Here is a 72,089-nt window from a genome sequence, read left to right as displayed (position 1 = left end):
TGAGATGAGTGTCTTTAGCCTTCTTCAGTCACTGCAAAACCAAACAACATTGGCACAGTAATTGCCTTCTCATATACAATTAAAAATCATATGCAGTTGTAGTCAGACAAATTGATTAATATCAGAATTTTAAACCATTTGTCAACAATAGACATTAAATTGTAAGATAATCAAACACATAAACAGTTGTAAAGGTAAAAAACTAAACAAGTTCAGGGTCGCTATTTTAACGGTCGAAGGCACTAAAGATCGACTATTAATACCATGGGAAAGCTTCTCAATTTTCTCTGGTCAATTAAGTTGTTTAATCGCGAGAGCCAAGTATTTCATGTCCGAGGGCTAACTAGAGGCTATACCTAGAAGACCTTGTAGTTAAGCTACGATAAAAGGAATTGCTCATGAAATCATTGCCTGACTTATTTCCTTTTCTTTGACCCCCCAAAGTCTTTTCACAGTGATTCCATTTTGATGTGTGTGCTTATTTTGTATGCCTTGGGTTTTTTGCTTTTCAAGGAAAAGTGCCCACACTGGGAACCTCTAGGGCTCTAGTACCATAGGCGATACATGTGAGTGGAGTACCAAATCAAGCTGAGATTTCTCTTCCAGCTTAAGATTTTACATTGTGGCACTTTGATTTTTTGTTTGTTCGTTTTCAGCATTTTAATTTTGTAACTTTGGGGGGTCATATAACATTGTTACCCTCCCCAGGCTCATCACACTAGTAAACTCCCTTTATAATACTTAAGCTAAAGGTCAAGAGGGACTAAGCCCACTAGAAAGCCCTAGTACATTGCATACAATGCTGCCTAAATTGGATTAAGAACCTAAGTAAACATTGATTATTAGGAAGGCATTCCTCATGGTATTAAGAGAAGATCTCTAACGCCTAGCTTGGTCAAACTAGCTTAGTCGGACTGCTTGGTTTTTAAACCTAGATAAGTGATTATGACAAAAAATTACATTGAATTTAATGTTTGGTACTAAGCAAATGCGCTGAATATTATGCTACCAATTACAATTAAAGCAGACAAACATGGATGCAAAAAAGATAAGGGGCAATTCTAATTCGACACAGATTCACATATCCCTTGATCACAGTCAAATGCCTTATCACATGGCATAGGATTACAAAGATTTGAGAATGAAACATGTTGGGAAAAACGTAATGATTTCATTTGGCATTGGTTCACCAAACTATTCCTTCAAATGCTTGTCCAAGATTGTGCTTCTTGCAGGCTTTGTATCTCTAGGTAGTACATCCGATCTTCGCTTTGCCAGTATGCACCCTTTGGATCACTTTGTCCTTGCCAAGAGTCATCATCTTGAAACCGCTTCAAAAATACACCATCTAATGTCCATGCTTTTTGTTTGCATGTTGATGTAATTTTCCTTCTTGATGTCAACTACAGTGTGCTTGAAATACCAATTTAGATTTTGGTTTTCCCAACAAATGAGATAAGAGACTGCAGCAAGGTTGATGATGCTTGCTTGCACCATGTCTTCCAAATTCTTTTCCTTCATGAAAATCTGCAGGTACAAATTTGGGCTTCTTCTCTTCAGATTAGGCTAAGTGATGCAGAGAAAACTATGGCGGACGAGATCAGAGATAGCGCTACATGAAGGGAAATTAGAGTATAGAAATTGAATCAAGATCAAAAATCAGAAATTGTGATCAGAAATCAGAAACTAGGATTTTGCAAGAGAGAATTAAGGAAACGTTGCTTACAAATAGTGAAGATGACTACTGCAAAGTACAGGCGTAGGAAGAATCAAATGATGCAGGTGCAACTGGTTCAGAAAGATCCCATTGATTCAGCAAGATCCCACCAAAGAATGGACAAGAAACACATGTTTGTGTTGATAATCGTGCTTGATTTGAAGAGTGAACGAGAGAAAGATCCCATGAAGGTCCAAATCTTAACAACAACAACAACACATTCCTGTACACACAAGGAAACACAAAGAATACCTCTAGGAGGCACATCAGTGGGAAGAAAGAACTTTGCTAATCACTAAACTCTAAAACAGAAACACTCCTATTGTACTAATCCTACCTACCTTCCATCACTCGAGTGATGAGAATCAAAGGTGTTTGATGACATAGGTTTCTATTTTTGTTTTTTGTGAGTATAAGGCTTTATATATATATTCCCTAAGATCGGAAAGCTCAAGGGTCAGGGAAACAAGGGTAAGAGGGAAATAAATCAATAGGCTGACGTGGATGAAGACTCCCCCCTTCCTTGGGTAGATCATACTTTAAAAGGATGTCATCACCTTTTGAAACCAATTGTTCCAAGTTGTTATGGGTGAAGGCTTTAACCAATAGTTTTCGACCCCCCTATGCGTTTCATCTAGTTGCAAGGGTGGTAAGGTACTCTCCCATGATTTTATTTGCAACGTTGTTGTAGGTGGTGAACTTACAACGGGAGGTGCAAACTCTTTCTTGTTTGTATGGATATGTACAATGGTGGGTGGAGGTTGTGTCAAAGCTTCTATTTCTGTATAGAAACTACATGAAGAGCAAGAAGCTTCATTTGACTTTCATGTTCCTGAGCTAGGTGGAACAAATCATTCTTTCTTCGGTACCCAAACTAGCTCTGGAGTGGGTGTGTAGCATTTTGTGATTTTTTCCTTTCCGCGATCTTCAATTTGTTTTGTAGCTACAAGATTGGGCACACATGGATCAGGTGACAGGTAAGAACACAGATTTGATCATATCCTTGATAGTAGCCTTGGGCTTCCAATACTCATTTAGGTATCCACCGTTACAATCCTTACATCTCTTGGAGCGAGTGGGACGTTTCTTACAAGGCTTCTGTTTTTAGCACTAACTATGGTCTTTAAAGAAGCTTTAGGGACCCACTTGTATGCTTTCTTTGTTATATGAGGATGAGTCTTGACAAAAGCTATATGCATTGCTTCTAGCATATTTAAGGGTACGAGTGGTGGCATTTCATCCCCATCAGGTGTTACCTAGGTCATCTCCCTGTTTCCCCAAGTGTCTATGGTTGCTGCTAGGTGGACCCAATCCACATTGTCCGACTCAGTCATCCGAGGTAGTACATCCATATATGGAGAATCTTCCCCAACATCAGTGTCCGCATTACACGTGTAACAATACTGCAATGGGGCCGAGTGAACTGTGGTGTCAGATCTATGATCAATTATGAACCTGTTTCCTAAAGGATGTGCTCGACCAGTTACAAGATCCACTCAAATGAAAGAATCTTAAAACTGCAAGTAGACATGGTTTTTAGACCAGTCACGCACCATTTTTGCTTCCCTCATGAAAGGACGTCCTAAGATCATCTCAGATGCCATAGTCTGCTTGGAGAAATCCATAACAATGAAGGTAACTCTTATTTTATGTCCAAAGACCTTGATCTTGAGATCTTGGCCTCTTGCAACAAGAGCAGCTACTTGATAGACATGTTTGACTTGTCCCCAATAGTCTTCCATGTAGTATTGTGAACTTTCTTCAAGCGCATCCATCCCATAGGCAATATTAGGGTCTATATCCTCCTCACAGCCTTCCAAACAAGCAATAGATGACTCACAACCCAGTTGATTCACAGAAGTGGATTCTTGGATGTGGTGGTTGCGGTCCTAGCACTGGAGGTGGTAAGGGTGTTGTTTGAACAACATTTTGGGCCCTAGGGACCATGTGTTGTGATGTTTGTTCAAGAGGTGGGGCCGGCATCAATGCAGGCACTCGAGGTGTATCTGTCCATGCTACGGTTGGTCTATTGGCAATCACGTGCTTAAATACTATGCAATCCTTAGCTTGATGACCATACCTCCCACAGGCATTGCAGTTCCCATTGAATTTTACTCTAAAAGTAGGGCATTCACTCGTACTACGCAGCCCATACCATATTGATCACCATTGTTGCTCCCTTCTTGGATACATATGATTATTTTGCAGAGCATGATTGTCTCTAAGACTCTCTTGAATGGCCTTGGTGAGATCTGCTAAAGTCATCTCAGATATGTTTGGCACCTTAGCAATAGGCTTTAGGGTCATTGGTTGATGCCCCGATGCTTGTGAGCTAGTGGATTTAGGCTCAACAGACACTCTTTCTCCTTGAATCATTAAATTATCCTCCAATTGGATCGCATTGGTGGTGACTGCTTCCCAAGTGGTGATACCTCTAATGACTAGGCCATTGTAGATATCCTCATGTCGTAATCCCCTAATGAATCTATCAAGCAATTGATTATTATTGAAGCACTCATTTGGATTACAACAAGAATTCAAATGCTTCAAGCGACTAATAAAGTCTCTCACCGACTCTCCTTCCTCTTGTTGGGATTTCTGGAGCTGAGAGGCTACACCCCAAAGCACTCCCTCTTGTATGTATTCTTTTAAGAACAGTCTCCTAAGAGTAGGGTAAGTGGTTTTTCCTTCCACCCTTAGGGTTCTATACCAATCCCCAGCCTTCCCACTTAAGGTTAGTCTTAAAGCATTACTCTTATGCAAATCATTGTGTTCTCCTAGAGAATTGCATATTTGTTCAAACAGTTCGATAAGCTTTCTCACATCCCCGTCTCCACTAAATTTTTGTGTGAGCTTGTCTATTTGTACTGCCTTACTTCTAGGTTCTCTATAAGGTGTGTTACGCGTATTCTCAGCAATAGATCGATCGATAGCTTGAGAAAATGTTGCCAAGTCACCTAAGTGAGCAGGAACCGTGGGTGGAGGTGCTCCAGAGACTATATGTGGAGTAGGTATTGGCATTGGTCTTGGTGTATAGAAATCCCTTGGGTTCCATGTTTGGTACGGTGTTGCGCCATGTGGCAGCCCAAAGTTCATATGTGTGGACCTAGGAATAGCAGACGTCGGATGTGACATACTAATGCGAGCCGGTATAGTCCCATGGAAATAAGAGCTTGGGTGTTGTGGTTGTGGAGCATAGGTTGTTGAAACCATGGGAGGGGTAGGAACTACATGAGTACAAGGACCCATGGGTGTATACAATTGGTACACACTTGTAGGTACTGTTGCAGGCATTGAGCTACCATGTAGCGATGCTTTACTAACAAATGAGGTCCATGGCGTGTTTCTTGGCATGCCCATCATTGGGGTAGGCATGGTAGCCGTGGAATCATCAAGGGAAAGATGAGCTAGACTTGGAAAAGTAAAGCTATCACTGATGGGCTCACATTGCACTGAGACCCCTGGTGAAACAACATATGGGGGATCCATTGGACTTACCGAGGGAGTCTCCATTTGCGATAAGGTTGGTTGTTTAGCCTTCCCTGTATCCAAGAATCTCATAGACCCGTTGAAGGCATGTGGATCCCCTTGTTCTGTCTCTCTAGCTCAATAACCCTATGGATGACCTCACAAACTCTTTGTTGTTGATCCTCCACACTAGTAGCACCTGTTGTGGATTGTAGGACATCTAACCAACCCACGTGATAGGTGTGACCTGTGTATAGGTCGGTTAGAGTTTCCGTTTGTAGTTCGTACTCCCAGTTCTCATGTAAGAATGCTCCATCTAGGATTGAGGTGCTTTGAACTGGATGCAATGTGGCTCTCTATGGGTTGACCCTTAGTGGTTGCTAATTTAGGAGCAATTATATGGATATAGGAGCTTTTGCTTTTAACTCTCTTTGTTGCTCTGCTTTGCGTAAGCTCTCAATTTCCTTTTCCCTAGCCGCAATGATATATCGCTCAACCTCTTGTACTTCGGCAAGGCTTCTACCATCAGGTAATATGACCTCGGAGGGGAATAGCTCTGAAGAGTCAGGGGGTGCAGTGAATGGAGTATTCACGTGCACATTCTCTAAGGGCATAGGGTCTATCTTAGTCATAAATGAAGAATTTACTTCCCCACACCCCTCATTTACATCATTAACTCCATGTTCGGAGCGAGTGGCTCTACTAAAGGTTTCTTTCAAGAGGCTAAGCACGCTCGGCCCAGACTGGACCCATGTCATGCATGTCTTGGCTTGAGCTATCAAATTTAGGCATTGGGGAACCCTCCATGATGTTGTAGTCAGAGGAAGAATCACTGAATGCTATATGTGGGTCCTGAGTGGTACTACCTTGGGTTCCCTCCGAGGACCCAAAACCTAAAGTAGGTGGGTATTGAGAACTCGCGTAATTCAAAATGCTTCCTAGTTGCTCGGCCTGTAGCACACAACCAGAGCGCAGATACATGTACCTTTGGCACCCTACAAGTGTCAGTGAATAACCTCAAATGTTAACCGCTTACTTTTTTAGACGTTCGTTTTCACTCGTTTTTTGATGTTTTTTAATGGTTTTTAATGATCAATTTTGGGATTAGAGTGTGTGATAGCTCAAAATGAGCATATCGCTCAGGGGGTTGTGGTGTGCTTTACAGCACATCATTCGGTTACCTGAAGCTTCGTTGGCTCTCAAAAAGGTCGATTTTAACCTACACATAAGACTAAAACACGTAAATGCAAAGGGGGACTGAGGCCTGAGCCTGAGCGTGAGCTTGGGCTTGGGTCTGGGGGATATTCCCGATCCCGGTCCTACCTTTAAAGTTTTTATTTAAAATTTTTATTTTTTTTTTGCGATAAGGTCGTTGCGGCCACGCTGTGCGCGCGAGCACACACGCACTTAACCTACCTACTTACAACTAATACAACTATTGTTATACACTAACACACTACTACAATAGCTCATTAGCTAACAAATCTACTTATTGTACTTTGCACAGAACTAACATTATGGATCTACTACCTTAGTTCTAACACCTTATCTCAGAGAAAACACCTTATGAACAGAAACAACACAGTACCTTTCAATACCTTATTAACAAAACAATACACAGCCGCAAAACAAACTCCTTCTCAACACACACACACCTTCCTTCTCTACATTTCTTATATTTCAAAATGCACCACAACGTAGCATAGAGTGCTATTCCCCGGGGGATTCACTATTAGTAATGGGGGGATGTCACCTGCGTGCATCAAAATTAGAGAAACCCCCCTATGTACGATGTCTTACTTGCTAACCTATCCCCCTCATACGGATTTCATACGGAATGTAATGACCCACTATTTTATGTATACTAGTAACATAACAATTTTAGAAGCACATGCTTTTGCAAAAAATACATATTGAACTGCAAATGAACAAAAGTGTACATTGTAGTATGTTTTCATTTGCAATAGATGTTAAAAGAACAGACCATGAAAAGAAACAAATATAATGAAAACTAAATTAAAATAAACCAATCGTTTCAATGTAATTTGTCAAAAAACAAATAGCGTTTGCCTTGTAAACTGATTCAAATCTCAATTTCAAAACATATGATACTACCCATGTACTTAGTAGGCTTCCCACATGGGATTTAAGTAACACATATAAAATGGATTGTTTGCTAAATAACAAATAATGCATACTCTTAAACTGATTCAAATCTCAATTTCAAAACATATGATACTACCCACGTACTTAGTAGGCTTCCCACATGGGATTTAAGTAACACATATAAAATGGATTGTTTGCTAAATAACAAATAATGCATACTCTTAAAAAACTATGAAAAACTTCACTCATCAAATCAAAACACATTACAAAACAACCGATTGAAAGATTAATCTTTTTGAACAAAAACAATTATATGTGATATGAATGCACGTCTATGCTTAAGCAAATGCAACTTTTAAAAAAGCACCATCTGTTTTTAATTTTGAGTTTGTACATAAAATATAAATCTTAAAAATTTCACCAGAGTCTCCTTTGTACGGAGACCTCTTTCTCAAAAAAAATCAGTATACCCTTTTCTTGGGCTCCCACATGGGATCTTCATCACATAATTTCTTTTTCCAAAAAAACTGTCCACCTCATCTTGGGCTCCCACGTGGGATTTAAGGATTATCTTACACATTAAAATCAAACACATTTTCAATAGAGTCAAAGTAATCTAACTTCAAAGTTGTTATATGACCTGCATATCATAGTACATAGGAATCTCCAATCACATAGTCTAATCACACGATTACCAAAAGGCCATGTCCACATCGATACGCGATCATGTACAAAACAAACACAAAATGAAAACATAAAAGTAGCCTACCAAATCAACTTAAGAACCCTCAAGACCAAAGTACATTCCAAGTGCTAGTATGTCATGCTTCTCATACTACACAATCAACAAAATGGCATGTCCATGTCATATGGCTGCCGTGTACATAAAATACATAAATCAAAACATCAAAATGAAATGTTTGAAGAGAATTTCCTAAACCAAATGTGCACCCCTTAATCAACATTTCACTAGTCCACATGCCATGTTGGACAAACATCTTTCATACGGCACATCGTCTTTTTATGCAAATACTCCTATCTAAGTATTGAGCACAAATCTAAGTCAATATTTCAAAGTGTAGTCATCCCTCATCTTTGCCACTTGCATCCAGCATAAGTATCAACCTGTAAGATTCAAAATAGTTACACTTAAAATTAGCAAATAAACATAGCTCTTTATTGTACAAACCAATCCTATGAACTTTTCTCTTGCACGTGCTTGAACCTAATTTACAAATGAAGTCAATTTACCTTTCACATAATCATTGAAGACCTTGTAGTCCTTAGCATCAAGCTGGTATTTCTTAGTCTCCAAATCATACTTCAAATTTGCAAGTGAAATTATAGACTCCAAGGATACACATTGATTGTCCACAAGATCGTATGTATAGCTCCTTGCACCCTTAGCTTTTTGATACCATGCAAGATGTATCTCTACATTTGCAGGTCGATCAAGAAGATCAAAAGGACCCCTAGTCTCTTTCATAGTTGCTCCCGCTCCCACTTTTCTTCTCAAGATGTATCTCTACATTTGAAGGTCAATCAAGAAGATCAAAAGGACCCCTGGTCTCTTTCATAGCTGCTCCCGCTCCCACTTTTCTTCTCATACACACAACTCTTCCAAGATACCATGTACCTTTATCTGCACCTTCGCTAGTGCTACAGATCTTTCCTTTCCTCTTGCACCTTATGTCATCTTTGGAAGACAAACCCTCAAATAAAACAGCACAATCTGGCCTACTACAAGAGAAGTTCATGTTTGAAACCTAATCTTTTTATCCATTGAAGAATAAATCCCACTATTCACCCTTGTTAGTCTGTCCTTAGACAGAGTTGGATTTCCATTTAGCTGACTCACAAGACTACTCTTACATATTTTCTTGCCATCTATCTCTACAAAGAACAGAACTGGCCATGAAGTTTCTCCTCTTCATCAACTATCTCATCAAACACATGGCGTAACTCACATTCTGGGACTATCACGTCATCTTTGGCACATGTTCTCAACTCATTTGCACCTTTGTCTATCTCAAGAGGAAGGTTATCAACAACTCCATAATCCAAAATTTGGTCATCTGCATTGGAAACCATTATATCTTCAAGATCTCTCTCTTGCCATGTGTCATGGCACCAAGAGATATCGTGAATCCCTAGTATTTTGCACACATCCTTCGCTTCACAAAAGCCCTCTCTTAAAGCTCGTACTATGTCTCCATCACAAGATACAGACATGTAGTCACCAAGATTGGCAAATGGAACGCCAGGTACATCATTCATTACAGTCCATATGCTTTCTTGCTTAGAGTGTGCTGCTGGAAAAACAAGCAGGGAGCTTGATTGAATCTCGGTGATCCTGTTTAGCACACCCGCACTGCTTAACAAATCAACTCCATCATAACTCCTCTCATTTTTGCCAACTTTGCTAAAGAAATTTTCACAAGTGCCTGACCCCGTTGTTGCAGACAAAGGAACTTCTAGATGTGTATACTTTTCTCTGAATAGCTTGATTATAAGAATTATAAAGTGGCAAGAGAGCTGAATATCAAGGAATGTTTCTTTGCTAATGAAATTCTCCTTGAGAGTGTATATCGCTTGTTTCATGATCCAAGTGCACCACATCCTAAAGAAACAACGTTAGATATTTCTTGAAAAATGAATAACTATTGTCTTATTTTAATGGCAAACATAAAGAATGACACCTTGTGTTAACACTGAGTACCTGAAAAAGAAGGAAACCTTGCCGGAAGCTTTCACTCTCTCAAATAATGAGAGAGTTGGAGACAAAAAAATATCAATATATGAAGCTACTATTGAAAGGTACATTTATGCTCCAAGTGTTTTTTCTTGTTGAAATTGATTTCCAATGCGCAAATCCTTCAGACGCGCTTGCACCTTATGTCCTGCCAATCTTTGGGTTGATCTCCAGTTTTGCCTATCCTTTCTCTCCACATCACCCTCTTGCAATCCATGCTCATCAACCTTAAAATGTTGATATACAAGAGCAACATGATTCAATGCTGCGATATCCTTGCCAAGGACAAGTCTTCTAGAAGCTTTATCTAAAGGGTTAACCAAATTTTTCCCATTATGAATGGAGTCCGAGTCATGCAATCCCAAGATACTTCGATCATAATCTATGCTCGTTGTTAATGGCCACCCCTTCCAAGGAATAGAGAATCGAATACCCACTTGAGAAGTGTAGTCATCTCTCATGAGTTTCCTTCTTCGAGCATCCCCATCAGAAGCATGACCAATCAAAGGACCTACAATGTTTTTAAGATGATGATTCCAAAGCAATGCTACTGCATCCCATTGCGCTTTGATAAAATTCAAATTAACTCGACCACCAGTTGGACCACCAGGACAAGCTTTGGTAGACAATGAATAAGTGGATTTGCAATAAGAACTCGTGCATAGTGAGCAATAATATTAGTGTGGAACGTCTCAACAATGTTGTTGTACCCGGCTTCACCAGAACCAATGACCACCACAAATCTGGTACACAATTGTGTTCTTGTTTCCTTCCACAAAAGTCGACAAGTTCATCATCCCTTGCATTCCACCAGGTCCTGACCATCCTCTTTATAACAGTCTCATCTGTAGAAATAATAACAGGAACGCTACCCATCGGGATGTTGTTTCTACCCATTTGATGCTTATAAACCTCAGCCACATGTTGAAATATATCCTCCCTGACCGCTGTTTTATAACATATGGACTTCCTTGTTGCCCTCATAGTGGTCGAAATATGAGGTCCCCCAAGGTTCAAAGAGAGAAAGTTGTGCATTCTTGTACCTCCCCACAATTTAACAGCTTCAAAGAGACTCTTTGTTGTGTCAGAGTATCTCTTGCCTCAGGGATCTCTTCCAATGTTTTGCGAGATATCCATGAGAAATCTCTACAATGCTTGCTTTCCCTCAAACACTGACTCTTACACTTAATGCTACAACTTTGGTTTTTGTGAACCACACTTTCTTCCTAAGTCTTCGAACTAGGATACACCTAGATCGTGTTATGCCAAGAATCTCTGAGTTAGTCATGTAATCGAGTCTTCTGCCGAAACCTGTATCTCTAAGCCCTTGACTATGTGTTTCTTGGGATTGGCGATAGACTCTCATCCAAAAATCTCGTTCCTTGGGAATGGAGGCACAGTTTGAACACATTAGCCCATCAAATGGCATTCCTAGTATGCTTACTCTGCTGCAATTTTTGTGACGAAAAGTTCCAGATATGTCAATGACGCATTGATCCTTATATAACGTTGCTATGGTGTTTGGTTCACAAAACCAATTTTCCCCCCCTCTACTATCATCTAAAAATGGTCTTAGGTCAATTGTGAATGATTTTTGCCAAAATCCCCAACTTAGTGTTGAATATATATTTTCTTCTATTTGGAAAAAAAGGAAAACAAAGAACAACAAAAGTCTTTTTTATCAAAAACTGCTCAAAAGTGGTACAAGAAAAAGACAGAGAGGTACTTAGAATGGCATACCTTCACCTTCATTTCTTTTTGGTGCACTCGATGACTTCCCGGAACATACTAGCAAGCACAACACACATTCATCAAGCTTGTCAACAAAAGATCTACGATACTAATAAAAATTTCAATAATGCAATTTACCTGAGATTGGTTTGAAAAATCCAATCAACTCCTTCTGATGGTCATCAAGTACCGGGAACTTACTTGGACGACCAACCTTCTTTGTCCCTTTGTGCGAAATTGGAGCACTAGCTTGAATATGCACCTTTGACTTTGTGTGCTCTATCATGCATTCTTTGATAGACCCTGTCTTTGGAAATAGGGGGATCCATTTTCCATCAACATTGCACTTTATAAAGACTTTAGAGGTAGACTTATAGTCATCAATTGTCTCAAGCACCAATTCAAATTCTAATTTCCTCTCTTCTGCAAATGCATTGACCTCCTCCATTGCCTCAACCACCTTCTCTTTGTTTCTAGTAATAATCTTATCCTCTAGACTTGCAGTGTGGGAGTCCGACCTTTTTGCTTCATGGAGACCCATGGATCGCATGTGACTTATGGTCTTTAAGTGTGAATTCATAAAATTGTATATGGTATCTGGACCTCCCTGTCCATATGAGATCTCGCATTCTTTGCACTAAATTTGAAACAAATCCCTCCCATCTTTATCCTTTGACATTAGAGTAAACCTATCAGAGTGCCCTTTGAATTGTTAGGAAATAAGACGTAGCTAAATAGATAATTGAGTAGATTACTTAATGGAGAGAGACAGATTTATATACACGAGATTATAGAGTAGAGAGAGAGAGAGAGAGAGTACACACGATATACGTGGTTCACCCAATGTGGGCTACATCCATGGGAAAGCAGCCACTCAATGGCTTTAGTACTTCAAAACAAGAAGTAGTTTACAAAGGGATTATACCTTAATGGAGCTTCCGCCTTGCTTCACTCTCACCACCTCACACTCACCTTGTTGCATCAACTTCACACTATGAAATGTGTGTAGAAATGGCCTCCTTTTATAGGCCAAAAGGGCTGCCCTCTCTTATGAGAGACAGCCATGTGTAGCCGCCCTTGTGCGAATAAGTCCAAATCGGACCCTCCAATCCGCCCATGTGTGGCCGCCCTTGAGAAGACCACCGGCCATTGACTTCCGACCACCGGCCATCGGCCATTGACTACCGGCCACCGGCCAACTGACCGGTTGTTTTCCGACCACTTTCCGGCCGTCGTCCGGTCATAATATTCCGGCGAAAAAGAATATTCCGGCGGAAAAAAGTCTCGGGGGCCTCCGTCCCCGAGGCCTTTAAAGTTGCCCCTGATTCTTGTCCCTGAAAATTTTGGTTTCCGGTGAGTGATTTTCCTTCACGCACGATGGCTTCTCCTCATAATGGGGGCCTTACAAATGTGCGCTTTTACCACAGAAAATTACAAGGGTAAATCAGGCTCCATAATTAACAATCTCCCACTTGGAGACTGATCTCCAAACCAAACCTGTGACTGCTTTCCATTCTAGCTTCTTATCCTTGAATGTCGATTGAAGATGAGCAAAAGCTCAACTTCTCCTTGTTGACCACCTTTGTAAACATGTCTGCAGGATTTTCACTTGTATGCACCTTTCCTAGCTTTAGTTGTCCCTCTTCCAAAAGAGTGCGTATGAAGTGATATCTCACCTCAATGTGCTTTGTCCTTGAATGAAAGGCTGAGTTCTTCGCAAGATGGATAGCGCTTTGGCTATCACTGTACAAGACACAATTTTCTTGTTTGAATCCAAGCTCTTCTAAGAATCTGTGAAGCCACAGAATTTCTTTGCTTGCCTCCGTCATTGCTACATACTCTGCTTCCGTGGTAGAAAGTGAAACCACTTTCTGCAGCTTTGAAGCCCAGCTTACTGCTGTGCCTCCAACCGTGAACACATAGCCAGTAGTGCTCCTTCGAGTATCTTTGTCACCTGCCATATCTGCATCAGCATACCCTTCTAGAAAAATATCAGTTCCTCCAAAATACAAAGCATTTTTTGTTGTCCCTTTTAGATACCTAAGTATCCATTTCACAGCTTGCCAATGCTCTTTACCTGGGTTGTCCATGAACCTACTCACAACTCCCATTGCATGTGCAATGTCTGGCCTTGTCCAGACCATAGCATACATTAGAGAACCTACCGCTGCAGCATATGGAACTTTAGACATATAGGCTATCTCCTCTTGTGTCTTTGGACACATATCCTTCGTTAGTTTAAAATGACCAGCCAAAGGTGTAGAAACTGGTTTTGCATTTTGCATTGCAAACCTTTCTAGTACCTTCTTGATGTAATCTTCTTGAGATAGCTTTATTGTCTTCTTCGTCCTGTCCCTTGATATTTTCATACCAAGTATCCTCTTTGCAGCACCTAAATCTTTCATTGAAAAAGATTTGGACAGCTCCTCTTTTAGGTCTTTGATGTCCTGCATGTTAGCACTTGCAATCAACATGTCATCAACATACAACATTAGGATGATGAATTTCCCATCTCCCAAATTCTCCGTGTAGACGCAGTGATCCGAGTTGCATCTTGTGAATCCATGATCCAACATCCATCGATCAAACTTCAAGTACCATTGTCTTGATGCTTGCTTTAAACCATACAAGCTCTTCTTTAATCTGCAAACCATTTTCTCCTTACCGTTTACTTCATACCCCTTTGGTTGAAGCATGTAGATTTCCTCCTCTAAGTCACCGTGAGGGAATGCCGTATTTACATCCATTTGCTCGAGATTTAGATCATGAGCAGCCACAAGGCTTAAGACAAGCCTAATTGAGTTCATTTTTACAATAGGAGAAAATATTTCATTGAAGTCAATACCTTTCTTTTGAGAAAACCCTTTTACCACAAGCCTAGACTTGTACCTTTTCTTCCCACCTTCTTCTTCCTTCAGCTTTTGAGTATAACCCAAAAAAAAGGATTGAAGCATATAAAACTCTTTGAGACTCGAGCATATAAAACACTTTAAGCATATAAAACAAAGGGTTTACAAGCTCCAATAGAGGGCGTTTTCCAAATTTCTACAGAATCTTAGCTAGATTTCAAGCTTGCCTTGAAAAAGAATCGACAAAGATTAGTGTAATTACCGACAAAAGAAGTACATTTTTGATGACCAACCAAAAGAAAGTTACACTTTTGATGGCTAACATCTTGCTACAAGGCCAAAGAGTTTAATTCAATAAAAGACTGGCATCATCTCTACCAATGGCCGCAGACATTTATTCCCATCCAAGTGCATGTGGGTTAAGTCTGCATACAATTCTTCAAATGATTTTCTATTCTTTTCTTGTAGAAGATACCCAGCTTTTACAATCTCTTGAATATGGTATGCTTCACTTGCTGAACAAGATGCTAGCCAATCGGTATTGTATTCCATAGACAACTCTCTACAAAACTTGACCATTTGATCAATAAGCCATGCTAATGCATAGACATCAACCTCTCTGGTATACACATGGTCATTATGTGTGTCCTTCAATAGCTCTAGAGCAATCCAAGGTTTAGGCTTATGGGCTTTGCTTTGACAACAATTGAGTAATTGTCGTCTCTCTGATGCAGGCCTCATTGTTGATCCCCAATCAATGATGCCAACTCGAGGATCTGAATCCCTAGTAAAATCCAGCATAACATTGAAAGGATGCATGTCACAATGAACAATGCCCAATTGATGGGTATAGTCCATTGTGTGTCAAGGCAGCTATGATATTTGGTAGATTTTTCGCAAAGGCCATGACTCGAGTTAATTCTCCTTGATTCAGCTTAGTTACCTTAGCTTTACTTGAACCTATGCCATCTTTCTCTTCCTTCTTCACAATTCGGCTAAAGGTACCTTTCTCAAAAGGTAGACTGTGCATCATTTTCCCAATGCTTCCTCCATTGAAGTAAGGGAAAATGGCTATCAAAGGCTCATTGCATGTATGTGCAATACTATGCACAATTCCCCTGTGTCGAAGATCAAAGCTGACCTCATCCTTGAAAGACTTAAATTTCTATCGAGACATTCCTCGATACTGCTTCGTTGCATACGTATTTTCGCTTGGAAGATACGAAATACCATCAATTCTTACTAGGAAGCATGTACCAAAGGAGCCGACACCCAAGTTTTGTAAGTAGGTGATAGTATCATGTGGTATGACAAGTGTCAAAGTACACTCCGAGTTTCTCGCAAACCTCTGCAGAGAGTTTACAATTGGATGTCCATGGCATTCTATCTCTGACACTGTCTTCTCTTGGGCGTGGTCGACTTGCTCCTTTCGTAGCTTTTTAGATAACATATATTGTGTATCTATATCTTTGGCACTCTTACTCTTCTCTCTTTCTGCACGCCAAGCCAAATCCCAAAGAATTGAGCTTTATCAACTGAACACCTTCGGAAAGGGCTTCATATAAATCATGGGTGCACTTTTCCATGTTACCAATGATACTATAAGCAGACTGGCGAGCTTTGTCTTTGCTTATAACAAAGGTTTCCTTGGAGACCGCACTTAGGATTTCTTTTTCAAGAATTTTGTCTATGAGTGTCTCATTTTGCACAATACTTTGCACCTCTTTCTCTGGTAATTCACTAATCACCTTGCAGAGAGTTGACCTTAGAAACTGAAGAAATGCCTTCTTCTTACCCTCTGCCATAATGACTATAATGATATCCTATTTTAAAAAAAGAAGCATTCAAGTCAACCTACATATATATATATATATATTTTTTATCATATTTCAAACTATTTCATCAAGGCTCCTGCATTATCCAAATGTGAAACATTGATATACCATATTCACTTTGAAAGCTAAAAGAACTGAAGGTAAAAATCAATAGCTCAAGATGGCACACCCGGTCAAGCCATATGACCATGTGAAAAATTGAGACTATATTTGCAACTTATACAAAATGAAGACATTGTGTATGTGTGACACATAGACCCAAGGTATGCTAGACGTGTCTTGGCAAGAAACTATAGCTCAAGATAACACACCCAATCAAAACATATGACCATGTGGAAAATTGAGACTATAGAATTTGTAACTACATGTAAAAGGAAACTAATGATCTTAAAATCTTTAACGCTTTTTATAGTAAAAACAGGCACAACTACACATTTGGTAAGAATGGATAGCTCAATAGACCCGGTCAAGCCATACGGATAGCTAGAAGAACTGAAGGTAAAAATCGATAGCTCAAGATGGCACACCCGGTCAAGCCATATGATCATGTGACAAATTGAGACTATATTTGTAACTATATACAAAATGAAGACATTGTGTATCTGTGACACATAGACCCAAGGTATGCTAGACGTGTCTTGGCAAGAAACTATAGCTCAAGATAACACACCCGGTCAAGCCATATGACCATGTGGGAAATTGAGACTATAGAATTTGTAACTACATGTAAAAAGAAACTAATGATCTTAAAATATTTAACGCCTTTTATAGTAAAAACATGCACAAATACACATTTGGTAAGAATGGATAGCTCAAGAGACCCGATCAAGCCATATGGATAGCTAAAAGAACTGAAGGTAAAAATCAAGCTCAAGATGGCACACCCGGTCAATCCATATGACCATGTGACAAATTGAGACTATATTTGTAACTATATACAAAATGAAGACATTGTGTATGTGTGACACGTAGACCCAAGGTATGCTAAACGTGTCTTGGCAAGAAACTATAGCTCAAGACAACACACCCGGTCAAGCCATATGACCATGTGGGAAATTGAGACTATAGAATTTGTAACTACATGTAAAAAGAAACTAACGATCTTAAAATATTTAACGCTTTTTATAGTAAAAATAGACACAACTACACATTTGGTAAGAATGGATAGCTCAATAGACCTGGTCAAGCCATATGCATAGCTAGAAGAACTGAAGGTAAAAATCGATAGCTCAAGATGGCACACCCGCTCAAGCCATATGACCATGTGACAAATTGAGACTGTAACTATATACAAAATAAAGACATTGTGTATCTGTGACACATAGACCCAAGGTATGCTAGACGTGTCTTGGCAAGAAATTATAGCTCAAGATAACACACCCGGTCAAGCTATATGACCATGTGGGAAATTGAGACTATAGAATTTGTAACTACATGTAAAAGAAACTAATGATCTTAAAATCTTTAATGCTTTTTATAGTAAAAACAGGCACAACTACACATTTGGTAAGAATGGATAGCTCAAGAGACCCAGTCAAGACATATGGATAGCTAGAAGAACTGAAGGTAAAAATCGATAGCTCAAGATGGCACACCCGGTCAAGCCATATGACCATGTGACAAATTGAGACTATATTTGTAACTATATACAAAATGAAGACATTGTGTATCTGTGACACATAGACCCAAGGTATGCTAGACGTGTCTTGGCAAGAAACTATAACTCAAGATAACACACCCGGTCAAACCATATGACCATGTGGGAAATTGAGACTATAGAATTTGTAACTACATGTAAAAGAAACTAACGATCTTAAAATCTTTAACGGTGAGTGACAAGCATAATATATTAAAAAAATGCTTAAGAAACGGTTCCACTTGAATGTTAATTGGCGCAGCTCAGCCCTACGTGCATGGCGTCCCTCCTTGCCAATCGTCTGAAGCCTGCGCCTCCTCGTTCCCCACCTCACCTGAGGGTGCCTCGCCTTGCCTCCCTGTTTGTCGCCTGTTGCTTGCGAATGGATCTTTGGCAATTCCCATTAATAACATATTAAACAAGATTGGGTACCCCCTATTGAGAAAAAAAATATAGAACACGTGACTGCTCCTCACCACTCTTCCCAAAATTTTATGTATTGAACCACTTCTGGCCTACAAATCATCTTTATCTGATGCTTGGGGTTGCTGGCAAGACAAAAACACAGGGCCAACCTAAGAGGGCTTGATGCTAAATCTTGCTATCAGGATAACTCACCTGGCACGCAGGAAATAGCTTGCAGTGTTTAGCAAGCAGCAAAAGAAAAGACAAAACTATGTAAGCTTGTAATGGGCAAGGTGTCACAGGCGAGGCTACGTTAGGTAATCAAAGCCGCACACATGAAACCATGAAACCTTAAACATACACAAGACGTGATTGCTCATGCTCACCATGAAGCCACACATGACACCATGAAAACCTCAAACATACAGAGCCCGTGATTGCTCATCCTCACCAATTTCCCTTCTAGCTTTCAATCCGATTTTCCGAGGTCTAGGGCTTCTGGTAGTCAAGAAAAGCAAGGCCAACCTCAGAGGGCTCCCCATCCCCTCCCCATTGCTAAAGTTTGGTAATGCCTAGATTTCAATAATTACTTTCTGGATTTGGTGTATATTGGTGGCTTCGTTATTATATTGCCCCCGAATCTTTCACAGATGCCTTTGAGATCCATTTGATTCTCGTGCAGCAAAAGCTCTTCATAAAGCGAAGATTCAAACCATGGCGGCAAGTTTACAAACTATTCGTCGCTCTAACCACCCCGACCAGAGCTGCTAGGTGTCGAATTATTAAAGCCTTACATATTTTTTTTTTAAATACATGCGCCTTGTCTTACCCTCCACGCCTGAAAACCTTCATGCTCTACCCCGCCTTCGTCTCGCCCTTACCTTGCGCCTCTTGCTTATGCCCCTTGCCCGACACAACACAACCCCTTTACCCTCCTGAGAGTGCTCGCATATTCTTATAGCTTACGTTTTTTATGAAATGTGTACATCCTACTTGCTCGCATCTTATCTTATTCATTCGTTCCAAGATTCCTATGAATTTAAATTTGGACCTCATCCCCACCTACGAAACTAACCCTTCAAAATGAAACCAGGTTTTGAACTCGCACATGCAGCAGTGACCATTTCAATCTCAGCTATTGTAAGCCACAAGTAGAACCAAGCTCGCTTGCTACTGCCTATGTTGTTTGAATTCACGAAATAAGCTTTTTAGCCCCCCCATCCCCGTGCTCGATCTTCTCTCACACGCGAATATTCTATTCTATTACCACCATTTTCAGATTTTACACAAGCTGGTAACCCCTACTACTCATACTACTGAATGACATTAAAAAAATCGTTACTTGAAAAGATTCCCCTCACGCTCCACCTTTCTGAGGGTCCTCCCCTCTACATCCCCCCTACGATCTCCAACACAGAGTCCACATGCCACATGCTGTATTCGCCTACTTTGCAAGCCTTTGGTCCAACACGGAGGCCGCAACCACATGCCAATTTTGTCTCTCTTCTCCACCCTAATGGGTGTTGAGCTTCTTGTTCTCTCTCTCTCTCTCTCTCTCTCTCTCTCTCTCTCTCTCTCTCTCTCTCTCTCCTATCCTCATGTGTGTGCCTCCTGGTACAGCTCTGCAGATATGATGGCAGAGATTGTCTATCACACGCTGCTGATGAAGCTTCCGAGGGTAGGCGGAGAACTCATAGATTTTGGCTAAGGTAACTCATGTGGAGGGGAAGTTGGACACACACACACACACACACATATATATATACATATATATATATATACATATATATATATATACATATATATATATACATATATATATATATACATATATATATATATATATAGAGAGAGAGAGAGAGAGAGAGAGAGAGAGCTTGCAACTCACTCTCTCTCGAGCTTGGCACGCAGGGGGAAGAGGGAGATATGTGGATGCCATAGAAACAAAGGAAAAGAGTCGGCTTCTGGGATGCGATTGTCCAGGCAGATGCGATTGTCCACGCAGAAGCGAGAAGAAGACTGGGAACAACTTTCATTGTCTTGTGAACGTAGCACATACCTACCTTCTCAAAATTCCTTGTCAAACAAAATATGATGGTGGTGCAATATACCTCTTGCATTACCACATCCTCTAAGATGTTTTTTGTGCCTGCCAATTTTTCCATGGCTTGCACTTACGTGACCTCTCTTCTTCTCATTGCTCGCAGGCTAGGCAAGTGAATGCAAGAGAAACGGTCCTCTCTCTCTCTCTCTCTCTCTCTCTCTCTCTCTCTCTCTCTCTCTCTCTCTCTCTCTCTCTCTCTGTGTGTGTGTGTGTGTGTGTGTGTGTGTGTGTGTGTGTGTGTGTGTGTGTGTGTGTGTGTGTGTGATCGAGACTTTGTCATTTCTACATTTCAACTAGCATAATAAATACCAGCTTTAACCTTATCCATACCTCTCTACCTCTCTCTCTCTCTCTCTCTCTCTCTCTCTCTCTCTCTCTCTCAGTGCAACCGTTTTTTGACCTAGTAGACAGCAGTCCACTCTTTTGATCATAACTTCTTCATCCCAACTCCGATTTGGGTGATCTATAGCCTCAATCGAAGAGCACGAAGTCCACTACGCATTGATGTAAAGACAAAAAATTTTAGAGTTATGGAAGGCATTTTTGTAGCAGCATTTCCGAAGTAAACAGGTTCAACAAAATTGATTCTCATCTCCTATTTTACATACAATGTCTTCCGGCACTCGCAAGGGTTCTTCTTCTTCAACAAGGTCCACAACCATTGTGGAAAATGATCCAAAATCTCCTAAGTGTGGAGATAGCAACGCAACCACCCAACCAACGACATCGGAAACCATGATCATGGCGTACTTGGTATCATTGCAAGAGACCGTAAACAAACAAGGCGAAGACTTACAAGCACTTGCAATGGAGAATGGCACACTAAGGGTACTTGTGGTTGAGAATGAGAATCTCAAGAGGACACTTGAGATGCAAACAACACGTTTGATGCAACTTGAAGAGGAAGTCAAGGAATGTAAACGCTCTCTTGTGGACTTGATTGCTTTGAAGGAGCGGATGAGCAAAGTAGAGCATGACCATGTATTGAAAGAGGAAAAATTTGACACTATGAGCCGGGATGTATGCGACATGAAAAATGTATGCACAAACAAGTCTTGGGCTGATGTATGTGGTAGCAATGTGGTTTCTAATTCCTCACTCATGCAAGCTATGGTTCAAACAAAGAATGTTGAGAATGTGGTTGTGGAGGAGTTGAAGGAACGGGAGCGACGTTCCAAGAACATTGTTATTCGTGGAATTCCCGAAGAGAAGTTAGAGACACCTCCTTCTCTTGCCATTGTTATTGAAGATTTCTTCAAAACCCACTTTGGCATGTCCGGAGTTATGGTCTATGGAGCACATAGAGTGGGGAAGCAAGGAGCTCCTCGCTCGGGAGAACGGCCAATTGTATGTACCATGCCTGATGAGACCAATCGAAAGATTATCCTTGATAATAGTTGGATCTATTTGAGGGATACAAAATGTTTTGTATGTGAAGATCGCACTATTAAGCAACAAAATATGCGTCGCAAGGCATATGAGGAAAAGAATAATAAAAACAAGGAGATCTCTCATGAAGAAAATGTGCCCAAGGAGGAGGCAAGTCTCTCAAGCAAATAGGGATGCGTGACCTATGAGACCGAGTTACAATTGAAAATATGCTTTTGGAATTGTAATGGATACCCATGGAATGCGGGGGTTGGCATTGATGAACTAACAAGCAAAGCCGATGTTGTACTTCTTGCTGAAACTTGGGAGCATGATACACAAAGGATTAACGGCTTGGAGGATTACAATGTACATTCATTGATGTGGTCAAAGAATCTCGAGCAACGAAGAGGACAAGGAGGGTTAGCATGTATGGTTAAGAAAGGATTGGAAGATTTTGTATCAATTGTGAAAGATGACAAGTACAAATGTTATGTATGGCTGAAAATTATGACACCAAAAAGAGCACCCATTTTTGTAGCCGGTTGCTACATTCCTCATCATGATTCTCCCTTTTATGCTTGCATGGATAGAGATCAACCATTTTCTGATTTGGAAGAGGACATTGCTTATTTCAAAGGTGAAGGTGATGTTATTGTATTTGGGGATATGAATGCTCGCACAAAAACATTGCAACATGATACTCAACAATTTGATATGCCATACATTTCAAGGGAGTTGGAGGAAGTTCACTTGTATGATCGTACTTCAATGGATGAGAAAGAGCCGGATCACTATGGAAAGTTACTTTTACACATGTGTAATAGCACGGGTATGCTCATTGCCAATGGTGTATCTTTGTGGAGTGGAACCAATGGATTTACATGTAGAAGACATAATGGGGATAGTGTGATTGACTATATGCTACTCTCTGAAGCCATCATGTATGGCATAAAGAGTTTTATGTTTGGTCAATGGACCCCGGAATCCAACCATCGCACCTTATGTATTGACCTTTCATGTGGAGAAGCAACTAAGCATGATAATCTCAGCCAAAGGAAAGAGAAGTTATCACTATGTATGGATTTCAAACGGGCACCAATGTACATTGAAATGGTTGAGCAAAAATTATGGATGACAAAGCTTCAATGTGATGCACCATTGGAAACTAAATGGGAAGCTTTCAAGAAAGCTATTTGTTCTTGTGCGGAACAATGCTTTGCCATAAAGCATCTCCATGGTATCAACAAAGATAGATCACGCAAAAGGTGGTTTGATAAAGAATGTCAAGATGCTCGAAAGTCCTTGATAAAGCTTGATGCAACTATGGACAAAGACAACTATCAAAGTCATTTGCATACATACAAGGCATTGATTCAAAAGAAGAGAAGAAGATGGGAAGTAAAGCAACAAGAATTTCAAGTCCAAGAAAAGGCACATGCATGTGGAAGACTTTGGAGAAACTTGAGAGGCAAGCGGGTTGAGAATTTTGGTAACTTGAGTCTAGTGGATATATACACACATTGTAGGCAATTATATGAGCAAGAAAATAGTGAAAAATGCCATTTTATGGTTCACTCCCATGTATGTCGTTTTTTTTTACTATTGAGGATGTATGCGGTGGGCTTGAAAAGTTGGCCACTCGCAAAGCGGGAGATCTTCAAGGTATCAAGCCGGAGATGATCAAATGGACGGGAGATTTTACCCATGAGTGGATGTGTGATATGTTCAACCTTGCACTTCAACATGGTATGCCTTATGATTGGAGTACTAATTGGGTTAAGCCTTTGCATAAAGGAGGGGATGTAAAGAATGTAAGCAACTACCAGACTATAATGATTGGGTCTCTTATGGCAAAGTTGTTTGGGTGCATAATGGAGATGAAATTGAGTGATTGGGCTGAAGAGAATGACAAGCGTGCAAAGGGACAAGCGGGTTTTTGTCAATGCCATAGCACCATTGATCATCTTGTCACTCTTCGTGTTCTCATGGAGGAAAGTCGGTTGAAAGGCAAGCGATTGTATTGTTGTTTTGTGGACTTTAAGAAAGCCTTTGATATGATTCCACGTAACAATTTGTGGAGAAGGATGGAAGAACTCCAAGTGCCAAGTGAGTTTATGCTTGCGGTTTCTCGAATCTATGAGAAGGTGATTTGTCAATTGCGCATGGGAAGAGAAATTTCAGAAATTTTTGTAAGCACTATTGGGGTTAAACAAGGATGTCCATTGTCACCAACTCTCTTTGGTCTATGCATCGATCAATTGGAACAAATGGTACTTGACTTTATGCAAGAAGAAGGCATTGAAGAGTTCACTATTTGCAATGCGGTAATCATGCTTTTGTTTTATGCGGATGATGTAGTGCTTCTAGCACACACTTTAGAAGATGCACAAAAGCTTATGGTTGTCCTTGAGAACTTTTGCTTGCATAGTGGGCTGATTGTAAATGAATCCAAAACAAAGGTTATGCTTGTGAAAACCAACCATAAGGAGAAGCCATGCATTGTGTACAACAACGAGACACTTGAAGTTGTTGAGAGCTTTAAGTACCTTGGCCTTGAGGTTCCATCCAATCACAAGTGGCATGAATGTGCTATGCGTCGTTTGGAAGCGGGAAAGAGAGCATATTATGCATTTGAGAACATGTGTAATGCGGGAAACATCAAGTGTTGGGTTCTCAAGAAGTATCTTTTTGATGCATTGGTGACACCGGTTCTTCTTTATGGAGTTGAAGTGTGGGGCGGGAGCATCTCAAAGTCTACTTGGAAAGAGTTTGAGAATGTCCAAAAGCGTTTTCTTACAAACTTTCTCCAAGTTAAGATACAAACACCATATATGCTCCTACTTCTTGAGTCGGGATCTCTTCCAATTGAGGTTACGGGCATGGAAAGGGTTGTGGAGTACATGATAAAGATGCGTCAAAACCCCTCACATCGACTTCCTACAATTGCATGGGAAGCAAGCAAAAAAGTTCAAAAGATGCATAAAAGCAAGATCTTGAGCACGAGATGGATGCAAGACATAAAGAAGTGGTTTGGGAGATGGGATGCATACATGATGCTTCAATTGACTCTCAAGTGAATGAAGCTTTTCTACAACGCCAATGTATTACGGCTTGGGAGAAATCCGATGGGTCACGCTTCATACATTACACCACCTATATTGCCCCCAACTACAAAACCATGTTCTTCGCTGAGAGAGGAAACTGTACTCACACTTACATGCTTGAGCCTATTCCCTTGTCCGCGATACGCACTATAGCAGCAATTCGGCTTAGCTTCCAATTCCTTCGATGCGAGATAGGGCGTTGGGGCAATGGAGAAGAGTCAAATCGATTGTGCACATTATGCTCACTGCAAGTTCGAGAGTCTGAGTACCACACACTACTAGAGTGCTCAGCTTTTGATCACATCCGAACTTGCTTCTCTCACATTTTCAGCCATAACTTAGACCTACACACTTTCCTCTCCCAGCCAAAAAGTGGGCTCTCCATTGCGACTCTCATCACTACAATTTTGGAGCATCGAGAGTCACTCATCAGCCATACACATACTACATCACATGTAACTTTGGTCCCATAGGTCATATTTGACCTCCGAGGACGATAATAAAATCTCTCTCTCTCTCTCTCTCTCTCTCTCTCTCTCTCTCTCTCTCTCTCTAGCCAATGTGTGGCAGGACAGAGAGGAATTAGGATGTATTCTTGTTCTTCAATGATTGACATTTTGTTGATGACTACACTTATGTGTTATCTTTGTGGACATAATCGCTTGTTTTGTGAGGTAATATGTGACAAATTACATGCTAACCACTCAAAATGCATCTCAATTGTCAAAAAGAAATAAAAATTAGAAAAGCTTGATCAATTCAATCAAAATAGATACATGGATACTTTGGGAATTTTAAAAATTTGAAGGCTATTTTGGGAATTTTGACAAATTAGAGGTGTTTGAGCTTGGCTATGAGGAAATTTACATAAGTTTTAGTGTAATTACCGACAAAAGCTTCTAATTTTGACCAAGAAAACGAGAGAATTTCAAGTTTGCCCTTACTTTCACCACGTCATGAAAGTATTCATCGATGCAGAGAGAGAGAGAGAGAGAGAGAGAGAGAGAGAGAGAGAGAGAGGGAGAGAGAGATGCTTACTAATGTATTTAAGGTGGCTCAGGTGGTTGAATGTAGCCCCAATGTAACCACCCCCCCCCCCCTCCCTTATGTGTACGGTATGAGTATGAAATAATGAGGGGCTACGCCTATTGTATACGCTTATGTTCAAAATCTAAAAACCCCCCTATTGTACACTCACGTGGTACCGTATGGAAAAACACAGTGAATCCCCCGGGTGCTACGCGAGCTTAATGCAGAGCATTTCCCCGACAACGGCGCCAAAAATGTGCGCATCTGTCGCACGTGTCAATGCAAGGGACTTGCCGATACACTGTGTGCAAGCCACAAATGGCTCCAGGCACACAACTAGACTAATCTAGCAAACTCAAGAGGGCAAGGGTGTGTCACTCACCGCCCTACGCTCGCCTTCGTGGAGGATTTCTCGCCGCGAAGAAGAAGGAGCCGTCGCTGCGCCGCACTCAACCGCTTCGCCACCGCCGTGCTGTCGTCGCAATGCTCGATCGCACTCTCTCTCTCTCTCTCTCTCTCTCTCTCTCTCTCTCTCTCTCTCTCTCTCTCTCTCTCTCTCTCTCTCTCTCTCTCTCTCTCTCTCTCTCAAGCATACACACACACACACACACACAAGGAGATGATGAAGAAGAAGATGGAGATGGAGCAAGAGCACTCTTCAATTGCACAAATGAGAGAATAAGTGTTTTTTAGGTTTAGGTGACTTTTATATGAGCTTGCCCCATTCACACTTGGGCACCCATACTTAGTCAACTAAGCCTTAATTGTTCCTGTTAAAGTGCACCTCTCATCGGCGATCACTCCTATCCTTTTCCTATTGGACTTGACTCTACCAAATAAATAATACGGCGTCTATCATAGGTGATAGGAATGTGCGTGAGGGTTAACACCAGCACTTGGACTATCGTGACACTCAAATACAATTTGGCACCTAGTGTCTGAGTCCTTTGGCACACATAATCTACCTTTGTGGAGTAAGTAGCCATCATCAATGGAAAAATTCTTCCATCGCTTAAGCTCTTCCTGAGTAGGGGTGGAGCTCTGTGTGTTGGAGTTTCTATCTGCGCGTGTAGAGACATGTTGATCAGTCTCTACCACAAACGTCTTAAGTGGGTCGACGATTGCTAGGATGGGAGCAATGGCTATAGCTACCTTGAGTTGTTCGAAACTGCATTTTGGTCTTCTTCCCAAGAAAAGGTCTTACCTTTTGCGTTAAGTTGATCCGTCATAGGAACAACAAATTTGACATAATCACGGTTATACTGTCGATAAAATCTAGCCATGCCTAAAAATATTTGAAGCTCCTCAACCGTGTTGGGATGTGGCCATCAAAGAATGGCAGCGACCTTGTCAGTGTCCATTTTGATGCTAGAATAAGAGATCACATGATCGAGGTAATGTATCTCTATTTTAAAGAAATTGCACTTGCTTTGCTTAGCATACAGTGTGTGAGCTCGTAGCTCTTCGAACACTAATCGTAAGTGTTCTGTGTGTTCATCTTCACTCTTATTGTAAATGAGAATGTCATCAAGGAAAACCACAATAAATTTTCCAAGATAGGGACGTAAGACACTATCCATGAGTGTCATAAATGTAGTTGGAGCATTGGTTAGACCAAATGGCATAACCAAAAATTCAAAATGCCCGAACCGTGTTCTAAAGGCAGTTTTGGAGATATCTTGTAGTAGGATACGCACCTGGTGGTATCCTGAATGAAGATCTATCTTTGTATACTATCTTACCCAGTGGAGTTGATCAAACAACTCATCCACTCGAGGCAGAGGATACTTGTTCTTGATGGTTATCGCATTTAATCCGTGATAATCTATGCATAGGCACATAGTACCATCTTTCTTTTTTACCAATAGAATTGGTGATTCCCAAGGCAAAGTGCTAGGTCTAATGAAACCACGAGCGAGGTAGTCAGCCAACTGACTTTCAACCTCCTTGGCTTCTTTAGCACTCATACGATAAGGTGGTTGACTCACCGGTTTAGTGCCTGGAAAGACATCTATGCCATGTTGTACATCACGTGTAGGGGGTAAACCCGGTGGTAAATCACTTGAGAACACATCACTATACTCCATGAGTAAGTGAGTTAGCTTTTGCCGTGCAAAAGGAGAAAGTAAACTAGAGTTATGCTGGGATGGAGAATCTTGTAATTCCTGTAATGTTTATTTTACAACAGTTGCACGTTGCTCTATAGAATTAAAATTGAGAGCACTTTGCTCGTTAGATTTGTTAACACTTTGTTTATCAGTAGAATTCATTGCACTTTGCATACCATTAGAATTCATTTCACTTTGCATACCATTACTAGAATTCACCGCACTTTGCTCTTGAGAATTCACAAGACTTGGAGACACGCAATAACACAAAAAGACTTCATCTATTAAATCTGCTTTGTGCAAAATAGAAAGCTCGGTTGTACATATAAGAGGTGTAGATGGTATATTTTTCTCACCAAGCAAAAGCACATGTTTACCATTGGCCATAAAGAATAAGGAGTTGTGTTCATAACTAGTGTGCAATGTGTTTCCTAAACCATGTAGCCATTCCCATCCTAAAACTACATCAGCATGGTCCATGTGCATAACTTGGAAGTCAAAGGTCATCATGTGATCTTGAAAAATAAGCTCAGCCCTTTGAACTACTGTGTCCCATACTTCTTTATCATTCCCAGACATCTGCTCCACCACATACTTCTGAGAGCAGGTAGTATGTGTAAGCTTCAATTTCTTGACTAGCTTATAGTTCAAGTAGTTATGAGTTGCACCATCATCCACTAAAATACGAACACCTTGTCCATTAATAGTGCCATGCATGCGAATCAACTCATAGGGGCCAAAGGTGGGCTGCCACATTGAAGCAGGCACACAACACTTGTGCTTTTCTTCCATATGAAGAACCTCTACAGCACAATATTTAGGAGATGAATCTAATGTGAGGTGTTGCACCGTGTGCATGGCCTTTTCTTTGCCTTGCAAAAGAGGACAATATTTCTTGTTATGTTGGTCCGAAAGACATCTAAAACACAAATTGTGTTTCTTTGCACGCTCAAAATCAGCAGTGTTGAGAGACCCACGTGGAGTATCTCGTGATTGCTTAGGCTTCTTAGCCTCTTGTGGGCGTGGAGAGGTAGATTATCTCTTATTCCTCTTGGAATTTGTGGGAGATCTACCTCGCCAGTGGCTCTTAGCCACATTGCTCTTAGCAAAAGTATTCTTAGAGTAGGGAACATCTCCTTTCCTCTCTTGGTCATCATCATATCTTTGGGCATGATTGATGGCTTCTTCCAAAGTTTTTGGATGTTGGGTCTTGACATGATGATGATAGTCTTTGTCAAGACCCCTATTAAAACCCCGTATCTTTTGGAATTCATCTAGACCTTCTAGTTTTAATATCATTTTCTGATACTTCGAAAGGTACTGTGTGAGAGAGAGGCCAGACATGCGGCATGCATCCCATGCTAACCAATTCTTATCTTCTTCATTGGATTCCAAAAACTCTTTGGAGAAAGAAGCTTGAAAAGCAACCCAAGACGGAGGACGAGCATCTATTGAAAATGTCATCCACCACTTGTAGGCCTTGCCTTTAAGAGATAGACTTGTTTTCACAGCCGTATTTATATCCGGGGTGTGTCTTAATCTATGAATATCACTCCATTTGTGTAAGAATGTATTGACCGTATCCTTGTTGCGATCACACTCTTCCCCGTGAAACTCAAGAATGGTGATATTCTTAAGTAATGCATTGCTACCTTCTGCATCTTTTGCAGCACTTGTCTCTTGGACTCCTTGAGTCGTGCGAGCTTAGTTGCCTTGAACTGTGCCACTTGTGGCTCCTTGAGTCGTCCGTGAATTCATAAATTTCACAAGTAACTCCGTAAGATTGGAAACATTTGCATTGAGTGCAGAGAGATTTCTTTCAAGTACGCTTTGGCGATGTTCCAAAGTCTTGAAAGAATCCATATCTACAAGCCCATGATCTCCTAGATCATCATCATCATGCATATTAGTGTCAGCAGCACCCGTGGTGCCCTAATTTTGATCCACGTGCTTAACATCAAAAGTGTGTGTAGGTGGGATATCCTCACTAGCCATGGTAAACACACACTAATGTAAAGCAAGAAAAAACGTCAACTTGTACCTTGTGAAATTGAAGTCTTTGTGTTTTGTATGCCCGCGATTTGCATTGCATGCGAACCTCGCCTTGCGGGAATTGTAGCGCTTCACATGTCGTTCGTCATAAGAACACCTTTGTTGCCTCTTCACAAAAACTCGTCGTTTTTGTGAAGACTTTTGCTCACTTTGAAGCTACCTACTTGAGGAAAAAAGAATTTTTGGAGGAAAACTTGCCTTCCTCCAAGAAGTCCAAGAAGTGAAAAGGAAGGGTGAAACTACTTCCTTGAAGTTTGAAGATTTCCCTTTCCTTCTAGCTTTCTTTTCAACACAAGTATGGTATCTTCCCTTGTTATCTATACTAATAGATAAAGGGGGAGGGAATTCCAGTTCCCCCCCCCCTGACACGCGTCAAAACAGGAGATCAATCCGGCAGTGTCGTCTGCAAGTCCGGGAAACACAGTGATGCAGGGAGAGAGAGAGAGAGAGAGAGAGAGAGGCGGCGAAGCCGCCGGCTACACTAGTATATAATAAGGGTCAATAGCTTGATGGTAAAGTGTTGGCCTCTTACCCTCATGGGGTGGGTTCAACCCTCCTTCATGCAAGCCCGTGCAGCCAGCGGTGCCAACGAAAGCCTTCAGAGCCTCAGTGTCGTTGAGTTGTCAGTCGAGTTTGCCTTGATCGCCCACCGTGGAGGGCATATGTGGGGCATCTGCGTCCAAGCAGCTATCATTGTCTGTCCACGCACGCTTCACACAGGAAACTGTGCCTGTCTTCTTTTTGTTGCACAGCAGAGATGTCGTTGTCTGTGGAACGAGGAAGAGAAGAAGCGCGTCGCATGCACATGCAATCCGTTTTCGCCTCCTCCCAAAAAAAGCTCGGATACCAGTGAAAGGGAAGTGGTAATGCATCTGCTAGTCTCCACCCTAGTCTCCACCCAACCGTGCTATCTTATAGCCTCCCCGTAGCGTACACATTGTCCGTCCATGCCGGTGGCCTTGCCCATAGGACCCATGTCCTTACATAGGGAGGCGTGTAGTAGTGATGATGTCAACCCGATAGGGAGGCAAGGCGCGGCTGTTGATGGCCGATTACCCAAAAGTCATGACCTTATAAGCAAAAATTCCCCATTCCGTTGGAAAATGGGATCTATGGTCAATTGGTTGTAACCAAAGAATCCATCCAAGAAACTATAGGCCTCTTTGCCAGCTACCCGTCACACTACTTGTTCAAACATATCTCACACGCATGCATCATGGTAGAGTTTAGGATTCATCCACCCTAGCTTAGATTGATCCTTCTTTTTAACATGGTATCAAAGCTAGGTTTCTAGAATTGGGTAGTGTCTTGAGTCAGGCATTGAGAGAGTCTCCACTAAGTAAGTAACCGGTCACATTACTTGTTCAAACATATCTCACACGCATGCATCATGGTAGACCTTAGGATTCATCCACCCTAGCTTAGATTGATTCTTCTTTCTAACATGGTATCAGAGCTAGGTTGCTAGGATTGGGTAGTGTCTTGAGTCAGGCATTGAGAGAGTCTCCACCCTAGCTTTAGATTTATCCTTCCTTTTAACATGGTATCGCAGCTAGATTGCTAGGATTGGGTAGTGTCTTGAGTCAGGCATTGAGAGATTCCCCAATAAGTATGTAATAAGGTTCATATATTATCTCTATTTACCCTAAGTAAGTTTTTTAACTCTCGTTAGGAGCATATGGAGAGAAAGAGACATAGAGAGACCCATCACAAAGAAAACCCATAAGGGGAAGCCAGGTAAATTTTATTGAAGGAAGAGAAGAATAAGAAGAGGAAGAGGCACCGGCAAGGGAAGAAGCTACAAGGAGGAGTGGAAATCTGTTAAAGAATGATTTGTGCAAACCCCCATGTATGTATGCATATGTCAAGACGTGGGCTAATCATAGGGATGGGAGATCCGCGCTAGGCTATAGAAGTTTGGGCCAATAAGTAAATGCATCTGTCAAGATTTTCACTAGCCATTGTTGGGCTAAAGGAATCTGGGGAACCATGTGCGGGCTATGCTACTAGGGGAGTAGGCATATAGGACATGGATATGCTACTAGGGGAGTAGGCATATAGGACATGGATATGCAAAGATTGTATCTTTGAGGGGGGTGTTGAAATTTGTGTCAAGTTGTGACAGTTTTGGTAGAGAGTGAAGGAAAGAAAGGATGGTGGAAGGTAAAGGTTCACAATCCCATATGCAATGTAGTAGATAATGGCCAAGTATACAAGATTGTGTTTATGAGTCCAAGCTAATCTATCTTGGAACCTAATTTGCTTGAGACACACTAATTGTATACATATATCTCACACGCATGCATCATGGCAGAGCTTAGGATTCATCCACCCTAGCTTAGATTGATCCTTGTTTTTAACATAGGTTTTCTGAGGACATCTCTGTAAGAGTGGTCCTTCAAATTTACTGCTCCCGCTTGCAAGTAAAGATAATCATTTCCCCAATCTTGGATCAATTTTATTTGTCTCATGAATGGTCTTCCCAGGATGATGTCATAGTTGAGTTTCTTTCCAAAATCTACAATGAAAAAGGTCAATTCCACAAGAGTTGACTATCACGTTTCCTAATAAGCCCATCAATTTCTCAATGTGTCCATCTGTCAGTTGTGGTAGTTTCATCCTTGTTTGTCTAATTGATGGTTTTTCTCAGGCTTCCCATACAGCTTTTGTTGTTGTGGATATGCCTACCCCACTATCCAAAACAGCCATGGTTGTTACATCATTGTATTGTACAAGGGTCATGTTTCATTCGTTCCTCTCGCAGTAGTCTCCTTCTTTGTTCATGGGCACAAAGTTGACAAGTTTAGCACGTATCTCGTGATTTTCCAATTCCTCTATGTTTGTTTGGGTTACTCCTATTAAGCCAATATTTTTCATAGTAGATTGCAGAGCTCCTCGTAGGTGTGATTGTATTTTTAGTATCTCACCCAATGTGATTGTGCATTGGATTGGAGTTGACATAATGGATTCCAAATTTGCCACATCCAAAGATTGTGTTGGCTTATTTAGTTTCATTGTTTTGCAAACCAATGATTTCTCTTCATTTTCTCCTAGGTACAAAGGTAGTATTTGCAGTGTTCCCGCTTTTGATGAGCCTAACTTCTCTAATCCCCAATGTCCATACAAAGATTGTTCATCTAATTCCATAGGTGTTCTATCCAGCCATACTTCTTCAATTGGAGATGATTTCAGCGTCAAACTCCCCTCTTTTGCTTCCCATAGGTGGTTTGGCCAATCCTCCTTGACTATGGACACTCCGTCCCATCCCTCCTCACTATCAAAAACTATCAATTTAGGTAAAGGTGTGTCAATGTCTCCTAGAGTTTTCTTCAACTCTTCCTTCTCTTACGTTTTTCCCTTATTGGTTTTAGTCTCAATTTCTATTGATTTTCCTATGAATTCCAACTAAGGTTTTTGTTTTTCCAGCATGGACTCCGTTATTTGGACTAAGTTTTTGTATGCTTCTAATTTAGAAGCTTCCATACCAGGTGCTAGATAGTTTTTCTGTTTGGTTTCCAATGTCTGGCCTTGCCTTCAATCTGACTTGGAAAGTTTCCAAGGCTATGTTGATTGGTTTATATATTTTGTCAACCAATATCGATCCTATTGATTTCGATTGTGGTTCTTTGAATTCTGATGATAGCATCCACATATTTTCCTCTACCTTCTTTTGCACTTTCTCTTCAACCTCTCTAAGTTTTTTTTGTCTCCAAAGGTCATATTGTTTGCCTCATTCTTTCTTGGAATCCTTTGTTGGCCAGTCAGTCATGTCTAACGCATTGTTATTTCTTTGTTTATTCCCCTTAGCATGTGCCCTACTCAAATCAAAATTCTGAGTTCCCCCTCTGAGGAGCTACTCGGCACAACTTGAACTATGTTTATAGCGGTTTTCCCTTTGTTTACTGGATTCCTAGGAAATTCTTTTGAAATATGTTTGCCCTTGCGACCACATGCTCCACAAAATGTCTCTATAAATCTCACATTCTTATCTAATTCAGGACAATTATTTTCCCATGGTCTTTCGCAGTTATGGCAATTTTTGATTTTTGGTTTTGGCATTGGTTTGATCATGAGCGGTCTAGCTCCTTGGTTTGCAATAAACAAGTATTGCCTCTAGAAGTGCCTAATAAATTGGTTATACTTTTGCAGGTGTTGACTAAGTATAGCATTCTTCCTCTAGTACCCCCATTGGTACAAAACTAGTATCAGGGTATGGTGTACCGAGTACTAGAGCATGTTCATCCGCCTGCCCCTCAGGCAATATGTACTTGACTGGTATGGTACTGTTCCCTGGTAGTGATGATTGCTAGCCTAATACAGGTTGTGGTCTCTCCATATATTGTCTCTACATCCATGCCACATTTGGCAATTATCAATACATAGGTTTTCCTTGTGGTCTCATTGGAACATACTAGACATCTCCATTATGATTGGGCTTGTAATAGCACTTGTTTGTCTCATGGTTTGTCCATTTTCCTTCAATGGTACACCATTTCAATGGTATGTGTTGTTTGATAGGTCGTCCCTGAGGGGAACCCTATCCTGGCCCTCTCATTGGCATCCTTTGTATGTTGGTCATCATGTCGTTCATGCGTTTAAGCATGTCTTCTATAGCATTGGCAGGAGCTGCCATAGTTGGTCCTACTTGTGTTGGCATAGTAGATGTGGTTCGCTCATTTTTTGCACTCTTAACACTGCTTTCCTCGTTGAAAAACTGGCAATTATCTCCTAAGTCAAAAGCGTCCAGGTTGCATGGTTCCCAAGTGGTGTTTTTTTTGCTATAAAAAATAGCATGCAAATCCTTGTTTAGTAATCCCTCTAAAAACAGTAAGACAAGTTGCTTCCTGCTTGGAATTTCCAACTCCAAAATGTATATTCTCATTTTTTTACTCACACAATCTCTTACCGTTTCTCCCTATTTCTATTTAAAGCTATAGATTTAAGCCACAATGCTATGCTTGATTCCCATTTGTGAGCGCGCAGCAACAAATCTCATGTGGCAAGGTCGGTAGGTCAGTTATTGATCTAAGAGGTTTGGTCTGGAACAAGGTCAAAGCTTTGCCTTCTAAGGTCATTCCAAACCCCTCAATCTATGTGTGAAAGTTGGTTATGTGCTCAGCTCTCAAAACTTGTATGAAGCTTGTTAAGTGATCGTATAAATCCCTTATTTCGTTATATTTTTTGATCCATTTTTGAAAATTTGATGGTTTGACTCTACGATTTTCAAGGGTGTCAACTACCCTAGTTTGGAATGAGTAGTCCAGATCAATTTCGTGACATTGTTGGCTTCCCAACAATAGACTCAAAGCTTATGGTTGTAAGTGGGTATGTGCTTTTGAGGTTTAGTATCTATCAAATTGTATCCTTCTAACTCTAGCATAGGCGGTCCTTCCTTCACAGCCTTGTTTGGATTTAGAGTGAACTTCCAATCCCCATTTGTCTACCAAATTAGGATCTTGTATCTTGAGGTATTGCACTCCATTTTGGTCCATATAGAAGGTGTCTTGTTTGTTTTCCCTAAACTCCTCTTCAAACTCGACGGCATTGTCATCTACCCTTACGACAAATTCCTCGTTAGGATTCAAATAAATATGGGCTTTGTACTGGTTAGTCTTTCAGAATATGCTTGAACTTGAGTGATGTCCCAGTTCCTACTCGAGTTTTAAAAAAAGACATATTAGAGCTTGAGTTGGAGTAAGTGTCTGGCACTTCTTCCGCTATGGTCTCTAATGGTCTCCCTTGGTTTACACTTTCTTCTGTGGACACTTTGCTCTCAGTTTCATGGTTATAGCCTTGATTTGCTCTGTGTCTATTCTCAATAGTCTTGGGTGGACAAGTTTTGCACAATTTTTCCTTGGTTTGGGTGATGTCCAAAATCACATACCATGCAGCAATAAATCTTAAGCAATACCAATCCAAATCATTTGAAATTTGGCATTGAGGGGTCGGGAGTTACAATCTGGAAGCTTATAACCCCGCTAGAATAGACTCATAATTACATATTCAATAGAGTACTTACTTTGGGAATCAATAAACTACAATATCTCATGGCTATAAGTGTCTAGAATGTATGAAAAATAAAATAATACATCCTCATTGTGTCTCCAGATCATCCTATGTAAGCTAAGCTGCTAAAAAACACCATTTGTTGACTATCGCATGCAAAAGCTAAGTCATATGTGAACACATGCCCAAGCTACACTTGACTTTGGGCAACGAGATGCAGCTATCCATGATAAGCATGCAACACATTGGCCAATCATTGGCGAGAGCAAGTTTCTCACTTATCTCCTACATCGACTTCTCTAGCCTCTTCAAGGTTTGAAAAAGGAAGCTCGTCCTCTCTATTTGCGGCATAAATTGCTTGTAGTTCCAAGCTTGGCCTCTCCTTCCCCTCTATCCTCATCATCTACAACCTAAGGATTTTACCATTTTGAAGTTTCTTTGCTCGTCACTTGACACTTCCATTTTGAAAAAAAATTCATGAAGCTTGAAGTTGCTTGTGTTATTATGATTTCCCTAGTTGGAATTCCATGTGTTTGAAGCTAAAATTTTTCTTTTGTGTTTTGCCAAATTTTTGTTGCTTGAGAAGATTTTGGTCTCAGCTATAATTTCTTGTTGGCCTTGTAGATAGACCTCATTGAATAATGTGTGCTTGATGGAGGTTGCATATTTGCATGACTTGAAGTGATCTAAACTTGGCTAAGTTGATTTCAACTTGGCTATTTCATTGCAATTAAAAAAATAGATGTGGTTTTCACTACGAAGTGCATGTTGGTTTTCAGATTTCATTTTGTTGCTTCATTTTAGTTGAAAGCAAAGGTATTTTGGCTTGTGAAATAGTTATCTTTGCAAATCTACATTGATGGGTATATCATATTAGAGGTCATGCATGATGCTTGCTCAGCTTTATACATAGGCTCCTTTTATCATGTTCAAAATAGTGGTATGCTTTAGGATGTAAGACATTATCCTAGATAGATGCTAAAGCATTATTTAGATACTTTGAGGATACTTCTACCTTGGCTTCCTTATGTGGCTCGCAAAGAAAGTGATAGGGAGAGAGACATTTGATGAAAAAGTGGTTCATATTTTTTTGTTTGGGATAGAGACTCACTAAGCCCTTCCAGCTACTCCCAAGTGTTGCAAGACTCGGATATCACTCCCCTTTTCTCCCGGTACTCTCAAATCCCTCACTCTCCTTCACTTAGTCAAGGAGTCTTTCCAATCTCTCCTTTTGGAGGCTCCCCATTTGGCTTTAGTCTATTTCAGCCACACTTAAAGTTGATGACTCAACACATTACAAAAGGGAGTCCTATTATATTGATTCCATCAATCGACACAACAATAACAACCAAGGAGGGAGACACGAGCACAAGGATGTAAATGGGGGTGGTCAAGTTGTCCAATTTGCCAGCCAAGCGAAGGATTGAAAGTGGCGCTAGCAAAGTGGGAGCAACCACAAACACTACAAGTCATGAAGGGAAAGAAAGAAATAAAAACCAAGAAAACATGGTTAGTCCAAACTAAGGAAACAAATAAAAGAAGGACAGAGAATATTGTAAGGATGCATGGGTTGTGAGCTTATACACATTTGTGGCGCTATACATGATGACTTTGGGAGACCTCCCAAGCAGTGTGTGGATCTTTGGTTGAAGGTTGCAACACAGGTTGCATCACTTTTTCCAAAATGTGACAAAGATGGCCATGCTTGTAGAAAAAATGAGGATGCATGTTCGATGCATACGAGAGAGACAAATCTCACAATTCTATTTTGTCCATAGTATCGATAACATGTGATTGGTATGACATAGTGGACAAGTACATCCTTAGCAAAGCAAATGTAGTCAGCAAGTCCCATGCTTCAGCGTTTGGCGACTCCAACGACACTGACATGCACGAATAGTTGAGTCCCTCATAGGAACATGTATACTATAGAAGATGGAGGAGAAGGTGCATCATTGGCTACAAAAGAAAGAGTGTTAGGTCTTGCTCAAGACCAACACCATCAAAGGTCAAAAAAATTGAGAACTCCCTTGTTGATATGGTGATCACATCCAAAATCATGGTGGCTTAGCAATGAAAATCAGATGCATCTCACAAGGCCACAAAAGCTAAAAATCTCAAACTCCTTGGATCTCTCAATAGTATATTTGCTAGCCTTTTAGATGTATTAAAAAGTTTCAAAAAAGAATGATGTTACTATCTCCTTCTCTCACTTGCTTTAAACAACAACATGTTTTAATCTAAGTTGTTGATCAAATACAAATTCTATGTTGTTCTTCTATATCGCAAATAATCATATTGTCCTTTGTTGTTCTTTATTGCAAATAATCATATGTGGCATCTCCTTGTTGAGATTGAAATGTGACCTTTGCTTATGTTTTAGGCCCTGGAGAATGAGGTGGTGGTTCTTGCTTGCTTCTTTGCATTAATTAGGACTACAATCATATCTCTAGAGCTGGCATTCTTGACTATGTGCCCCAAGTTCATGTTCTTAGTTGTTTCATGATGACAAGTTATCCCAACAAGAGAGGCTTGCATAGGGAGGAGAATAAATGAGAATAGAGCATGTCGGGCTTATCCCCGGCCATACACATTCATGGAGTATGATTGATGGGTAGCTACTCCGATAGGATATCTAAGAGTAAGCTTCATCTAAGCAGAGACGCCTTCAACTTCTTGGTAGCATGGGTAGGCCCACATATGCCACACTCAAACATGAACTTTTGCAAGGCATTCCCCATTGAAAAAGAGTTTGTGTAGCTTTACATCGCTTGGCTTATAGGTTGAGTCTACAAATAATTGCAAACATATATTCAATCTCCACAGTTGCAGCACAAAAGCTTTCCATCCAATTTTGTGATGCAGTGTCTTCTTCTAGTCTGCATGATCTTTTTATCAAATGGCCATCAAGGAATAGAATGGAGAGCTTGTCCAAGCATTTTGAGGCAATCCATGGTATTCCTTTTGTGATAGGTTTAGTGGATGGAAGCAATGTGCCAATCATTGCCCCTTGAGCCAATCAAGAGGACTACTTCAACATGAAAATCTTCCCCTCAATCACGTGCAGATGATAGTGGCCATCAATTGCGTTGTATGGGATTATAACAGAGGGTGGGTAGGGTGTTCATACATGACTGGAACTTATTTCATCGCAGAAAATTAGGTCCAAAATATGAAGCAAGTTGCATGGGGAATTATTGTCTCTTAGGAGATTGTGTGTATCCAGTTTTTATGGATGCTTCCACCTTTCAAAGCATCAAAGATGGCTTATCTTTTGGGTGATATTTTTACATCCACTATCGATGAAATACTCATGAAGCGCGCTTTTGGAATGCTCAAAACTCACATCAAAATCCTTCTAAAGCAATCACCATGCTTTTGTAGAATGTGTCAAAAATGGTTTTGAAATGCTTGAACCTCCATAACGTGTCCATTATTCATGCAATTCATTTGATGAGGTGTGGATTCTAGAAGCCAGGGGCGAGTTGCAACGAGCACAAGCTAAGTAGGATGCCACACGCCTTGATATAAAACAATTTGCATTGGATTAAATGACGCTCTTGCAGAAGTTTTGTGCTTGATGGAGTCTGAACCTTCACAAGTAGCAGAGAGGGCACAAAACAATGATGTACTGAATGGGCCACACATATGAGATAACTTTGCTAGAGTTATGTTTAAGAGGAGAGAGAGAGAGAGGGACAGAGAGAGAGAGAGAGAGAGAAGAGGAGAGGAGAGAAATGCCAAGGAGGTTTTTGGAGACAATGATTTTGCAGATTTTTGACAATAAATAGGTCAATTTTCTTTTCCAAAAGTTCACCAATACACGGCGAAAACATGTGCAGAGTCTTATTCTATGTATTGGAGGATTGATTTTTATGTTGTTTTTGTAATTCAGCATAGTGATTCACAAACAAACTAACATCATGCAACATTCTTAAATACAAAATTACATAAACAACATAAAAATCAAGCTTCCACTCTACAATACATAGAATAAGACATTGGATATATTTGTGCCATCGATCAATGAATGTTTGGGTGAAAAAACGGAGCTATTCGCTCTAAAAACTCTTATCAAGAAGATCTTTGTCTCCAAAAATTTCCATGGGATTTCTCTTTTTGGGCTAATTTTTGAGCTCTCTCATACCTCATCCATGAAGTAAACAGCTCAAGCATATATAACAGGTAGCTTTGTAGTCATTTTATCATATCAATAATTAGACTCTGTTATTCTATTTTTCTCTCCATGAATGGCTCACTTATATTTCCACCAAAGCGCAATTTCCCAACAAGTTCCCCTTCTTCTTCTTCTTCTTCTTCTTCTTCTTCTACAACATGTACTTGGCCTTTTGAATCTTTAGGACTCGTTTGATTTTTAGCATAATCTTTGAAGAAACACCGGTTGGGTGCATGTCCTTCTTGTTGCAATGAGGGCACACCTTAATGCAAAAGAAATCTTACGATTTACGGTTGCTTGTATCACAATGTGACTAACATTTGACTTTTACAAACATTGCATTATTTTGAGACCTTCTCCTTATACATAACTCTAGCAAGGTAATCTTGTATGTGTGCCCCATTGATTACGACATCGGAAAGAACATTGCCTCCATTTTGTGACCTCTCTACTACTTGTGAAGATTCATACTCCGTCAAGTAGAAGACTTCTATAAGAGCACCATTTAATCCACTACAAAGTGTTGCATCCAAGCTTGTGGCATCCAAATGAGCTTATGCTCGTTGCAGCTCGCCCTACGTTTCTTGAATCCATACTTCCTTATATAAATATGCGTAAATAATGCACATATTACAGAGGATCAAGCATGTTTGGATCATTTTTGGCACATTCTAAAAACAGATGTCGCATCCTTTCAAAACAAATTTGAAGTGAGCTTTGTGAATTCCAAAAGGGTGCTCCATAAGCATTTTTGTGGATGCACAACATTACAGCTCAGAAATTTGTGGCCATTGTCGCATGCAACATAATTGGCTAGAAGCTTTTCATGTCAAAGTATTCCTTATGATTGGCTTGAGGGGAAATGATTGGCACATGGCTACCATCCACTACACCCATCATAGAAGGAATATAATGAAATGCCTCAAATCCTTGGCAAGGCTCTCCATTCAATTGTTTAAGGAAAAGATCATGCAGAGCAAAAGAAGACACCACATGACAAAATTGGACGACAATCTTTTGTGTTGTGGTTGTAGAGAATGAATACATGCCTAAAATTGTTTGTAGATTATTTGTGGATTTCCTTCCAAAAATTCATGTCTAAGCATCGCATGTGTGGACCTAGCTACCCATGTTGTCAAGAAGTTGAAGATGTCTCTCCTTAAATGAAGCTTGCTCTTGAAGATCCTATCGAAGGAATTGTCCATCAAGCACTACTCCATGAACGTGTGTGGCCAGTGATAAACCCAACATGCTATATTCTCATTGCTTCTCCTCTCTATGTGAGCCACACTCGCTAAGATAACTCGTCCCATGAAAGAACTAAGGACATGAACCATGTTCGCATACTCAACTAGGCCATAATCATTGTATTCTGCCAACTCTAAAGCGTTGATTGCAACCATGATTAATGAAAATAAGCAAACAAGCACTATCACCTCATCCTCCACGGTCTGAAACAAAAGCAAAGGTCACCTTCTAATCTCAACCAAATATGAGGAGATGTTACATATAATTGATTGCAATAAAGAAGAACAACAAAGCTCGGAAGATATAGAAGAACAACATAGAATTTAGTTGCAACATAATTGGCTAGAATTTAGTTGCAACATAATATGAGGAGATGTTACATATAATTGATTGCAATAAAGAACAAAGAATTTAGTTGCAACATAATATGAGGAGATGTTACATATAATTGATTGCAATAAAGAACAACAAAGCTCGGAAGATATAGAAGAACAACATAGAATTTAATTGGCCATAATATGTAATTGCGCTTACATGTGTCCACAATTATATGTAATTGGCCATAGAATTTAGTTGCAACATAATATGACGAGATGTTACATATAATTGATTGCAATAAAGAACAACAAAGCTCGGAAGATATAGAAGAACAACATAGAATTTGCATTTCAACAACCTATATTAAGACATGTGGTTGTGTAAAGCATGCCAGACAAGGAGATATTTACATCATGTGGTTGTGTAAAGCACACCAGACAAGGAGATAGATCATTCTTTCTTGAAACTTTTTAATACATCCAAAAATCTAGTAAATGCACTAGTGAGAGATTTAAAGAGTTTGAGCTTTTCAACTTGGGTGGCCTTGCAAGCTACATCTGATTTCCTTTTCTAAGCCGCCATGTGCTTGGTTGTGTTCACCATACCAACGAGGAAGTCCTCATTTTTTTGGTCCTTTGATGGCATTGATCTTGAGCAGGACTTATCACTCTTTCTTTTGTAGTCAATGATACGCCTTCTCCCTCCATCATTTTGTAGTTTGTGCCTAAAAGGAACTCGCCGAATCCCATATGTCAGTGTCATTAGAGTCATCTATGTCAAAGCATGAGACTCGCTGACATATGCAAGTTGTGTCGCAACCTTTGACCAAAAATCTTTACCCTTTTGGTAAGGTCTCCCAAAGTCATCATGCATAACGCTACAAATGTGTATAAGTTGCACAACCCATGCCTCGTTCAAGTTCTCTCTAACCTTCTTGTCTTGTGTTTGCCTTCGCTTGGATGAACCATGGTTGCCTTATTCTTCTTTCTTCCCTTCCCTCCACGACTTGTAGTGTTTGTCACTCCTCCCACTTCGTTGGTGCCACTTCCAATCCTTCATTGGCTAGTAATTGCGACAACCTAGCTTCACCTCCATTTACATCCTTGCTTGTGTTCCATCCATTTTTGTAATCGTATTGTCCTGTGGAAGTAATAGAATAGGACTCCGTTTTGCGATGAGTTGTGTCGTCGATTTTATGTGTGACCGAAATGGCCTCAAGTCGAATGGCGAGCTTTCAGAAGGAGAGAATTGAAAGCCACATTGACCAAGTCAAGAAGGGCTTTGTAAGTCCATTTCTCTAACACAACAATATAACAAAAGTGAACCAATTTTGATATCACTTTCTTTGAGAGCCCTGACGCAGCCAAGACAACTTGAACGCTCTGCGACGCCGGCTTATCCATCATCATCTGCAAACCCAGGGATATTGTCATCGACCATTTTGGCTTTCTCTGCTCATCTGGAGACACACCCATTTTGAAAAATTGATCATGAAGTTTGAAGTTGCTGCTCGTGTTATCATGTTCTTTCTTCGAAATTGTTTTCGTGTTAGAATGCTTTCCCTATGTTTGTAGTCAAAGTTCTGGTTATGTTGTTATGCTCTCTTTAGTCTTGGTTGGCAAATGAGAAGATATTGAAATTTGCTTCTGTACTTTGCCTAGTTTTTGTTGCTTGAGAAGATGTTAGTCTTGGCTACAAAAAATGATTTCTTGCTGGCCTTGGAGACGGTTCTCAGAGAATCATGGGTGCTTGATGGATATGGCATGATATAAACCCGAATAAGTCAATTTTGACTTTGCTGTTTCGCGGTAGATGTGCATTCAGCCCCTAAGTGGATGTTGGTTTCTGGATTTTATTTGGTTGCTTCTTTTTAATTGAAAACAAAAGTATGCTAGCTGACCAAACCAAGCCTTGCAGACATAGGAAGGAAGACCCCATCTTAGATAGATGCTAAACCAGTACCTAGATACTTCCACCTTGGCCTTCCATGTGTGCCCACTTTTTGGCCTTTCATGTGGCTCTCTTTTGGAGCCCATTTTTGGTACACACAGATACATTAATCTTGCAAAAACTTTTCATGCCAAACTAAGGGGATAAAACACCAACATCATCAGATTGCCCTGGACAAAGGGATTTGGACAAACTCTCCATGGCTGAAAATGGTGCTCAGATGAGGGAGATATAAAGCATGCACTTTTTGTTGTCTCTACACTGGCCTCCCTTGGGCTCGAACGAGCAGGTATTCCCTTGGGCTAGCCTCATTAGGCAACCTTATAATAGTGTGCCCTCACCCTTCGGCAAGCCCTTGGGATAAATCTTGCACATGCAGCTTCTATGCTGTCTCTTGAAGATAGTTTACTTGAGCACCACAAACGACCTCCCTCTGGCCATTACCACGCAGACCACTCTTAGTAACTGCCATTAGCAAAAATTGAAACCATTCAGTTGCCTGTATCAACATGCTTCATTACTCTCCTCTACCAAGCACTCGTAAAAACCATCACTTCCAGGAAAAAGTTAAGGCACGAATGGCATGCTCGTAGAAGAAAATTCATATTCTCTTGGAGTGGAAGCTCTCGAGAACACCCTCAAGGCACCAGTATGGTCATCAAGAGTGGTCAAAGGGAAAGCCCATGCACCTATACAATTTCCTAGTATGAATCTTCAAAAATGTATTCAAAATGATAATTTCTGTCACAATGCAGTGGCAAGGGCCTGCCGATGAACCCAAACCAGGGACAAGGCATATGCACAAATTTGGAATTTCACCATTGCCGTTAACACAGAAGATAAGATTTCAGTGAGATCCTTGCAACAACTAAAGTTGTGACAAAGCATGAGTACTTAGATACACTCAATATCAATATTTGCAAATGCACATTCCCTGATTGCATATTTCCTTAAATCAACAGGATATAAAAGAACACTAAGGCAAACTTCAGAGCTGCTAACTTAACGAATGCTGTACATCATAGGAGCAAGCAACTCCAAATGCACTTAGTTCATTCTAAATAACAGTATCATTGCCTTTTCAAGTAAATCCGTCGGTAATAGAACAACACTGAGGCCATCTGGAGAGCTGCTTGCTTTGACAATGCTGTATATGGAAAGAGCCAGCAGCTCAGAACATGCCAGAAAACTCGGCTTGGGATTATGATTGCTGAGACAAGCATAACAAATCGCTTGCTCAGGATCATGTATACGACAGGCCAGAGGCACAAACAGCATATGTTACATGTACTCAACACTGCCAGCTTTAAATTCGACATCGAGGCCCATCATATAGAAGCCAAAACCCAGTACAAACCTCAGACTCTAAAGATTTCTGGACAGCGAGAAAATGAAGACCCCCACAGGCTCTCTTCGACGCTTCCCAAGCATCAGCTTCTTGATCCGACTGTCGACTTTTCCGATAGTAAGCATATATCCACTGGTCTAAGCACCCCGTTGAAAGAATCAGACATTTCTTCTGCTTATCCACCTTCAAGCATGCAAGCTCCAGGGCATTTGTCCAAGCTACGCACAGAACATAAACGTCAGAATTGAAAAAGTTTGATCCTCCACATTACATAATTGATAAAACTGACAATAATGTATTCCAGCAAACCATAGCACCAGAAAATAAGACAACCTGCAAGAGGTGTAGCCCGAGCTGAGGCTACAGCGACACCTGGAATCACTGCATTGGAAGGTAGATTAAGACCGAGAACATCAAGTGGGAAAACATTCCCAAAACTGTTACCCTCCTCAACTGCAGCAACCTCCTCCATAACACCTGGAAATACCCTAAAAATGTAAAATCTCTGCCAAAACATCATTATGGAGACATGTAAGCGCAAAAGATTCTAGTGCTTGGGAATATATGTTATAATAACAATGACAGACCAAGAGAATGACTAGAAGGAAAGGCACAAGGCAGAAGCAAGAAATGGGAGTACTCAAAGAACAAAGATCATTGATAACCTTGAAAACGTAAGCAAACCTCATCTTCGCATTTGAAAAAACCTAAGCTAATGTGACCAGATTTCAAAAGCAACTAGAAAAAGACACAGAATTTGTGAGAGACCGATGACATTTTTTGTGTGTAGAATTTTGAGTTTACCACAGGGTGTAGCTGTAACCTGACTAAGCCTGTACTACAATAATAGTCGTAAAATCACTCAACTATTTACTGCATGAATGACATAAACCAGGCATCAAATTGACTTGCTACTTCCAAAAGGTGGAAAACCCACTTAGTGCTAATGGCCTTTCTGCCAAAAGGGAAGTCACACAAAGACCATGTGCCATTCTTCACAATAGCATCATACTCGGATAGCATTGCAGCCAACCACTTTTCTAAATTTGTGCTTCATCAATGACAAAGGTTCTTCCTCATCATACATACTAGATACAGCCACAGCTTTCTAGGTGAGACCAATTGATAAAAATAGGTCTCTATCTTATCGTATTTACTAACAGCATAAGAATCAAACAACCCATTGACTTCCAAAAGCCTTTTTCTTCTTGACCATTCCATAACACTGCATTTTATGCCTCACATGTACATGCCGTGCTGAAATCGTGACTGTTGTTGGCTCATAGTTACTAAGAGCGCCCCACCCATACACCCTTTAAAGAGCAGCGGAGCAGAAAGGGCCGTTCTTCCACGTGGGCTGACAGCCTGCACTTTCACTGGTTACATCCCGTAAGAAAGGCGATTCTTTAGTGTGGGGGGTGGTTCAGGCCTCAACCAACCGCCAACGAAAAGGTAACATGTCATGACTTGAAACATTTGGATTTTTTTTTGAGCTGCTGCACGAGCAAGTTATGAAACGCAGGTAACTGAGTTCGAGGGTCCTCAAGGCGCCTGTAGAGGTCCATTGGGGAGCCCTCTAAGCACTCCCATTACACTGCACTCTCTTTTTGTCATGATACTTTTTGTCATGATACTGTTTTTGTCTAGTACAATCTGCTCGATGCTTGGCTATATGACCTTCCACACATACAGATAGGATACGAGGCTCGAGCTGTAGGTGCACTATAGTGCACTTCGAAAGCAGAGCAGTCGGCCACAGAAGTTGAACAGACTTGAGAGCTTTTACAAAGATTTATGTACATTATGTCCTGAATTCTCCATCACAGACTGCCAGCCTAAATGTTCACAAAAAGCATTTGCAAAAAAACATAAACAAGGCAACCAGAAGGCGATAACCCACTCAACGTTAATGCATTGCCATCAGACTCCCAGACCTTTCATTATATTACTAATTTGGAGGCACATCCATGTCACAGGAGAAAAATCTCAGGACTTCATCACAACCGAATAAAGTTTACGAAAGATATAGCAGACCTCACATGGCCTCATTTTATGCATACCCAGTTTTAAAAAAACAAACAAACATCTATCTGAAACAAAGTCGCAAAACCTTTCTCATGCTCAGGCTCCATTAATGCCCTCACCCATGCAGCAAACCCTAACAGTATTTCTAAGACCTTTCAACTTGGCACAGATCAATTGCAGGAAACAAATTCTTAGGTCCAAGAAAGTGCCCATATACCAAAATCAACAAATCAAAAGCCTTCATAAAAGAAATGAGAACAATGTACCCAATCTTGAAGCTACACAAACCTGCGATTGGGAGTTGAACAAATGCCCACTGTTCACCTCGCAGATTGTCAGGCAGTTCAGCAGGAAATGATTCCTCCAACTGCAAGAGTGGAGTTGCATTGTTCTGAAAACCAGGATCCTTTGTGTAAACTGAGTCATACCTCTCATCCAGCCAACGTATTAGTGAGAAACACTGCATAGAGAAAAAACAGAACAGATTGTTATACACATAGAACCCACAGCATACTGACCCAAGCTAAAACTGCATACCCTGCGACTTGGAACAGCCTGAATGTCAAGCTCAGTGCAAGCTTTTGTCACAATATTGGTCATTTGAGACCTGTAAAGCTACAACTTAGCAAGATCTCTCTCTCTCTCTCTCTCTCTCTCTCTCTCTCTCTCTCTCTCTCTCTCTCTCTCTCTCTCTTTTCATTTCATTTCATTTCTCTCTCTCTCTCAAGAAGTGGGGCCTGGTACCATTTTGTCAAAATTACAAGCCCAAAGGCATTACATCAGCTCATAGGCATACAAGGATAACGGATCTGATAGTGAAAAAAACCCTGAGATATTCAATGATTACAAACCATAGAGGAAAAACTACCAATGATGCAAAGTTACAGAAGATGGGTGATACAACAAAAGCTAGGAGCAGGGAAGTGAGGAAAGAAAGTAGCAGAGAGCTGAAGCAGAAACAGGCCACCGTGACGGCGAGAGGAGGCTGAAAACTCCACCAAAAAATGTTCGATAGCCAACTCAAGATCTCCAAGGCCGTATACAACGGCCCATTCCAAGCAATAAACAGGCAGAACATACACACACACACACACACACACACACACACATCAACCACGAGCAGTCATATAGAACGCACTCCTCCCAAGCACATAAAATCCACAAGCACAAGCATCACACAAAAGAAATAAGACGCACAAAAGCAAGCAATCTAAACAAACAAAAACTAGGAGAAACAAAGAATAAGAACAACAAACAAAACATAAGGAAAGAAACCATCGCAGGCAGCACACGTGACATAAGAGGGACACAGACATTTGGTGAAGGCGGCCAAGTAGAGCACCTACAGTTCCACAAAGCTCAAGCAGCATCCATAGTCGGAAGTGCACAGGTTGCTTAAAGTGGGGAACATCTCTCTCTCTCTCTCTCTCTCTCTCTCTCTCTCTCTCTCTCTCTCTCTCTCTCTCTCTCTCTCTCTCTCTCTGCGCAAGAAAGGAGGTTGTATATTGTGTATAAAAGAGACTTCTGGTGATGCTCAATAGCCTATCTCCCAAAGGATGGGGCTAAGTGGATATCAAAGTGGGCTGTATGATGAATGCAAAATGAGCCACAAGGGAGGTACATAATGCCATGTGGTGTGACCATGGTCCCTACGGAAGATAACTAAAGATCTCGCCCATGTGTGAAGAAAGGAGCATCTACGCCGCTCCCCTACCTTCGAGAAGCCTGTTGAAGTATCCAACTAACTACGGAGAGAATGATCCAAATGGCTGTAGAAGTGTTGGTGCAGAAGAAGATTCTGAGCCCAGAATGTGAGCACAATGAGCCTTCCCATGGTACAAAGAGTAATGTTGCACATCGTACTATCGTAGTAAAAACTGTGTCCTGCTAGTATTGACCTCTATCTGGAACCATTTGTAGAGAGCCCGATCTATATCCCAACGAAGTAAGCATGAAGACTAGATCTGCCAGCAAGTCTTGGAAAAAGGTGTGTTGACATCTGAAATTGTAAAAGCCATGCAATGGCCCCCCACGCATAGTAACAGGGAACGGGCGGAATGGACCCTAAATGTTCCGAAACGGTGTTCCGAAACGGTGTTCCGAACGGGTCTGGCTCTCGAAACGGAGTCGGGAACGGAACACCGTTCCAGAACGGGGTGTAACCGGAACGGCGACCTGGAACGGGACGGAACGGCACCCGGAACGGTCAAACCAAAAAGTCAACTTTTTTTACTGGCCATTTGGGGGAATGTTTGGGGGCTATTTGGGGTCAGATTTGGGGCTATTTAGAGGGCTGATTTGGGGCTGTTTGGACTCTAGAGGCTCGTCTCACCTCCTCCTCAAGCTCTCAACATCTCTATTGAGCTACTCTCCTTGCTAAAGCTTTAAGCTTGGTAATGGAGCTCTGGCTTCTTCCTGTTCCTTTTTGGCGGAAAGCACAACACCCTCAAGGAACAAATGTGGCTTCTACCTCTCTTTCTCAAGCTCCATCCCTCCCTCTCGTGTCTCGAGCTCCATTCCTCTCTCTCTCTCTCTCTCTCTCTCTCTCTCTCTCTCTCTCTCAAGAGTCAAACTCCATCCTTGTCTCAAGCTCCGTCATCATAAAACATGTGTAAATATGGCTCTAATTAGGATGGTCGAATTCAAAAGCTTAGCTTATAGTTTTTCACTAACATATGAGTTTATAATACATATAATATATATAGTTTCTTTGGTCTACCGTTCCGGCCCCGTTCCCGTTCCGGCCCCTCTCCTCCCTCCCGTTCCCGTCCCGTTCCGCACCCTACCGTTCCCGTTCCCGTTCCCCGTTCCCGTTCCCGTTCCGGGTAACTATGCCCCCACGTCACAAACCCATCATGCATGCCCACGCTAATCAACAAACAACAAACTGCCATCCACACTGATTCAGCCTATGGACTAAGCATCATGCATGCCCACTCTAATCAACAAACAACAAACTGCCCTCCACACTGACTAAGCATATGGACAAACCCAGAAACAGTGCCTCAAAGACTAAGGCTGTAAAGTACAACTCTGACAAGTCGGATCATGACCGGTGACTGCAACCGAAGTGCCAACAGGCAAACTTGCATGCACTATCATCCACAAGAATAACATATCCTGCGGCTAATCCTGAGGGTCCAGATGCATGACCAAAATTGTCGCTAAAAAGCAAGGTAGTTGCGTTGATCCTGCCATACCTCTAACTGACATGGATAGTGAGGTGGGTGTCATGTCCGCAGGATAAGCCTCCTCCCAAGAGAAAAGGAAAGAGGGGTCCCATCACCCTACAAAGAAGGCCACTACCACTCACAAGGATCCCAATCCAACTTAGCCAAGGGCTTTCCCTGCCATATCCACAATCTCCAACACGGTGCCTCCGTTCTAGTGAAAACACGGTTAACACAAGCACCTCTCTAAAGAGCATACCACTCTAATAGGCTGCCAATCAGCATCCAGCTGCTAACCAAGTGCACTTTGGAACTCTCCAATCTGATGTGATTGAGATGATGGCCAGTCTGTGCAATGCCAAACAGCAAGAGTCTCCTGCTGCACAACGACCAGGGCTCTTGAGTGAGGGTGGAAGTACACCCACCAACTCTGATGCCAAGGTAAAATAGTCTCTCTCAATGTAGCCATGCCAGTCAGCACGGATAGCCACATCAATCTCTCTCATACGGGCAGCAACCCCTCCACCGATCCCGTAGGTAGCACCAATAACCTGTGCACTAACCAAGGTAGCATCTGACCAACAACCTAAAGAAGCTACCGGACCAACATCCCGTCTACCCCAATCCATGTGAATCCTCTCTCCTAGCCGACACCCTCTTGGATCTGTCAAATATGCATTCCAAATAAGTGGCTGCCTCACTACCTCCTCCTCACAAGAACGTGGGTGTCGAAACAAAACAAGGTGCAGATCCTTCCAAATCCTCAGCAAGCAACACATAAAGGATGACAAATGACGAATCCAAAGGAGCATTTGTGGAGGTCAATCTGGTGGTGGGCACCAAGCTTTGGCACTATCCATAAGACCCAAACCGGGTACAAAAATTGTTTCCAAGGCTCAGCCCCAAGAAAAAATCTGCGTACTATGAGCTTGGCAAGCAATGCCTTGCTCTGCATCTCTCAATCAATGATCTCCAAGCCTCCCTCCTCTCTCGGTAATATAACTACGTCCCAATAAACTCGGAAAAGTGTGTCAATAGATCCACCTAAAAAGTTGTGCACTAGGCACCTTAAATGTGCCATGGTGCCAAAATGAAGAGTCAAGCAAGATGTAGTAAGTCAAGCCGTCGCAAGAACCTCATTCATCACAAGGGCTCAGCCAGCCAAAGACAAATGTGTTGGGGTTCAAGCCCTTTGCCGGTCAGTGGGAAATGCCTCCTAAAGGCATGCAAAGCACTTTTAGTTTGCATGACCAAAAGTTATATATGTAAGGTTGTCAATCAAGCAAAATATACCGTTTTTTTTTCTGTGTCGAGATTTCTCTCTCTCTCACTCTCGCCTTCTGCTGCATCTCCTTCTCTACACCGCCATGGCTTCATAGCCTTGAGTTCCAACAACTAGTATCAGAGCCTCTTGGCGGCCTCGACTTGAGTCGACACGGCGCGGGAGCATCCGCTTGGAGAGAGGATGGACGTGCAGACGACCTACTGCAAGGAAAGCGAAATCGGCATCTACTGAATCGCCCTGGCATGCTAAGGCTATTTCGACACTTGAGCAATCCCTGAATCGGCCTTCTCCACCTGCTACGAGCAAGAAAGCAGTAACGCGCCATCACTGCACTGCAGAAACAAAAATTCGATTTTTTTTTTGGATTTTCAATATACATTCACATTACAGTGACCATTTAATTTGGTCCTAGGGCTTACATAACCGGGATTCACACCCTTGCAAAACCCTTGCAAAATCAGTTATGCTACACTGCTTGCAAGCTGTGCTCGCTGTTCGATTATGGTTTGCTCAGCATTCGATCATGTTGACGACGACTTCAAAACAGTAAATTGACATACAGTATAAGTCATATTTCAAAGCTTCGACACCTTTGCTTCGAAATTTCGAAAGTTGATTGGAATTTCCGCTACAAGTTAAATCTTACCGAACCTTTACCTTCTTTTATTTTAAAGATCTCAACATGGCATCAAAAGTCGACAAGTTCAATGGATCCGGCTTCCATACTTGGCAAATCAAAGTTAAAGGCTTGATGCGGAAAAACTTATGGAATGTGGTCAAGCCTCTCGCAGCCGACGAATCTGGAACATCCGCTGCAATTACAAGGGCATTATCCGCTGAGCTACAAAGGAAAGACGAACAAGCTTTTGGTATTATCCTAACCTCCTTAGAAGACGATTTTATTCATTATTTGGACGATGTTGATTCTTCAAGTGCTGCCTAGATAGAGTTAGAGAAGCTTTTCGGTGCCAAAGCTAAGTATTCAAAAATGAGTTTAAAAGTGGAATTATATTCCATCCGCATGCGTGAAGATGAAAATATTGCAGCTTTAGCCAATAGACTGAAGAGTATTAGAACTCAACTTGTTTATGTCGAAGCTTCAGTACCAGAAGAAGATCTCATAGCCATTTTGTTAAAAAGTTTGATTGACAAATTTCATCAGATTGTTACTGTTTTAAAAGAGAAAGATCCGCTGCCCTCCTTGGATGGTATCATCAATTCATTGCAGGAAGAAGAACGCAGGGTACCTCGTACCAATTCTACTATCATTTCCAGTGCATATAAAGTCTCGAATGCCGTATCCCCCACCAATTCTTCTGATACTTCCAGGGCATATGCAGTCACTAAATGTGCTGCTACAGCAGCTTCATCTCGACCATTCAATGGAACCAGAACTTGTGCCATTTGTGGGTGCAACAATCATCAGATGAAAGACTGTTTCAAGAAGAATCCTTGTGTTCACTGTGGTAAAACAAATCATCCGTCAAATAAGTGCTTTCAATAGGGTAAAACTCAAATTCATATGGTTGAGGGAGACACTGAATCTCCAATATATTCTGTTGATGAGGAAATTTATTAGATCAACTCTTTTCATGTTGTTTTTTAGTCAAAATAAATTGTACGGATTATAGACACTGCCACAAAGATAAGTGGTAAGACCTCCCAATGTTTTGTCAGTTCTCAGCCCTTTTTTGTTGCACTCTCATGAGGTTACTGGGTACACCTTAAACCCAAGGTTTGGCAGTGAACCAAAAACTCCATTTTTTGGTAGCTACATATTTGACCTACACCCTATCTGTTCAAGGGGGGGTTACTGACCTAGCACCAGGTTATGGATAAACCAAAAATCCTTGGTTGTGAGAAAACCTAAAACTCACGGTTGACGAGTACACCACAAACTCGAGGTATCATGAGTTGCTTGTCCAGTTCGGGCTTGAGGGGGGGATTGTTGGGTTCAAGCCTTTTGCCAGTCAATGGGAAATGCCTCCTAAAGGCATGCAAAGCACTTTTAGTTAGCATGACCAAAAGTTATATATGTAAGGTTGTCAATCAAGCAAAATATAGCGTTTTTTTTTTGTGTTGAGATTTCTCTCTGTCTCACTCTCGCCTTCTGCTGCATCTCCTTCTCTGCACCGCCATGGCTTCATAGCCTTGAGTTCCAACAAAATGCAAAGAAGAACAATGGCAAAGTTGTCTCCTAATAGACAGTAATACTGGCTCAAACTGCTGCTCAACTCACACATCAATGCCAACATGAAAACACAAACATCTGCAAGCCAAGTGGAATTGCACACCCCACTAGCAACCCTCATCAACTCCTACAAAAAAACCAAAAAACTTGTGCCAGTTGATGAGAGCACCACTCGCCAAGCAAAAGGTAGCGAAAGCATCTCATAGACAATTCAAAGTGTGTGTGTCATAGCGTACAAAGAGCATATTGTCATGTGCATACTCTTGATCCAACAAACATGGTGCACCATCCAAAGGCATAGCAAGACCTGGCAATTGTGGTATCCTGTGGCGCAAGAAAAGTGACATGGCCTCAACAAGAAACAGAAAGAAGTAAGCATATACCTTCATAAGTTCAGAATAGTCTGAAGTCACGAATTATAAGAGGGGATAAAACACTCACAAAACTACAAAAGCAAGGGACAAAAGAAAACAAGGGGAAAAAAAAAACTAAATCACTTTATTTGCTAGTAAACAAAACTAGATAGAACAAACCATTATTCACTTAAAAATGTTTTTAGAAAAGCCATACGCAGAATATGTTGAAGCATCTTACTTGGCTAAAACTTGAAACAAGTACTCAACTTTATACTAAAAAGGATAAGACATCTCAAAGACTTAATCCTAGAAATCAGACTCCACGCAATTTTGAAAGGAAGAAATTCGTACGTCCTAATGTAAGCTAAATTTTAGAAACGGATACTACTACTAAAACAGATACTATTGTAAGCATCCCGTAGACAGGCTGAAAATCACCAAACAAGTACAAAGATCCAACCTTGACAAATGTGACCTCAACTTCGCTGCTTGTCCAAACAAGAATAAGATCATCACCTTTATCATGCATAGCTTCGACAACAGCTATGACATCCCTAGTGCCCAAGAGTAGGTGCAAGTTTGTATAGAGGTCATTCATTCTTTGAACGTACTCTATAAAACCAACGAGCTGAGTTTCTATCACCCTCCGAAGGTGATGCGCACACTCAGCCATCATAAAGGCTAGCATTTGTCAAGCTAGAGCAAAATACTAGAAGCGCTAGAGGTGCCCAGATCGATGAGGGCTAGAAGCAGGTTCATGGCCATCGACCCCTCGGATAGGCTGGCCAATTTGGTGCCCCTGGCAATCGGCGTGCACCAGGCCAACAACAGTGGATTCCCACAGGGAACCGTTTCGACCCTCTACAGTAGGATGAGCCGACGGATACTCCCTCCACCTCAGCTTCACCACCAACAGCCCCTCCATCTCCCCCTCCGCCTACCGTCCCCACTTCTCCGCCTCCACCATCACCCCCTCCACCCGTCCCCTCTGCCTCTCCCATCCCTCTCGCTAGTCCCCTCATGTTCCCTCCCATACTCCGCTGCCGGCCTCGTCGCCCATGTTGGTGCACGCGACACCTTTTGCAACAGTCCCTCGTGGGCTGACCAGTTTTGACATCCGCCGCTGCTGCGACTTCTTCGACTACGACTTCACGTGTGTTCTCGGCGACTCTTCTCCCAACCTTGAGGCAACTTGCTTGAGAGTCCATGTACTATATCTAGCAGCCAGAGAGGCAGAGGCCTTGGACATAGCGGTTGGTTTCTCTTTCCCACCATGTTTCATGGACTAGACTAAGTGAACTATGGATACAGTTCTCAATTGGCTCCATGTTCAGGCTCTCGAGTTCTCTCACCAAACAGGAGACGTGGGGGTGACAGACTTGATACAAACTATGTGGCCGTTGGCCAAGTTCTCTATGACACCACCAGATACAGCAAGATGTAGGCACATTGTGGTACACTTTTCTGCAAACACTCAGAGTGCTTCCTGCTATGTATATGTTCATGAGGACTCTTCGACAAAGGATGCAGCTCTACGGACTGCACGCCCTACTTGGGTATCGGTCCGACAGACACTCCATACACGACTTTCTTGAGGTCGCTTAGCTGCGCATTACTCCCCATCCAAGCATGCCTCAAAGATAGCAAGGTTAGCTAGAAGAAATAAGCTACCAAGGGACATCCCTGCCGGACTAAACGAGTGAAACTCGCCCGTGACAAACAATAGGCTTCCTACTACTAATTAACACATTGCATAAAAGATAAATACTAATCTCCGGTTAGAGCTAGAGAGAGAAGAACATATATGTATAGAGATATAGCATAATAGATACGTAAAGTTATGAATAACTTGAAAGATTCAAATAGAGAGATTAGAGACATAGAGAAAGAAGATTGAAAGCAACACACCGTTGACCTAAAACAATTGGGCCCCTCGACAGGAATATGTTTATTCCTCCAGAAAGTACAAGTGAAATTCAGCATGGAATCACCATCAAACAAGTATTGTTTTCTTGTTGGTTTCCCCTCGTTTGCAAATATCGCCTTTCCAAGCACATACAAGAGTTCGAGAAACGCACCCGTCTTTGTGCCACCCCAAAGGCCTACCAATGGGTTACACAACCAGTCGTCTTCTCTCCCACGTCGAATGCACCAGAGTGATGTCCTTTGATGAAGAAAAATTCAGCAATGGCTCTCTCATGCGATCACTTAGGTAGCACCTCCTCCAATGTCTTCCTTCACATAAGCTTGAAGAGAGAGAGAGAGAGAGAGAGAGAGAAGAAGAAGAAGAAGAGAGTTTTAACATCGTAGGAAACTATCCCAAGAGACCTTAAAGATCTAGCCGACGACGAGGAGTTGAACTCAAGACTTGTTATTCAAGAGGGAAATGGCATAACCAATCTACCACACTTGGGTGATATATATATATATGTATATATATATATATATATATATATATATAGAGAGAGAGAGAGAGAGAGAGAGAGAGAGCATGTATAAAATGGTGATGGTAGTGTAGAGGCTTCTTGGGCTAAGATTAGAGAGTAATTTCAGCAATGAGTGATGCTCGAAAATGAGGGAAAAGGGGTTGCTTTTATAGATGAACTTGCCTCTTGAATAATGAGATATGCATTACACAAGTGTCTTGCCACTTGTCTTGGAACATAATCTTTGACAAGTGTCCTTACAGGTCTCAAGCGTCTTAGCACCTGTGTCTTACCTTTTGTAAAAAGAAAAAAAAAAGTAAATTGTCTCGTCTTTGACGTGTGTCCTTACACATGTAACAAGTGTCTTGACACTTGTCTTATACCTAATGAAGTACAGACTCTTCAAAGAAGATACGATTCTTGAAGGCTAATCAAATTCTGGAGTTGGAAGTGTGGACAGGAGCATCTCAAAGTCTAGTTTGAGAATGTCCAAAAGCGTTTTCTTACAAACTTTTTCCAAGTTAGGACACAAACACCATATATGCTCCTGCTTCTTGAGTAGCAATCTCTTCCAATTGAGGTTATGGGCATGAAAAGTGTTGTGGAGTATATGATAAAGATGCGTCAAAACCCCTTACATCGACTTCCTACAATTGCATGGGAAGCAAGCAAAAAAGTTCAAAGGACGCACAAGAGCAAGATCTTGGGCACGGGATGGATGCAAGGCATAAAGAAGTGGTTTGGGAGATGGGATGCATTACACTTGCTACATGATGCCTCAATAGACCCCCAAGTGAATGAAGCTTTTCTACAACGCCAATGTATTACAGCTTGAGAGCAATCCGGTGGATCGTGCTTCATACATTACACCACCCATATTGTCTATCACAAACTGCTGACATGTCAACCATTGAAGACTATATACCTAGATGAATCCAGGATAAGCCCAGATTCACCCTTGAAGGAAAGTGCAAGGTATAGACCTATGGTAGTCACCCACAAGACAATATAACCATCAGCTCCATCATGCATAGTATTGACTAAATACCACGACATCCCCACTAACGTCGTCAGTGCCCAATAGTGGGTGTAGAACTAGGTCCTAACATATGCTCCCCAACACAACACACACCACACGCATACGCACACACACATGAGCATACATCAACACAAAGTTCAGCGTACTGAGTTTCTGTCATGACTCCAGAGATCAAGGGCAAACTCGGCCATAATGAAGCCTAGCACTAAAAGAAGCATGAAATCGAAAAAATTAGCACAAATGAGGTAGTTGATAGGGCATACACACCACAAAAGATAGAAAGAATTAGCACAATATCAATTGGTCGTAACTCGAACGAAAACTCCACAATGTGAAGTCTGCATGTTCGCTATACGACTAAAAAATATACCTAGATGAATCCATTGAAGACTAAGAGGGTTAGAACTCCTTGAGCCTAACTGCAGATCCCGACCGAAAGGCCTAAGCCCTAATAGAAGGAGCAGAAGAAGTCCTCACCAACTTACAGTTCCTTGCAGAGTGGCTTGAAGATACAAGAAGGTTAGGATTTCAAAATCCTAACCCAACCCAACTTACAGTACCATGGCCGAGGGGCCCAAATTTAGTAAAGCAGACAAACAAACACACACACAAGAACCCCAAATTGCGTAATTGAGATGATGATGTGACAGTTGTACAGACAGCCCGCCTATTGCGGAACTCTAGCCATGTGGAAGCAACGTACGGATAAGCCTATGGGCACTTTGGGCCTAGATGCTTTTAGACCTGCTGCTTTTGATTTTGGCCAAGGGCCTTAAATACGTGTTATAGGCTCTCTCTAGCAGTTTAACTGTAGGAGATGCACAGCAGAGCCACAGAGTTGTACCTTGTTGAAGCAATATAAAGAAATACCGAAAGGCGCGCCATCGTTTGGGACCACTGGAGTCTGGGAGTGGAACTCCGCCACTCCGTGTCTCATGTGGATTCTCTCTCTTCCAGTTCAGTGGTTTTGAAAGTTTGTTCTTAGGGGCGATCAGTCCCCCCATGACTACCATGAGCAGAAGACCCAATACAATCAAATGTATGATCTCTGTGTGATGAGAGATGGGGAAGTGGGTACCCCCCTGGCCCCATAAATAGGTGCCCAAGGGGAGGTAGGGCAAGGCCTGATGAAAATCCCCACGACCCAACCGAAAAATGATATATGGAAATATATGTGGGCGCCAGGACAAAAGTGGGCGGTCGGCCCCAAACTCGAGCGACCGGACCAGGAGCAACCTAGACTATGGGTGGCCAGCCCGGAGACATACTAGCCGTACAAGCATGCCCTAGACCTGTGAAGCAGCCGAGTGGTGTAAATCTAACATGTTGTGTGTGAGTGTGTGTGTGCGCGCGCACGCAATAAAAGCTTTGATTATTTGCAACTTGGGCTACGGTCACTGGTCATGATCCGACTTGTCAGAGATGTCCTTTACGGCCTAAGTCATTGAGGCACTATTTCGAGGTTTTTCCATATGCTCAGCCAGTGTGGAGAGCAATTTGTTGTTTGTTGATTAGAGTGGGCATCCATGATAGGTCCATGACGTGGGAGGTAATTGCACATCTTTTGCAATTTCCTGGGTTACACAACTTTTACTAGGGCTCGCCGACAAATCCCGTCTTCGGGCTTACTTCATTGGGATATAGAACGGACACTCTACAGATGATTCCAGATGCAGGTCACTAATTGGACTTATACCACCAAGATACAGTTTTCACTATGATCTACAGCATCACTCTTTGGACCATGTGGAAGGCTGCTTGTGCTCACATTTTGAGCTACGGTCTTCTCCTACATCTACCGCTTTGACAACCATTTGGATTGAGCTACTACATACTTCGCACTCAATAGGATGCTTCAATAGACGACTCCTTGGCAACAGAGCAACGTAGATGCTCCTTTCTTCACACATGGGTTAGATCTTTTCAATCAAGACCCATGGCTGCGTACTTCAAAGCGTTCTGAAAAACAGCCTCCCGAAAAGATGATGTGGAGACTCAATGTTAGGTGCAGCGGAATGAATGTTTGCGCTTTGCTCAAGATGAGTGCTCCGAACTGTGCTCAAGGTTCCTTTTAGTTCTTATGGAAGGGAGAGCCTTCCGTTCTTAATGGAAAGTGCTATGATCACAACAAAGTGAATGGACACTGTGCGTGCAAGTGTATGAGACTGAGAGATAGAGAGAGAAGAGAGATACGACACAAGAGACGTTGTAAAACCCTCCTCGAAGGCCCCACTCTCGTCGGCGAGAGTGGTCTACTTATGATTGCACAAAGTGGTACAATGACGATGCATGGAAACTGATGCAACTTGGGACTATGCCGGTGACGACGACGGGGATGACAACGACGACTCTAGGGCTGAAATCTGCGGTCTTCTATCTGCTATCCATAAAAACGCTATGGCTGAAAATCTGGGACTGATTCGGGTGACTCAAATCTGCTGTTTTGGCTGCGTTTTTGAGGGCTGAAAATGACGATCTCTTGCATGCATCTAGGGCTGAATCTGCTGCTGTTCATGAATGCTGAAAACACTGACTATTTGCTGCAGAATGGGCTGAAAATAGAAAATGCTGGCTATCTTGGTAGCGTTAGTGAAAACGTTGGGACTGTGGGGGTGTTGGCGATGATCAAGCTGAAAACGCCAAGGTCAGGGGGAGGTGTGGACGATGAAGTAAAACGCTGGGCTGAAATGGGAGAGGAGCTTGGAGAGGTCTTGCTGAGAGAGAAGGGGTACCTGCTACCTGAGGGCCTATTGTGCTCCTTGCTCATCTGCCCAAGAGTGCTAGCTTTGGTTTGCTTATATATTTTCTTAGCAAAATTGCCCTACCTACTTTTGTTGGGAAGTCACAAGTGAAAAATGTCAAAAGTAGGGAAAATAGGCTAAATGCAATGGAAAAATCCCCTAACTGATTCTAATGGATTCTGATGGGAATACTGATGATCATGCTATGTGCAACCAGAGGATATGCATCTATACTAAGTGACTGGGCATGCACGGTCTACGAATAGACTCACAAAAGTGCCAGATCACTTCTAATCTAGACTGACTGGACTGACTGAACCCTAATCATGTTGTAGCTTTGTCCACGGACACATAGGGTTGGATGTGTCACGTGACACTCAAATTGTTGTGTGAATGCAAGATCTCGGTGGGTGTCCTTGTAGCCTAAAAATGTACCAAACTTGAGTGCTTGCCCAACCTCCTTGAAATCCTTGCTCTTCTTGCTCTTCTTCTCTAGATGGTCATACTCGTTCAAACGATACTGATGTCTTCTCTTCCTCCTATACATTGACTCGCCTGAGTCAGAATTGTCAGAATGCCTCCAATGCTTCCGTGATTTCTTTTGAAATCTTTTCTTCTTGACTTTCTTGTTGTTCTTGCTCTTCTGATTCTTTCTCTGCTTCCGGTGCTTCACGTCCTCCTTGCTGGTATCAGAAGCCGAAGATGAACTAGGATCATCCTCAAAGCGGACACGCTTCTTGGATTTGTTGGCTGCCTCGAAAGTAGATTTCCAACGCAAATAGTCGAGATAGTCTGCTGATCGACTCTTCTTTCTAGAACTCTTCGTAGCCTTCATCAGTTTATTGATCTATTACTCAATAGCATCGTCAAATTCATCTTGCAAGTACAACTTTTGCTTGTCTACACTAGGCTTTGCTTTTTGTTTCATGGCCGACTTGAGAGGTAAGTGGATGGCAACACTCCATCGTGAATGCGTCTTGTCAAGTGGGTGATTCTTCAGAAACTTTGCATACTGCGGATCCTTGGAATACTTGAGCATCTGATTAGTACAAGTGTCAACCTACAGCTAAAGATGAAACTTCATCCTGTCAAAGTCGCTTGGCGGGAATGGGCCATGCTCTTCTCCCAATTTTTCAAAAAGAGGCCGGCTCCCGTTACAACCTCCGTTGGTTTCTTCACTCATGCAAGTAGGTGGAACAATTTCCACCCTGCCAGATTCATTACCCGAATCCATGTGTGTTGTGGGAAAAGGCGTCGGATCCTTCGTAGAAGAAGAATCGTTTGAGCTTTGATACCACAGTTATAGCCTTGGACACTCCAAAACAAAGATCTACTATGACACACGTGAGAAAACTGCACACAACTAAATTAAAATTGAAAGGGGGGGGGGGGGGGGGGGGGGGGGGGGGGGGGGTGGGAGAGAGAGAGAGAGAGAGAGAGTTGACACGGCACAACGGAGTTCCGAGCAAGATGCATTGGCCCTAAAGCCTGGCACCCCTTCCGATATTTCTTTATTATTAATTCACAAAGCAACAATGTTCGAGGGTCCTCTCTTTGGCGATGCTACCATGTTGATCTACCGAGAGAAGAGACCCTCGCACCTATCTAAAGGCCCCTGACCAAAAGCATACAATAAGAAGCACTGCTCCCAAAAGCACTAGTGTCCAAAAGCTCCAAACCCAAAAGCTAGCACCCTCTGGGCTTCTTTGCAAAACGTGGGCTCATCCATACTGCCACGTCAACAGTGAGCGCAAATCGCGGGCTATCCTTGCGGAGGTGCCACGTCAGCAGGTTGTACGCAATTTAGGTCAAATTTTACTTTTAAAGGATTTAGGCTCCTCGGCCAAGTTCTGATAAGATATGTAGGGCTAGGTTTTTAACCCTAACCCCGTTTGGGCCTCTCGCCATAACCTTCCAGTTCGGTTCATCAGTTTGTTGACGGATATTGATGTTGATCTGATGCAAAAAAGTTGGGCTGATTTGTTGCACAACGATCGCTTAAGATGCAAAATGCTAATGATGTTGAGGTGATGACGATGGAAACGCTAGGTGCTAAGACGCTATGGACGTTGGATGCCATTGCGGATATTGGGTTCTGATGTCCTAAAAAATGAAGGCCAAGTGACTCTTTATTAGGTTTTTTTGTCAATTGCCCTCCCTAATTTTATAAATGTCATGTCAAAGTCCCTTATAAATAAATGACTTAAGTGACTGTTCATATGCCTATATGCTTAAGTGACTAAAAATACATGACTCAAGTGACTGTTCATATGCATATATGCTTAAGTGACTATATTGTGCAAGAGAGGGTATGCAACTATGACCTGTCTGCTCATGCACATCGTTCTAGAGGCTCACAAAGTGCCAGGCTAGATCCTAAGCTAACACTGATGTTGACTGATAGCAGTAGCTTGTCCACATGGCTCAAGTCCAATGTGTCCGTGATAGTCTCTCACTCGAGTGTATGGATGTGTTGCTCATGTGCTATGCCTTCTCATAAGCAGAGTCAGCTTGATTTAGAGTCTACAGTAACAATATTCATTAGTTATCCTAGTCACTTTATGGAGCAGCTCGTGTGAGGAACCAATGCTCACATATATCCCAGTTTGTAGTGTAAATTTCCCGGTTGAAAATGAAAAATCCAGGTTGTAAATCGATCGGGCCTTGATTTTCAAGGTAAAAAGATTGGGCATTTTAGTTATAAATCCCGGTAAATGGTCTACATTTTGCTATAAAATCCGGTTATCTGAAAAACATGGCCAAGAAAATGGTTTTTTCAGCAATGTGTGGAACCTTGACTTGAGTAATATTTTTCTCTCTCAATTGGGTGAGACTAAGCTTGGCCTTAATAATGTCGCCCGACATTGTTGATCTGATGTCGATCATCCAAAGCCACCTACTTGGACCACTATAGACCTGTCATCCTCTGTGCACCATCCCTTGTCACGACTCACCACCACCCTTCAATGATGATGTTGAAAGACACTGCTCATAGTCTTTGAATTCTCTTCTTGAAAGTACTAGCGCTGGCACGCGTCAAAGGTGTTGTAGATTGTATCATAACCAAATGGCAGCCCTTATGCTAATGGTTGTATGGCCATGCGTGCCATGGGTATATCACCAAATCACTCAAATACAGGCCCCCAGCATCTTGATATCTCCGCGAGCCCTTCTTTACTCTGATAATCTTGGTTAGTACTCTTAAATCAGGCCATATATCTTTCAAACAGCCTGTCACATACCCTTCAAATTTACAGTGATTACCAGATCCTCAAGCGATGGGTTGAGGTTATCTACGCAATAAAAAGTTCAAATAAGAAATTTCCAACTAACACAATTAACGTGCTCATGTGCCACTAAAGGGAGAGACAAATGGTATTATTCTTTTCTTATAAAAAAAATAGTAAACCTGAACTTTTAACTCCTCATTGAGCAGGAAAAATGATCAATTGGTAAATTAAGCAATCAATAATGGCCACTTTCCTTAAATGGTTACCAAGGTTTTCAGAATACGAGAAGCCCACTACCTATCAGTAGGTACCCTAGAAATCATAGAAGACATTGTATCATGCATGTTCAATGAGCTACTGTCTATTTCTGCTTACCTTGTATTGAAAAGTCTCATCAGCATAGCATGATAGTAAAGATAGAAAGAGCTGAAAAACGAAATTAGTCACCTGAAAAAACGAACTTTCTGTGGCTTAGGAAGTCCCAGCTGCATGACAGAGAGCATTGCATCCTTTAGAGTAACGCTATTTATCACATTGTTAGGAAAGTATTTTGCAAACTGCAAGCTTCTATTGCTGTCACAGATAAGAAGCTCCCACAAGCGTTTGCCCCGGCTATCTAGAATAGGACGAGAGCAAAAATCTAGCTCCCACTCCCTTATAGAGCTTAAATCGGTGCCTGGGAGAAAAATGGGCTCTTGAATCACATCCTCTTCCTGCACCCCAGAGTAAGGCTGGGCTACACTGGCTGATGCGATGACTATGCGTGCTCCCATCTGAACACTTTCTTTTCTGAAGCTTCCATGGAAACCTTGCTCTGCAGTGGACAGAAGCTCGCTTCTTCCTTTGTCAGCTGCTGGTGATGCCTCAGAGGAACGGGCTAGAGTCTTAGCGCATTGGACGGGAGAAGAATGGACTCTGGGTGAAGAACACAAATGCGAGCTTCCATGGCTATTCCAAGCAGAGGTAAGAGAAACCCTAGCTCCAAGAAGGCTCATGATGGGAGGTTACCGTGCTGTGGAGAGGTCGAGCAATGAGAAGCAGCTTCAATGGCGGACTCAAGAGGAACATCTGCGTGAAACCTTAGAAGATGCAGACAGTGAACATAGAGCGAGCTTCCAGCGTGTAGGCAACGGTACGCATAGCATGTCTGTGCCTGCTTCGTGGGAGCTTAGTGCAGGCCTTGCAATCCAGCAGTCTAGCTTTGTAATTCTAGATCATTGTACATTTCATTTTGATTTGTGGCCATATCTCTCCACACCATGCCTTTTATTGTTCTATTTTCTCTAATTATCCACTTCATCACCTTGCACCAATGCACAAAGACATAAGCAAGGGAGCCCACAATCAGAGCTGATGATGCAAAGACAATATGCATGGCCAAATCTGTCTTATCAAAGATCTCTATGCCCACGAAGTAAAGTTGAGATCCTAGGTGGTGCGTGAAACTTGGTGAATCCTCCGGACTATTTGACACAGGGTCCTAAAGGAAGACCAAGCGGTGGGATCAAGGGCAGGGAAGTCGGGCACAGTTTCTGTGGAGATCTACGCCGTTCACGTAAGCTAGCAAAAGGAAACAAGGACGAATAAAGTAAACATGGACCGGCGGGCTTACGTGGAGGTCTCCGGTGAGGAATTGGGCCACGCTGGCAAGGAGTGGAGAGCACACTAGCAAGAATTGAGTCTAGTGTGGCGAGGATCTCCAGGCTGGCAGGCGGGATTGTACGTTGCATGTGGGGTGGGTGGAGTGGGTTGCATGCAAAGGGGAGTGGAGGGTTGTGAGGGGATCGCTATCGTCTATTCAATCGTCTTGGAATGTTGCTCAAGGTCTGTACGCAGGGCGGCAAACAAGGAGGCGATTGGAGCTTGTATTCTGGGAGGTTGAGGGAGTGCGCTAAGGCCGACCATTGGAAAAGGGAGGGGGGATCTACTCCTACGGGTATGCAAATGGCACCTCGTAGGCCCGTGGGAGGAGTGAAGAAGGGAGGCACAGAAGCAACTCGGAGTAACCCAAGGCTACACTTGCATGGCACGTCCTCTTCATCGGCCACGCGAAGCAATCCACGGCTATGTGAGAATTTTGGCAAAAAGCTAGAGGGCCTTTTCAAGGAGGCTCTGATGCGTGATGGGGGGGAGGAGACATTTTCTTGCAAACCTGCCAGCAGCTCCTTTTGCAAAGAGGAAGAGAGTAGTCCCAATGGGAGTCATGGTGCAGAGGATGGTGCAGGGGCTAGCCTTCGAGATGCACGGAAGGATGATTCAATTATCGACCAAAATGAGAGTGGGAAGTGTCTTCAGCCTGGCCATTCATATGTTCAGTCATTGCTGTATGTGGAGGTATTTTTGCCCAAAGAAAGGCTTGCACAACAATGCCGATCGAGCAAGGAGTGCCCAAATCAATTCCATTTTGAACTTGTTAGGTGGCGCATGGAGAGGCACCTCACAAAAGAGCATGGCTTGGATGTGGCAATCCCGTTACAAAAAGCAGGTTGTGTGGAGAATGGAGCGATGGGTTCTAGAGGCAAAGCACCACCCGAGACACGGACCGACAAGCATCTATGGTAGAAGCACACAGAGGCACGTTCTGCAAACAAAGAAAGAAAATGGGCATTGAATGTGAGAAAGGCTGAGAAGCTCAATCGTCGACGAGCGGAGGAGAAATGGGATAAGTTGAATCCCTAGTTTAGAACAATGCCTAGGAATAAATTCATGAACACGATTGTGAAGAAGCACATGGAGGTCTTATCATTCAACCGCCAATCAACGCCTTGCCTGCCTCCAGAAGCGAATAGACAAAGGCTATGAGAAGCATGTAGAGTGCTCTAGAACTCTTTCTCTAACTTTGTTGTTTTGCTGCTTATTTCTTTGTTTATGTTTGCAAACCTTTGTATTTATGTATGCTTATGTGTTTGTGTGGGCGCATGCGTGTGGTCTGGGTGTGTGAAAGCATATATGCGAACCTAGTTTGACACCTACTATTGGGAAATTGGCCATGTTAGTGGGGACGTAGTATTTACTAAACACTATGCATGATATGTTTAATAAATTGGTTAATGCTTATATCGACATATGGATGACTACCATGACTCTATACCTTGCACTTCCCTCTAAAGGTGAATCTAGGCATATCTACCTATATTTATGGCTTCCTATTGTGAAGTTCTTAACCAGTTGATATTGAGTTAATTATTTCCACCTCCTATGGTGCGCATGTTGTACCAACTGCCTCTTGTTTGTGCTAACATCTCCTATTTACAGGTTCTTTCAGTGCTAGCTTCATTGTGATTGAATCTGACCTCCATCTCTAGAGTTGTGACAACATATTAGTACACAGATTTCTATATTGATGTATGCTCACGCACGTGTACATGTGTGGTGTGGGTGTGTGAGAATGCACATATATTGGAACCCAGTTCTACACTCACTATTGGGAACTTGGCAACATTAGTGGGGAGCTGATGGTTATATTGACATGTGGATGACAACCATGAGTCTCTACCATGGACTTCCCTTTAGAGGTGAATCTAGCTAGGCATATGTTAGATTCATCTAGGTATATTTATTGGTCAAATAGAGGACATGTAGGCTTCACATTGTGAAGTTTTGCACCCTAGCTGATATTGTGTTAATTCTCTCTACCTTCTACAGTATGCAAGGCCTATCAACTAGGCTCATTTTGGCCAAGTTTGCCTGCATATCTCGAGCTACGACAAAAACTGAATACATATATATTTAGTGCTCACCCATCTCGATTTGAAGGCAAAATTTTTTGGTTACAAACAAAAATCCATGATTGCATTTCCATCACAGCTTGATTTTCACGCTTCAACAATGTCTATATCCAGCAAATACGCTAGCTTTTGACACAACCCCTAGTTGTCTAGCTAGTTTCTTCCCTAAATTATGTGATCAAGAGAAGACTAGACGTATGCTAGATTCATCTACATTTATTGCCTAGACCCTAAACGAGGCATGTATGGTACTTTTCTTTCTCGGTTTTTTGTCTGAGTTACGATCAATTGATATTGTGTTAGTTATTTCTACTCTCCATGGTGCACATGCCCTATATCAACTACCTTATTAAGATGCTACATTCCCCTACTTGATGCCCCTTTTAGCAATCACGTTCATGGGGCTAAGTCTACCTTGCATCTACATATCTATGAGAAAAGACTCAGTATGCAGAGCTTTGCATTGATGTATGTTGGCATATGTATTAGTACCTAGTTATGCACCCATTATTTGGCCAAGATGACATTAGCATGGGATGTCATGGTATTTAGTCAATACTAGGCACGATGGAGTTGATGGTTGTATTGAATTATGGATGACAACCATGTGTCCACACCTTGCACTTCCCTTTAAAAGTGAACCCCGGCATACACTGCATGCAACTAGGCACATTTCTTAGTTGTATGATGGACATACAAACTTTTGTATTTGAATGTGGTGTCCTTATTTGCTAAGAGGTGTTGTGGATAATGGGTAGTCGTCCTTCTTTGCTATAGGGCTGATTTGCACGCTTCTATGTTTCCTTCCTTGTATGTGGTTTTGTTTGTTTACACGGAGTTGTCATGGGTAGCTGACATCCAGTTCATGTTGTTTTTCATCGTCTTGAGGTATGCAAAGAGCACCATGTGAGGCCATGTTTTCTGTAAGGGTTGCCTTGTTTATTCTAGCCTATCTTTGAGTAGGTGAGATGGCTCATGCATGTTGAGGGATTTGTATTAGCTTTTAACTAAGTAGTTCATGTCTACTTACAACCCAATGTTGTTTATCCTTGTCTTGGAGTATGTGAAGTGGTTCGTGGCTACCCAGGGTGGCAAGGGTTTTGCTTTGTTGATTGGCCGTTTTAGCTCGCATTGCTACCCACCATCGGCAACATCAAGATTTGTCTTTTTAGCCTTTCATTCCCCATGCATTGGGAGCGCAATTTAGCCCCAAATGTACCCCTTGGTGGCCATGCCGGTGCAGAAGGATTTAAAGGTGCATCAAATTAGTCTTGGAGGTGTCGCAATGACATTCATCATTTGAGTCAGTTTGAGTCCTCACTTCAGGTATTCCATGTGTACATTCCACTTACGCGATCTAAATCAAATATCACATTGGCAACGGTGTGCGGGTCCTTGAGAGGGTGTCGTTTTCCTCTTCTCTCTCTTTCTCACTCCCTCTACACATCTCTCCCACACTCCCATTCCCTCTCTTCAAGGAAAGTAAAGTGAATTGTCATTGAAGCTAAAAGGAATCACCAATGCAAGGGAAGGAAGGAGCGCATTTGTAGAAGTATAAAACCTACAACTATTGAGGAGTTAGTACTCTGAGTGATCAGTGTCTACTCAAACGCCTATGTTCATTTGTCTTTGTTTATTCAGAGGTCTTTCTTCACAAGGCCGCGTAGTGGGTTGTGGTTGCCTCCGTTTGCTTGCCCTTGTTTATCCAAAGTTGAAGAGTGATAGAGAACTTAGAGTGGTGGGCGATTTATGTCTACTTGAACATGAATGCATATGTCCATCCAGCCCGACCTTGTTTACCCATGTTTTTCTACTTGTTCGTTGTTGCCCCTGTCCACTTGTTCATGGTTATCTACTTGTTTACATGTGTCGTTTAGTCTATCCTTGCTCGGTCAAAGACGTGTTCACTTGTTTCCCATGCGTCTCGGCTAGCCTTGTTTACCTATCGATGTCAGTCTACTTGTTCGAGGTTGCCCATGTCTACTTGTTCACGGTTATTGCCCATGTCTACTTGTTTAATTGCATTGTTTAGGCCGCCCTTGTTTGATCAAAGACGTGTTCACTTGTTTCTCAAGCGTCTAAGCCGGCCTTACTTACACGTCTCTATCTACTTGTTCAAGGTTGTCCATGTCTACTTATTCATCGTTACCGCCCACGTCTACTTGTTTACCTGTGTATATCTACTTGTTCATTGTCTAGGCACGCATCTAGGCTAGTCTGTGTCTATCTAATCATGTCTGCATGTGTATGTCTACTTGCTTGTGGTTGCCCATGTCCTCGTTTAGGGAAAGACGTGCTCATTTGTTTCTGATACGTCTAGGTCGTTGCCCCCATTTCACCTGTGTTTGTCTAGCCTTGTTTACCCACATCATCTAGACGGTACTTGATTGTCTACCTCTCTTTTGGCCGTCCTTATCTACTTGTTTACCTGTGCCATTTATGCCATTCTTGTTTATTCAAAGACATGCTTACTTGTTTCAGCCATCATCTAGCCTTGTTCAAGGTCATCGATCCAGACCATGTGTTATCTGTCTACCTCTCCTTTGACCGTCCTTGTCTAAAAAACTCTTTGAATAGAAACATTTCATTTATAGATTTCTCAATGGAAGTTGTTGTTCTCTTTGAAATCTTGTTGCCTAGTTCCCTTGTGATGGAGAAACTTTGTATATGGATGGAAAACTCTGTGAATAGAGACACTTTGTTTATAGATTGCTTAATGGAAGTTGTTGTTTTCTTTAAAATCTTGTTGCCTGGTTCCCTTGTGATGGAAACACTTTGTTTATATATGGAAAACTCTTTATTTAAATGGCATGATCAATAACTTGACCAATGTTTAGCCTGATGTTTTTTTTTTCATGCTCAATAGCTCGATCAATGTTTGTCATGGTCAATTTTTGTTTACTTCAAGAAAGCCTGCAATGTAGCCTATTTTTGTGACAATGGACCTGCGTTTTGGGTTATATGATTATGATGCACACTACCAATAATCATTTCTCTTGTGTGTTGAATGCAGAGGCGTGTCAAGGAATTGCCAACTTGGCTCAATGTGATGATGGCTGACATTGAGGATGATGAGCAGGCTTTGCATAGCAACAAGATTAAGGAGGTGGAGGAGAAGGAGGGTTGTGTGGAAGAGGAGGATGACCGAGGGTGTGGTAAAGATGATTTGGATATTGAAGTTGGGATTGGGGAGAGCTATGAGGAGACACTAGAGCAACAAAGTGGTGGAGACAAGGAGGTGGGTTCCAAGGATGAATCATCTATGAATCACCTGAGGTTGAGGTCCCCGCACCCACCGCCCTTGTTGAGGTGTCATCAGCCGCACATGTTGATGAGCAGCCATCCATACACAGTGTTGATGGGCATCCAACCATACATCCATTGAGCAACTAGCTATACACAGTGCCAAATGAGCAGCGAGCCGAGGGTATCAAGGATGTTCCGCCGCCATCTTCGGTGGTTGAGATTGAGGATGTTCAGCCCATGTCTTCCCAGAATCAGCAAACTAGTGATGTATTTACCAAATTTTCTTCAATGACCCTCACATCAATATCCAATAGCATTATGAGGTAATACTTCCCTTGCCCACCCTTTCCATTTTTCTCATAATTATTGTTTTTTTTGTTTCCATTCGCTAGCAAATTTTTAAATTTCAAATTTCCAGATTTTTATAATTGGTAATTGCAGAATTTCAGTTTTAGGCTTTCTCCCTTGCTAATTCTACTACTCATTTTGAAGCAGGTGGTTTCTCAGGGATGTCGAGCCAAGCTTCCCATTCGAACGAACAAGAAGACCCATGTTGTTATAGATGTGTCCACACCACCTAGTGTTGCATCAGGGTCCCATGTGTGCCTCAATTTCACCAGTCAAAATGACAGTGTGGCTGTTGTATAGGGCAGGGATGGTAGGGTTACTACCACACGGGGGAACATTGCCGCTACCAGGTGTGTATCCCAAGTAGAGATTGCTATAGCTATCGGGTTTTATTGGCATAGTACATAATATGTATGCAACACATATTTACTTGAATGTATATAACTTCCCTTGCCCATCACCCATTTTGGCTTCTTTGTCTCATTTGGCTATAATCGATGATGGTACGACTGCATAATGTAACATGACTGACTCTTACCAGCCTATAAAATGCGGTTACTTAAAGCTGTGAAGTATTCCTCGTTTGCCCTTACTTAACAAAAGTTGGAACGTAGTCTTTGTTTGGTTTTACATAAAGAGCAAAGGCCGCACGGTGTGAAGTCGTCATTGATTGTTGATGTGCTTACATTGCATGTTCCCAAGTTATGCTAGGTTGTGGTTGGTTATAAGGGTGTGAAGTTGTCATTGATTGTTGATGTGCTTACGTTGCATGTTCCCAAGTTACGCAAGGTTGTGGTTGATTATATGGAACAAGGATATGCTTACTTATTGAGGTTGCCAAACACACGCTTGTTTATGGATGCCCTTGTCTACATCTAACTTTTTGCTATTGTTTACTCAAATTTGTCACTATGCCGTTTCCTATTGCACACTATCCTTGTTCAAGTTTCCCCATATATGCCTACTCGTTTATTTGCTAAAATCCATCTC

General features: G+C 41.8%; 1 protein-coding gene and 1 pseudogene across 1 annotated transcript; one reads left to right on the top strand and one right to left on the bottom strand.

The window, feature by feature from the left end:
* Positions 1–30,827: 30,827 nt before the first annotated feature.
* Positions 30,828–40,054, top strand: LOC147418939 (uncharacterized; annotated as a pseudogene).
* A 4,889-nt stretch (positions 40,055–44,943) lies between these two features.
* Positions 44,944–64,999, bottom strand: ATAB2 (RNA binding protein). Its single transcript, XM_086506332.1, has 5 exons — positions 64,225–64,999; positions 47,877–47,946; positions 47,628–47,799; positions 45,648–45,791; positions 44,944–45,532 (listed from the first exon to the last, which is right to left on the bottom strand). The coding sequence occupies exons 1-5, from the start codon at positions 64,770–64,772 to the stop codon at positions 45,273–45,275; spliced, it is 1,194 nt and encodes a 397-aa protein (XP_086362458.1). The 5' UTR covers positions 64,773–64,999; the 3' UTR covers positions 44,944–45,272.
* Between the last annotated feature and the right edge of the window lie 7,090 nt (positions 65,000–72,089).

Source organism: Adiantum capillus-veneris, chromosome 29 (assembly GCF_014529385.1).
Source record: "Adiantum capillus-veneris isolate H3 chromosome 29, ASM1452938v2, whole genome shotgun sequence".
Taxonomy (NCBI): Eukaryota; Viridiplantae; Streptophyta; class Polypodiopsida; order Polypodiales; family Pteridaceae; genus Adiantum; species Adiantum capillus-veneris.
Note: the sequence above shows the minus strand (reverse complement) of the source record. Positions and strands in the feature narration are given on the sequence as shown.

Coding starts and splice junctions, on each gene's coding strand:
- ATAB2 (XM_086506332.1), bottom strand. CDS start 64,772: ATGAGCCTTCTTGGAGCTAGGGTTTCTCTTACCTCTGCTTGGAATAGC. Junction 47,800..47,876: donor AGGCTGTTCCAAGTCGCAGG/GTATGCAGTTTT, acceptor TTCTCTATGCAG/TGTTTCTCACTAATACGTTG. Junction 45,533..45,647: donor TCGGGCTACACCTCTTGCAG/GTTGTCTTATTT, acceptor TTCTGTGCGTAG/CTTGGACAAATGCCCTGGAG.